At 43.8% G+C, this 63,787-nt stretch overlaps 1 long non-coding RNA gene across 2 annotated transcripts; it reads right to left on the bottom strand.

The window, feature by feature from the left end:
* Positions 1-16,509: 16,509 nt before the first annotated feature.
* On the bottom strand, positions 16,510-54,342 carry LOC120977852. 2 transcript variants are annotated; one of them, XR_005773977.1, is made up of 3 exons: positions 54,318-54,342; positions 53,868-53,975; positions 16,510-16,576 (listed from the first exon to the last, which is right to left on the bottom strand). It is a non-coding gene; the product is annotated as an uncharacterized LOC120977852 (long non-coding RNA). The 2 variants fall into 2 exon arrangements; XR_005773978.1 differs by lacking the exon at positions 16,510-16,576 and adding an exon at positions 53,060-53,164.
* Between the last annotated feature and the right edge of the window lie 9,445 nt (positions 54,343-63,787).

Genomic DNA, 63,787 nt, shown 5'->3' with positions numbered 1-63,787 from the left:
TAGTGGGTACGAACGATAGGCCACGTCTAAGGACCTTGATCTCAGTAAAGGTCAGGGAGCGAGATGACAAATTGATCACCAGCTTGTCATCGGTTAACACTGTTGTGTTGCCGGGGGTTGGTTGTTGCGATTACGCAGTGGGTAAGTCATCCCTTGATCTAAAAAAGACAAGGAGGAAGATGATTGTGGGGCGGGGGGGGGGGCACATTGTGGTTGGTTGGTATACCAGGATTGCAATGTCCATAGAAGACAGGCTGTTCTTAGATATCATGGATCGAGGAATAGTAAAAGACAAGTAAAAAAGCTGGGTCGCACCTTTACCGTTTAAACCCCAGAGACAACGCTTACCTAACAACAAACAACTTGTCTACAGTCGATTCATCTCCCTCAAGCACAAACTTCAGAGGACACCGGAGACGAATGAACATTTCTTTACCTTCATGAAAAGAATAGTCCAGAATAACCATGCAGAAATGACACCTGCGCTCCCAGACTCTGAGGAGTGTTGGTACTTACCCATATTCGGCTTGTATCATCCTAAAAAACCAGGGCAGATACGTGTAGTATTCGACTCGAGCACCAGGTGTGAAGGCGTCTCGCTAAACAATGTCTTTCTGTCTGGTCCAGACCTCAACAATAGACTTCTAGAGGTACTTCTCCGCTTCTGCAGAGATTCTGTAGCATTTATGGCCGACATACAACAGATGTCCCACTGCTTCCTCGTCAAGTAAGAACATATAAACAACTTGAGGTTCTTCTGGTACCGCAACAACGACCCCAATTAAGACATTGTAGAGTACCGAATGAGAGTGCACATCTTTGGAAACAGTCCTTCCCCTGCAGTTGCTATCTACGGTCTCAGGTGAAGCAAAGTATGGGTCAGATGTCAGGTCTGTGGAAAAAGATTTCTATGTGGACGACTGCCTGAAATCCACACCCACGAACGAGACCGCAATCAGTCTAATAAAAAGGGCTCAAGAGATGCTTGCTCTATCTAATCTGAGGTTGCACAAAATCGCCTCCAACAGCCGTGAGTTAATGGAGGCCTTTTCACCCCAAGACCATTCAAATGATCTAAACGACTTCCTTCCCATGCAGCGGAGCCTCAGTATGCTATGGGATTTAAAGGCAGACACATTTACCTTCCAAATTAGCAAGGAAGAAAAGCCCTTCACACGCAGAGGAGTCCTGTCCACCATAAACAGCTTATATGATCCTCTGGGATTTGTAGCGCCTGTTACTATCCAAGGCAAATGATGTTAAGAGACTTCACCACAGAGACGTCTGATTGGGATGATCCGCTTCTCATAGAGAAAAAAGACCTGTGGACAGGTTGGAGAAAGTCTCTCAAAGCTTTGTCCAACCTTCATGTGGCACGACCATATGCTTCCGTGCCATCAACTGAAGTCAAGATGCAAAGACTGTATATCTTTTGTGATGCTTTAGTCAAGGCGATTGCAGCCGTAGCATACCTAAAGACCATTGACCTCAAAGAACGATGCCATATAGGGCTTGTGATGAGCCGGAGCAAACTGTCGCCACTCCGCGAACACACGATACCCTGACTGGAACTCTGCGCTGCTGTGCTTCTAGTGTTGTTGGCTGAACTTATAACAACAGGAATGAACCTGGAAATCGAGGAGGTCGAGTTTTACACGGACAACAAGATAGTCCTAGGATATATTTGCAATGAAACAAGACACTTTTACGTCTATGGCAGCAAACGGGTGCTAAGGATCAGGAGATCCACTTGTCCTAAACAGTGGCACTACATGCCTACATATCATTATCCTGTGGACCACGCAATCCGTCGCACCAAGCCACCTTAAGGACACAACATAGTTTACGGGTCCTGCATTCCTGTATCGTTCAACGTCTTGCAGCATCAGATCCGACACATTCAAATTGGTAGACCCAGATGTAGATGAAGATATCCGACTTGAAGCATCTGTTCTACGTACGGTGGCTTCGGACCACCAACTCAAATCCCATCGTTTTGGCAGGTTTTCCACCTGGATGTTGCTCGTTTGTGCTATAGTCTGTGTAGTTCATATAGCTCAGTCTTACAAGTTGACATTACCTGTGAGCCAGAAGCCCTGCAAAGGTTTTCATCACTACAAACACGCCTTTACCGCTCCTAATCTGGAAAGGTCCAAGAACATAATAATTTGCACAATACAACATGAATGTTATGCTAAAGAAATAGACTACCTCAGCATAGGCCAAACAGTTTCCAAGGATGGCGCTTTGAAAAAGCTTGATCCCATCATTGACCAAAATGAGTTGCTAAGAATTTGTTAAGTTGTATTACACTTTGTTTTTCCTGTTTGGCAATTTTCACACTAGCGTTGTGGGAGGATCCGTCATGGACGGATCTATTCAGATAATACAACCGTCTGCATCCGTTCAGAACGGATCCATTTGTATTATCTTTAACATAGCCAAGACGGATCCATCTTGATCAGCATTGAAAGTCAATGGAGGACGGATCCCTTTTCTATTGTGCCAGATTGTGTCAGTGAAAACAGATCCTTCCCATTGACTTACATTGTGTGGCAGGACGGATCCGTTTGGCTCAGTTTCATCAGACGGACACCAAAACGCTGCAATCAGCGTTTTGGTGTTCGTCTCCAAAGCGGAATGGAGACTGAACTGATTGATGCAAACCGATGCATTCTGAGAGGATCATTTTCTATTCAGAATGCATTAGAATGTGAGAGCCCTGAACGGATCTCACAAACGGAAAGCCAAAACGCAAGTGTGAAAGTAGACTTACAAAGACTACTACATTGTAGGAGTGCAAAGCATTCTGGAAAAAGAGAAGTCTCCAGGACACAGTATAGAGCTGCCCTTTTGCATATCTCCTTCTCAAACTCCACCATCCTTGTAAAAGCATATCTGGTGAGAGATCTACCTTTGTTTCAGGGACACATGTTATGCAGAGCTGTTTAGCTAGTTATAATTGTTACTCAGGGAGTTGTTAATACTGTTAGCTAGACATGTAATCTGATGTACAGGCAGCTATTTTACCATGTGCTTCAGTGTTAATGCAAATATGTACATGCAATCTATACTTTATACTTATACATGCTATTTGTATTCTTGTAGTTTTAACAAACCATCCTGTTTTGCCAATCAACAAGTTAGGGTCCATTCAAACGTCCATAGTGTATTGCGGATCTGCAATACACCCGGCCGGCACCCCCCATAGAACTGCCTATTCTTGTCCGCAATTGCGGACAAGAATAGGACATGTTCTATTTTTTCAAAGCCCGGAATTTCAGGGCCGCGCTCCAGAAATGCGGATGCGGAGAGCACATAGTGTGCTCTCCGCATCTCTTCCGGCCCCATAGAGAATGAATGGGTAAGCACCCATTCCCGATATTGTGGAACGGTTGCGAACCCATTTGCGGACGTGTGAATGGACCCTAAAGAACAGTCCTCTTATTTGGAAGACAGGAATGGTTTATGCTGAATGTCGGACTGCACACAGTGTGAACGTGTATGAAGAGAGAGCAGCCAGCACCCTGTTCCGAACGCCGTTTCGCCCAGAGGCTTCTTCTGAAACGGCATTACAGTACAGTAGCACCTTCTGATGGCTTCCACTAAATGGCACCTACATTTTAGAATTTTTTCAACTGAATGTAAAAAGTGAATATATACTGGAACACCTTCCCAATTAAAATATACCTTTTAATAATTATTTATAAAATCTGGCCTACAGCCGGACTACAAGTACAAGGAAGGTCGACATACACAACAATTACTGTCATATAATGGCAAGAAGGTATATTGGATGTAACTGCAGTTACATCTATCAGAGATTAGGATAGACGCATATGCAGTGCTGGTGAGCAATCCGTAGGATTAAGATTACCCCCACATGAGTGACTTTGTGTATGGGAAACAGCTGAGAACAAAAACATAGAGAACAATATATTACAGTTCACTAGTGACCTTATTACATGGGTTCACATAATACATGTTCCGTGAAAATTCACGGTTAGCTAAAATACTGGATATGTATATCGTGATAATTCACACATTGTTGAACCACTATAAACAGGTTATTTGGTTACTCACGGTTTGCTGAGATACCAGTAAGAATGGAGTAGGATGGTTAACTCAGAAATGGGTGTAACGCTCCATAGCTAGATGGAGATCTAGTGCTAGTAGAGAAAAGCGTTCAGATGGTTAATTAGCCCTGGTGGTAACCGTGGTGGTCTAGAGGTCGTGATAACAATCATATAACTAATTGATAAAATATATCATAGTAAGAGAGACAATCCTATCCTACAGCAATCCCTTCGTGACCCTAAAAAGACTCAGCCCAGGGACACCCCTTGAAGGTAGAGGTTCCCTGTCCTCGTGCCTAAACTATCTCTCCCTATATCACCCTATCCTACCTGACCAAAAAAAAAATATATGACATGACAGACACACTGGAAAAACACATACGAATACAAAAACACAAATCCCAACGTTACGTTTCCCCAGTCAGTATAGCTTCTGACTGGTTCGTTAGGGGAAGTGGAGATCAATACTCCAACAGCAGTGTCTCATAATAGAGATTTTTCAAATTTGGCGTCCCTCAATCAAGACCCTCCAGGAGTAGAAGCCCAGATGTAGGCAATAGATGACCGGTGTCCCCAAGTCCTGTTCAAAATCAGCGCCTTATAAAGTATCCACCCCCATTTTGGTCCCTCCCCTCTCAAACAATTTAGTTCACAAAATAGATGAAAAATAATATTCAAAGTGATCTCTCCCGATCTATTTGGTGTCCCCCATGGATATGGTGATACCACATTTGAGGAGAAATACATTGTAGGATCATAAAATACCTCACAGATAATAATCCCATTGGGACAGCATGCAAACGCTGATTTGGAACGCAAATGCGTTCCACAGACCGGAAGTGATGTATTAAACCGGAAGTGACACATATAATGCTGTCCCGAAAACTGGAAGTAGCTCTGGAACGCAAATTGTGTTCCACCATGCGATTTAGACGATTCAAAGAGGCTGTACAGTTAATTAGCAGTCATAATAATGTTCGAATAACAAGAAATAATATGTTTATCATGTGCTATTCCATTCTATATGTACTATTTTGATCAAAACTAGTCATAAGATGGACATCATAATTTAACACTTGACAACACTTAGTAAAGAGAGGGAAGGGACACAAAGGGGAGGTCTGGGGAAATATTAAATCAAGCCAGACACCAAAGGAGTTATAATACTTAATATATTGACAGGGTAACACCGGACCAGCTATTCGCAGACCATCAGGGGGAAAAAACAACTTGTTTACAAAATACACCCCCTTCCGGCACCATAATAATTACTATAGGACCAATTCTGATCCGATATTTTTAATTTATGGCAGAACATATGATAGCAATTGAGTACACCATTGGTAGTTAGTTTTGTTTCGAGAAGAAGAGGGGGCCACCCCAGGAGGGAAAACCACACACAGTCGAACATTATAAATTTAATAGTCGTGCCAAAGTGGGCAAAAAAATTAATAAAAAAGGCCAGAATGGTGATTCAGGATCCGGAGAGGAGTAATGACCAGGGATCTGGCCAAGAATGAATTATCTAGAGGCCCTAAAAAGACAATAATTCAGGGGAAATTAGTAGTCGTGGTTAGGTGGACATTGTGGGACGTACAACCCACCCAATAGTCGTGTTCAAGTGGGCAGTATAAACCCACTTAAAGTGTTCAAGTGGGATGCATAACCCACTTAATAGTCGTGTTCATGTGGGCAGTGCCAATAACAGGGGAGTTGGTGGATCTGAGCGGGGGAGCAACCATCTTACAGAAAACAGCCAAATGATAATTGTTCGTTGAGACCATGTGGACTATATGTTTTTAATCTATATATCCACTGGCATTCCTTCTGTAAGATTTTTTTATCCTAATCTCCCTTACGTGGAGATGGTAGAATGATGTCAATGATTTGGAATCCCAGGGATCTGGGATCACCCTCATGGAACTCAAGTACAAGATTCGCCACGGGTTTGTCGCGTTTATGTCGGATGTCTCCAAGGTGCTCCCCCACTCTCCTCCTCAGCTCCCTTTTAGTCTTTCCCACATAATTTAGGGGACAGGTACAAGTTATGAGATAAACCACTCCACAACTTCTGCAATTACCAAAATCCCTTATCTCAAAAGGTTTAATTCGTTGTAACGCTCTTGAAGAATTTTGATGTAATGATAAATGGGCACGCTATGCAACCACTACATTTAAATGTTCCCAACGGTCTCCTATCCAACCAGGTTCCAGAAGATTTTAGTGAAGTATAAAGACTATGAACCAAAAAGTCCCTTATCGATTTTCCCCTCCTGAAAGTAATCCCTGGTTTGGGTGGGAGCACATCTATAAGATCTCTGTCTGTTCGGAGGATATCCCAGTGTCTTCTCAGGATTTCAAAAATCCTCTCATGAGAGTCATCATATGTCCCAATAACTCTAATGACCTCGTCTTGTGTTTCATCCTTTTTGCGGGGATTCAGAAAATCTTCTCTGGTATGTTTGAGGGAATGTCTAAAAGCCTTTTTTAGTGTGACATCAGGATAGCCTCTATTAAGGAATCTATCCCTAAGGTCCCTGGACTGCGCCATAAATGTAGGGGTATCCGTGCAGTTCCTCCTGATCCGAATGTACTGGCCCTTAGGAATGCCTCTTTTTACTGCGTTCGGATAGAAGCTAGCCCAATGTAAAAGGCTATTGGTAGCCGTTGGTTTTCTGAATGTTTCAGTACACAACATTCCATTCCTTTTCGAGATTTTAATGTCTAGGAATGAGATCTCCCTATCATTAATTTCGTAGGTAAATCTCAGACCTATCGGATTATTATTCAGTGATGTGACAGAGGACTTAAAGGCAACCTCTGGACCATCCCACAAGAGAAAGATATCATCAATATACCTTCCCCAAAAGGTAATGTGGGTGGTCCAGGGTTCCTCCACATCACTGAATACAAGTTGGTCCTCCCACCAGCCCAGAAGCAGATTTGCGTAAGTCGGGGCACAAGGGCTACCCATCGCGGTGCCCCTGAGCTGGTGGTAAAACACATTCTTGAACAGGAAGAAGTTGTGCGTTAAGACAAATCTGAGGATAGAGATCATGAAGGAATTGTGAGCTCTAAACTGGATACCCCTAGTTGTCAGAAAGGACTCAACTGCTTTGACTCCCCAAACATGAGGTATACTGCTGTATAGGGCCTCAACGTCAATAGAGGCCAAGTAGGTATTTTCCTCTACAGCAGTATCCTGTATTCGCAAGAGAAGATCGGTCGTATCTCTTATATATGAAGGCAGCGCTGAGACGAACGGTCTCAAAACCTGGTCAATGTAGATGCTTGTGTTTTGAGAGAGGGAATCTACCCCAGATACTATTGGTCTCCCTTTCAACGGGTCCACCTCATTATGGATTTTCGGGAGTGCGTAGAAAGTTGGTATCTGGGGATTTCTTGGAGTCATAAACTTGAGCTCATCTACTGAGATTAACCTGTCCTCAAATGCTTGTAAGAGGATCTGGTCCAATTCCTCTATAAACAGATTTGAATGTAAAAAGTGGTATGAAAATTTAGAATAGCCTCTGCCCTATGATGAATAATTCTGTATATCTGGAGGCCTGAACGTGTCCGGAGTGACAAATGGCACAAGATTTTTCATACTTTTTAAGGATACCGCCACACGAGGCAGATTTTATTTTGTGGCGCAAGGACGAAATTGGCTAAAGTCTCATCCACTTCTCTGGTACAGCAAAATGCAGTGGATTTTTCGCACAAAGTTTCACGCAGACAATCCACAGTTTATCCGTTCCATGTAGATGTAACCTTACTCTTCATATCCCCATGATCTCTTCCTGTAAGCTGAGAGTCTGTACACATTGGGGGTGCAGGTTATTTATTTTTTAAGTTGTCCAAAAATGTACATTAAAAGAAAATCAATTTAAACAGGTGTACAATATTTCATAATAAGGATCTAGCTTATTGTAAATATCAGTCCACCCCACAGTTATTCCCTGACTACATACACACATGATGGTTTTCTACCTCCCTTCCAAATATCATCTTAATACGTTTGTGTTTTTCAGATGACATTTATTGATGTCTATTCTTTGATCAGTGGTGATGTTCTTCATTCAGCTCCTTAAGGCGCAGGGGAGAACATGGGGCCCAGTTCATGATGTCTCTGCTCACAGATCTTATCTTCTCTATAAAGGAGAACACTCTGTCATCACACCGGCTGCTGGGAAATATTCTCTCCATCTCTGGACATTAGGTGACAAGTCCTCTCATCTCCAGGGACGTGAAATTCTAATATCTAGGTGTTCTTATACAATAGCTGAATCTACCCTGTGATGTCTCTCCATATTATTACTGGTTTTGACACGTTCTTCTTCTCCCTGGTCCGGCATGATGTTGTTGGTTTCTGCTTCTTCTGATGTTATTTGTCAGCCATCTCTCACGTGGATATTACTTATATCTGTTGGCTTAGTTGACTCTCCACCTCCAGACTTTCGATGACAAATTCCGGCAAGGGGATGACAAATATATATAAACCTAAAATTACAAGAGAACCTTGTCACTACACATATCATCCTCACTAATCGGCTGCTACACATTTACAACATTGGACTGAAATTGAAGTGAGCTATATGTCTGAGCCCTGGTGCCAATGAGTAATACAGAAGGAAAAAACTCTCTGGCACGCTCCCTGCCATCAGCTGGGTATGTGCCTAAAGTCTCACTCCATGTGGCTTCAGCTAAATACCAATCTCTTGTTCTCTGAAACTCCTAGTGTCACGTGAGTTCTGCATTACACAAAGCAATGTAGAGCACTGCAGGATACAGCACATTAATGCAGTGAGGCCAAATAGACGACTGTTAAAGGGACAGTGCCTGCAAAAAATATCTACAGCGGCAGCACATTCAGTATGCAGAACATAAGCTGACATTAGCCATCACTGACAATTCACAGTTCAAGAATACAATCCATAGGAAGGGGGAGAATCTCCATCTCCTGACAGTCCTCATCAAAGCACCCCACCCACAAGATTATGTCCAGTCCTTGTCACACCCACCACAAGGATTAGGTCTTGTTTGGTCACCTGAGTTGCCGCATCAACCATGTGGATGTTTGTAAGTCCCTTATCATTAACTTGGACAAAGTTGCTTGTCCTCAGGCTTAGGTCTTCTGTCTAGGTCTTGACGATCCTGGTTTTGGGCTGATATGAAGGTGCGCTTATTGGTGTTCCTGGTGACATTTTCGCTGATGCACGGCTCTACAAAGGAAATTTATGTCAGGAGCTGGGACCCATCAAGATTTATCAGCATGTCCTTACATTACAGCAGTATAACATACATGTAATAGAAAAATACTAGATAACATGTGGGCTTCTCACCAGGCACCCATTTTCTCCACCTTGGGACAGAAGATAGCTTTGGCTTTTCCTGTGAAGAATTAAAGCAGATGTAGTCAATAAAGAAATCTCTACACTGTGTGCACAATTATTAGACAAGTGACTGTTTTGACCACATCATTATTTTTCTGCATCTTTTCCAACTCTATATGAACTTGAACACTTATTGAATTGAAGCATCAGGCGATGTGCATTTGTGTAATGAGGGATGATGTGACCTAAGGAGATCAATACCTTATATCAAGGTGTGCATAATAATTAGGCCTTATGCCAAATGGGCCCAAAAAATAAATTTAACTGACTGTAAAAAGTACAAAAGCTGTTGGGATGTAGCACTCTTAAAAACAGGGTCGCAAAAAATATGTGGAGAAAAAAAGATGCAAATTAACTCCCAAATATTTGAGAAAAATTACATGTGAAGAGACCAGGAACCCATTATCCTCCAGTTATGTCACATTCCAGAACTGCAGCCTCCTTGGACAGAAGGTCAAGGTGTTCGGAGACATGTCCAAGGTAAGGAAGCCTGAAACCCCACCACCACTGAATAAGATGTCAAGACTGTTTTATGGTTTTATGGACTGATGAGATGAGAGTGACTCTTGACGGACCAGATGGATGAGCCCCTGGCTGAATCAGTAATGGGCACAGAGCTCAGACACCAGCAAGGTGGAAGTGGGGTACTGCTATGGAATGGTATTATGAAAGTTGAGCTAGTTGGACCTTTTTGTGTTGAAGATGGACTCAAAATCAACTCCCAAACCTTCTGCCAGTTTTTAGAATACACTTTTTTTTTGAAGCAGTGGTGAAGGAAAAAGTCTGAATCTTTCAAGAAAGCAATGACTTTTATGTAGGACAGTGTTCCACCGCATGTATCGAAGTACTCAACTGCATGGCTACCCAGTGAAGATGAAAGAATAATGACATGGCCCCTTCCAAAATGAATCCTCAAAAATACAACTTGCCTAATAATTGTGCACACAGTGTAATGTGAGAAAACTGTAAATTGTTCTTGGTGTTATAGGTCAAATACAGAACGATATTGCTGAAATGCGTAGAGATGAGCTATTAGTATGAAATCCCGTCACGCGCTGAGCTTCTCAATTGTTATGCTGTTTTATTTTATTAAAGGTATACATCGAGAGGACGCGTATTGGCCCGTCCAGCCTTCATCAGCTACTACAGAAATGTGATTCACAGTCTGAAATCACAGTTACAATAGCCACGTGAAGTGACATCAAACACACAAACGGGGCGGTGTTAATAAGACACACAAACCTGATAGCACCAAGTTTGTAGGAAGAACACATGGAATCAAGCCAAAACATAGGAAAAGAACGTGAGTTACGTCTCTAAACAATCCTTAGGCTGGTTTCACATGGGTGTTGCGGAAAAAGATGCGGGTGCGTTGCGGGAACATGTGCGATTTTTCAGCGCGAGTGCAAAACATTGTAATGCGTTTTGCACGCGCGTGAGAAAAATCGGCATGTTTGGTGCCCAAACCCGAACTTCTTCACAGAAGTTCGGGTTTTGGTTAGGTGTTGTGTAGATTGTATTATTTTCCCTTATAAGGGTACTTTCACACTTGCAGCAGCACGGATCCGACAGGCTGTTCACCATGTCGGATCCGTCCTGCGGCTATTTTGCCGTGCCCCCGGGCCGCCGCTCCGTCCCCATTGACTATAATGGGGACGGGGGCGGAGCTCCGGCGCAGCACGGCGGTGCACGGCGAAGGGGACGGAGCGGCGACCCGGGGGCACGGCGAAATAGCCGCAGGACGGATCCGACATGGTGAACAGCATGTCTTATCCGTCCTGCCACAAGTGTGAAACTAGCATAACATGGTTATAAGGGAAAATAATAGCATTCTTAATACAGAATGCTTAGTACAATAGGGCTGGAGGGGTTAAAAAAATAAAAAAATATAATTTAACTCACCTTAATCCACTTGTTCGCGCAGCCCGGCTTCTCTTCTGTCTTTTTCTTTGAGGAATAGGACCTTTGATGACGTCACTGCGCTCATCACATGGTCCATCACATGATCTTTTACCATGGTGATGGGTGAGAAGAATTCCACTGCACCTCCAAGGCGTAAAATAATTTCAGACTTTATTCACCAGACACGCAACGTTTCGATCCACTTCCTGGGATCTTTTTCAAGCAGTGACAAAATTGCTAGTGCAATGTGCATATTTATACAGCTTCACAGTATTCATCAATCAAAATGCTGATTACATCAATCAAAGGAATAACACATAGTATTCATCAAAATCTATCATGTGTCAGTGTATACCGTGACTCTATCATTAACATAAATTACCAAAAAACATATTATGGGCATAATCGCCAAAATCCAACAATCATAAATGCATATACTATGGTGATGGATCATGTGACGGACCATGTGATGAGCGTAGTGACGTCACCACAGGTCCTTTTCCTGTGCACAGCAAAGATGAAGACAGTAGAGAAGACGGGCTGCGCGATCCAGTGGATTAAAGTGAGTTAAATTATTTTTTTTATTTTTTTAACCCCTCCAGCCCTCTTGTACTATGCATTCTGTATTCAGAATGCTATTATTTTCCCTTATAACCATGTTATAAGGGAAAATAATAATGATCGGGTCTCCATCCCGATCGTCTCCTAGCAACCGTGCGTGAAAATCGTACCGCATCCGCACTTGCTTGCGGATGCTTGTGATTTTCACGCAGCCCCATTCACTTCTATGGGGCCTGCGTTGAGTGGAAAATGCACAATATAGAGCATGCTGCGATTTTCACACAACGCACAAGTGATGCGTGAAAATCACTGCTCATCTGCACAGCCCATTGAAGTGAATGGGTCCGGATTCAGTGTGTTCACTCACGCAATGCACCCGTGCGGAAATCTCGCCCATGTGAAAGAGGCTTTAGTATATCATCACATCAAGGAAGGATACCGCAAACTTCTAATGGATCCATATATCCAGAGTATGTTACCTGGAGGAAGCTGCCTGAAAAGAAGTATATAACAAAATAAAATATCACTTTACGTCAACTGTGTAATCTCATATCCTCTATTAAGTCCCCTGGATTGTAATGTACTTAGTGTATGTATCCAATAAGCCTCTCTTCGCAGCAGATGGTTTTCATATCAGCGCCGCTTCTCCGTCTTTTCACCTGTTCCAGAACCGGGAATTTTAACTGAGATATGGAGTGGTGATATTGATGAAAGTGAAATGGTAATGGCGAGAAAAGGTTTTCTGTTCGGGACGGTCGACATATGTTTGCAGATGCGATCCCTAATTGATTGTATTATTTCCCCAATGTATAACAGATCACAGGGACATTTAATTAGGTATATGACATGTGTGGAGTCACAGGTAAAACATCCACTCACTTTGAAGGCTCTCCTTGTGTGAGGGCGGAAAAAGAACCCTCCCTTAATGATATGGGAACATTGGGCCCAGTGCAAGCCCCGTAATGTTCCATTGCTCTGACCACTCAATGTGCTTTGCCATGAGACCAGTTTCATGCTCCCAATATCGGCATGGACTAGCTGGTCACGATAACTGGGATTACGCTTATTGCAGATTAAAGAGGGATTCTTAAATTCTTCTATTTTTGGATGAGATTTACCTACAAGGGGCCAATGTCTGCGAACAATCTGGTCAAAGAGTGTGTTAAAAGGGTGAAATATATGGATAAAGGTTATACGCGGGTTATCAGATTTTTTTTCTGTGTATGTATTGTCTGCATAGAATCCGTCGTAGCCGTTAATAGGACCTGTGATGGATATCCCCTTTGCATAAATCTATACATCATTTCTTCTACCCTCAGTTCCTGTGTCGGGCAATCAGACACTATGCGTCTCATGTTCTGTGCGTGGGATTTCAGAATGGCTCTCTTTAACCCCTTAACTCAAAATGCTGTGCATGTACGGAGGGGGATGCTGTGCCAGAAAGCATTCTGCCAGGCGGGCTGATCGGGCGTGTGCAGGAGCTGCGTCCGCCAGATCACTGCATAGGTCCGGCAGTCCCTGGTAGCCGGGCCCCTGCTGTTTCCGCCGACATTGCTGTTTACAACGATGCTGGAGGATTAACCCATTCTATGCCGCGTTCAGAGCTAACCGCAATATAGAAGTGGTTTGCGGCGGGAGAATAAGCGCATCGGGTACCCACGCTGCTGAAGCGGGGACCCAATGTGTGACAAGGCAGCCCGATGCCGTGCAGAGGCTGCCCAATGCCTTGCACGGCATCAGGACCTGCCTTCTACGGGTGCCCAGGAGATCCAGCCTCAGGCCCGTCTCCTAGGCAACATGTCCAGCCTCAGGCTGCGTCTCCTAGGCAACCTGTTAGTGTATGACTCTGTGTAATACACTAACAGGCAATGCATTATTGTATTGTAATGCATTGTAGAGGGGATTAGACCCCAAAAAGTTGAAGTCCCAAAGTGGGACAGAAATAAAGTTAAAAAAAAAAAAAGTTAAAAAAAGTTTTAAGTTAAGAAAAGAAAAAAAACGCCCCTTTCCCCTGATTTTATAATAAAAAAAAAGAAAAAACACACATATTAGGTATCGCCGCATCCGTAACGACCGGCTCAATAAATATATCACATGATCCACCCTGTCTGATAGACACCATAAAAAAAAAAAAAAAAAAGCCATTTTTGTCACCTTACATCACTAATAGTGCAACACCAAGCGATCAAAAAGGCGTATGCCCCAAATTAGTACCAATCTAACCGTCACCTCATCCCGTAAAAAAAGGGCCCCTCCATAGGTCAATCGCCCAAAAAATAAAAAAAACTTTGGCTCTCAGACTATGGAGACACTAAAACATGATTTTTTTTGTTTTAAAAATGCTTTTATTGTGTTAAATAAATAAAAAAGTATACATATTAATTATAGCCGCGTCCATAATAACATGCTCTAAAAAAAATACCACATAACCTAACCCCTCAGGTGAACACCGTAAAAAAAAAAAAAGTGTAATAGCAAGCGATCAAAACGTCATACGCACCCCAAAATTGTACAAATCAAACCGCAATCTCATTCCGCAAAAATGATACCCTACCTTAAAACAATTGCCAAAAAAAATTAAAACTATGGCTCTCAGACTATTGAGATACTAAAACATGATTTTTTTTTTGTTTCAAAAATGATATTAGCGTATAAAATTTTAATAAATAAAAAAAGTATACATATTAGCCTCCCGCTGCTGCAAGTTAGCCTCCATGAGGGCTTTTACGACAGCTTCCATTTTGTCAAGGGACACTGGTTGTAATCTCGCTGGTTTGATGTAAGACATACAACCGTGCCCGGAAAAACAAAAAAATTTAGGCCTTCATGCCAGCCTCACTGCGTGTGCGCGCATCCTCCGCCAATTGTGGGGATTTGATCTAATAGGCAGGTTAGCGGACGCAGTATAGAGGCAACAATAAAGTCTTTGCATTAAACAGTTCAGTGTTTATTCATACATTAAGTAAATGACAACACAAAAAGTCAGTTTCAAGGAAAACAGTCACCTCGTGATTCTGGTGTTCGTTCACACCATGCAGCAAAGAAAAAGTCCTTGGACAAAGCAGAATCCACACCAACAAGGTAGTGGGCCTTAATCCAGGCCCAAACTTCCAGGTCCCAACACAGAGACTGACAGAGCTCCACTGTCAGAGAGGAGTAATCCACACCACCTGACAGTGCTGCCTGTGTTTTATAGCCCAAAACCAAGACATGGCCTGGAACGTGGGGAGTAGTCACCCACCCAGTACTTTGACCAACCATCCACCCATCCAATCATATATCCATTTACCTTGTTTGTAGAACGGATCATGTCCTGACTTTCCCTCTTCCTCAGACTGCAGGGTGAATACGGTTGCTCCGAAGTAGTTTGGTCTGTGGTGGAGAAAAGAAAACAGTATTTAGGGCCAGTGAAATACAGAGACTTATGCAAGGTAAGAGGGGGGTATAATTTAAGATTTGGTATGTATCTAATTATTCTGTCTATTCATCCTTCTATCTTTCTCTCATTTAGTATCCCAAACATTCATTCACCCTCTCATCCATAAATCCACCCAACCAACCAACCTTCGATCCATCCACCTATTAATCTTTCAATTCAAATATCCATTAATCCATCCTTCCAACCACCTTCCATCCATACATCCAGCCAAGCAAATATTAACTATCCACCCATCTATCATCCATCAATTAATTAATTTACCATCTAATGATCCATCCAAAAAGCCATCCATCCTCCATTTCACCCATCCAATCATGCATCCATTTACTTGTTCCTAGAACGGCAGCATTTGGGCGATGTCTCGCCTCTTTCTGGCTCCTCTGCCTCAGAGGACAGAGGGTGAACACGGTTGTGCCGAAACAGTAGTTTGATCTGTGGGTTAGATAGGAAAACAGAATTTAGGGGAAGTGAAATACAGGGACCTATGCAAGGGATAGGCTATATGGTTAAAACAGCCCCCATGACTATGTAGGGGCAAGCTTCACAGACTCTCAGAGCTCGTCTTAAAGACCTTAAAACAGCCCTCTTTGCCTATCTAGGAGCTTCACTGAGGAAAGCTCTACATCTGCACAGACTCCCTGAGCCTCTCTCATCCCAAGACTGGATAGAGCCCTCCAGTACATGTCCATAGCTCAATATACTGGTAAGAACTTATTACCAGCATTTACTGGGAACTATAAAATTTTAATAATTATAACCAAATATTATAACTATTTTTATGGACTGTCTAGAAATTTCTGGACGGTTGGCAACCCTGATCCCTTCTCTGTACTTATCTCTATAATGAGTACAGGAAGGATACATCTACCCTCCTACCGATCCCCCCTTCATCCAACCAACCATATATTCATCAATTCGTCCATCCACCCATCAGTCTTTATATCAAAATATCCATGCATCAATCCATCCATACATCTAACCAAGCAGAAACCAATCATCCATCCATTTATCATCCATCAATTTATTTACCATCTAATGATCCATCCATCCAACCAGCCAGCCATCCTCCATTTCACCCATCCAATCATGCATCCATTTACCTTGTTCCTAGAACGGCAGCATTTGGGCGATGTCTCGCCTCTTTCTGGCTCCTCTGCCTCAGAGGACAGAGGGTGAACACGGTTGTTCCGCAGAAGTAGTTTGATCTGTGGTGGAGAGAGGAAAACAGAATTTATATGCAAGGGATAGGCTACATGGTTAAAACAGCCCCCATGACTATGTAGGGGCAAGCTTCACAGACTCTCAGAGCTCCCCTTAAAGGCCATAAAACAGCCCTCTTTGCCTATCTAGGAGCTTCACTGAGGAAAAGTCTGCATCTGCATAGACTCCCTGAGCCTCTCTCATCCCAAGACTGGATAGAGCCCTCCAGTACATGTCCATAGCTCAATATACTGGTAAGAACTCATTACCAGCATTTACTGGGAGCTGTAAAATGCCGATAATTACCACCAAAATTATCTAGACAAGAACTGCCAGCCTTAAAAAAATCTTAGACACATCGATTTTTTGCACAGACACAGTAAAAAAGTTGCCTATTTTTATGGACTGTCTACAAATTTCTGGACGGTTGGCAACCCTGATCCCTTCTCTGTACTTATCTCTATAATGAGTACAGGAAGGATGCATCTACCCTCCTACCGATCCCCCATTCATCCAACCAACCATATATTCATCAATTCATCCATCCACCCATCAGTCTGTATATCAAAATATCCATGCATAAATACATCCATACATCCAACCAAGCAGAAACCAATCATCCATCCGTCCATATATCCGTTTATCTATCATCCGATGATCCACCCAGCCAATCATCCATCCATTTACCTTGTTCCAAGAACAGCAGCCCTCAGCTCTACTTGACTCCTCTCCTTGTGTCTCAGAGGACACAAGGTAAATACGGGCACGCCGAGGTAGTTTGTTCTGTGGTGGAAAACAGAATTTAGTGTCAGTGAAATACAGGGACATATGCAAGGGGGACTATATCTACAATGCTGCCATAATTATTCATACCCCTGGCAAATTTTGACTTAAAGTTACTTTTATTCAACCAGCAAGTAATTTTTTTGACAGGAAATGACATAGGTGTCTCCCAAAAGATAATAAGACGATGTACAAGAGGCATTATTGTGGAAAAAAAAAACATTTCTCAGCTTTTATTTACATTTGAGCAAAAAATACAAGATGTTCCGCACTGTGGAAAATCTCAGAGGATGTGGTCAGAAGCCAAAAGTGACACCTGTGCTGGCCAGGAGGATAGTTAGAGAGGTTAAAAAGAATCCAAGGATCACCACCAAGGCCATCCTGGTGCATCTGGGCTCTGCTGGTGGCAATGTCTCAAGGCAGACAATCCAACGGACACTGAACACTGCTAAGTTCCACTTCTCCAGATAAGGCACACAAAAGCTCTTCTGAACAAAGAAGAAGACTTTTGGGGTCTTCTGTGTTATGGTCAGATGAAACAAAAATTTTATTGTTTGGTCACAATGATGTTTCCTTCATTTGGCGTAAAAAAGGAGAAGCCTTCAACCCAAAGAACACCATCCCCACTGTCAAACATGGTGATGGGAACCTAATGCTTTGGGGGTGTTTTTCAGCCAATGGACCAGGTAACTGTGGCGTGCCAGATCCGCAGGGGCTACACGTGAGGTGCACGGTGGGCCGATGAGGGGCCAATAATAATACAGTTCATCGGTTTACTCACGGTTAGCAGAAAGCCTCCCTGGGCCAGCAGCACAGTGATGAGGAAGACAGCACGAAATCCTCCGGGGCACACTCTGTGGTAGGGAAGCACCAGCCTACATGGAGGTCGAGGTGCCCTCGATGACAGTGGTGTTTAGGGTGCTTGTGGCGGCTGGGTCCCTTGGTGGTATTTGTCGTGACGCCAGTACCGTTAATGGTGGTACAACCAGTTGTAGTAGTGTTGAAGAATGAAGTAGACAGTGGTAGGATACAACTCACAACTTTTACTGTGACTGGTTTTAGTTGTGGCATATACATCCAGACAGAATACAGTCTTTTGCTCTTTAGAGGAATTCTGTTGATCCACTGTTAATAGGTTTGGCTGGGTTTTGACTCAGGCTGTGGTTCTGTGTAGGTATTTCTGGTAGGTGACTTTGCTTCAGGTCCCTTTTAAACCAGAGTAATTTGGTGAGGATGCCCATGGCTAAAGTATCCCTCACCTGGATCCCCAAAGGTCTTTGATGCCTGGGTAGTGGCTTTTATCCTTTGGTTTTCAATCTTTCCTGGCTTTACTTTTCTCCTGAGCAGACGTGCTAGATCTGCACTCTCTCAAACTAAACAGAAGACTGACTACAGATAAGACCTGAGCTGGGCTGGATATCCCAGAGTGGTGCTATCCCCATCTAGTGGTGGGATGTATAAATTACACTAGACCAGCCTATGAACAGGGATACAACAGGTGTTGTAATACAAAATGACATGCAATACGATAATGCAGTTTCACAGTAATTTTGCAGTGCCCACGTGTCCTTAATGGGACGCTGCAGAACCTAATCACAGTAAACAGCACCATGAAAAAAGAGCAATACATGAGGATTCTCAACGACAACATCAGGCAGTCTGCAGAGAAACTTGGCCTTGGGCACCAGTGGACATTTCAGCATGACAATGACCCAAAACACACAGCAAAAGTGGTGAAGAAATGGTTAGCAGAAAACAACATTAACGTTTTGGAGTGGCCCAGCCAGAGTCCAGACTTGAATCCAATTGAGAATCTGTGGAGGGAGCTAAAGATCAGGGTGATGGCAAGAAGACCCTAGAACCTGAAAGATTTGGAGCTCATTACTAAAGATGAATGGGCAAAAATACCTGTGGAGACATGCAAAAAGCTGGTCTGCAATTATAGGAAGCGTTTGATTGCTGTAATAGCCAATAAAGGCTTTTCTATTGATTATTAGGGTATGAATAATTTTGGACTGGACACTTTTTGCTCAAATGTAAATACCGTATTTTTCGCCCTATAAGACGCACCGGCCTATAAGACGCACCTAGGTTTTTGAGGAGGAAAATAAGAAATTTTTTTTTTTTTTTTTAAACCAAAATGCTTTATTTTATTTTTCAAAAGGTTGTTACAATAGTACATCATAAAAGAAAACCATCACATATTTCTTGTATCCAGTGTAATTACAAAAGTACAATTATACCATTAATACCATTACTCTATTGCTATCCCTGAGTATGATTTGTTTAATAGCGACAGGGCATCCATCACATATTACAACCCTTTTAAACGACAGCTTTATTTAGTGAGTCTTAAGAACTACCCCCCCAACACATGCTACCTCCTCTCTCCTTCCTGAGTTTTCAATTATTATTATCTCACAATAGGGCACCATAGAATGCTTAAGTTGTATGTCTCATTCATTCACAAAGCAGGCTGTTGGCATTATTGTTCAATGAACAACGAGTTCCATGGATCTGATGGATACAATTTCAGAAACCATTCCGTATGTTGGAATGGCCGCACTACCTCCCTCACTTCTTCTGCTGAAAGAAATGCCGCAATATATGGTCTCCACTTCCCAAAGAATGCACCCGTCAATTTGGTCTTCTGATATTCTGCCTCTATTTTCTCTAGGTTTAGGCATTTTTTCATGTCATTTAGTGTTTCTGATATCGAAGGTGTGTTTTCTTTCAACCAATGTCTTAGTAGACTTCTCTTAGCTGCTAATATTAACATATGCAGTATTGAGGGAAATTTTCTTTTGCTTGTGTTTTTTCGTCTATTGAATAGAAATAAAGTTGGCTCTGTTGGTAGCATCACCTTCATTCTGTGTCTAATCTCGGATATCGGACGATTATAACAAACAAAGAAATCCCTCAAAGGAGTTGCTACGCAACTATTGACCAAAATTTAAAATTTTAACGGCCACTAGGACCACGCGTATTTTTGCAACTCCTCTGACTGATATTATAAAACGCAATTTTATTATATTTCTTTTAAAACCAACATAATACTTGGGAACAAAAAAGATGAGAGGAGATTAAAACTTTCAGGAGTGACAGTCACAGGATAAGTGGCCAGTATTTCTGTGTGCAACTTTTGTCCAAACCTCGGACTTGCCTACATGTTTTTTCAAATCATTGATATAGAGTCTCTCAATCCCGAGACCCATCTATATCGCCCTGTCTTTTCTCCTGTCTAAAAACCAGCAACCTGTATCCCTACATGTTTCGCCGAGCCTGTCGGCGTCTTCAGGGGAAACTATCAGGTGAGTGTTGGGGGCGGGGTCAGGGCTTTTTAAACCTTCCGGTTTACTTTATTGTCCAATCCATTTTTTAGGGGAGGGGGAAGCTGCCGATGAGTGTGCGCTGCAACCACATCCCACCAATAGGTGGGTGCCCCGTCTCGCTGACTGTGGGTGTATACTACATGGCCGGGCTGTTGACGTCACCTCATTCACCTCCCGTCAGCCAGCCCGGTCATATTGGTGATGTCATTGCCTGTGCGCCCACATCTGTCATTCCCTGCGTCCTGCGGCTTCACAGTAGTGTTGTGCGCATGCGCAAGAACTTTTTCTCCATTACGGCTGTCAGCTGGATCTGCGCATGCCTGCGAACATAGCCTCCGACAAGATCAGCAAGATTTCCTTAAAGCTGTGTGGGTAACTACTCGTGAGATGGTCAATATGGATAACTATTGTATATTTCTTATTTTAATCGCCACTTCTCTCTTCTATATCAGAGGTTCACAGCAATTAATAACCTCTGGACTTATAGAGACCCTCTTTTTAGATTTAGGTTATAGATATGACTTCTATAATCCCCAATTAGTTCTGATTTTAATCACCAGGGTTGTGATTATGATGGTTATGCTTTATTGTCGTTTGATAGACACCGTTTTATCCTAATATTTTATATATATATCTCCATTGTTATTTTTGACCATATAAGTTGTAATTGTACTTCCCTTATTTATAGCTGTTCTCTATTCTCTATTTTTTCCCCAGGTTTCTCAACCTCCTCCTGTCGGATGCCTTCCCAGACGTAAGTATTACTCATATCGGTTTATATCCTAGTTGTCTCTACTACCCTACTGTTTTCAACTTGCTTTTAACCCATCCCTGAACGTCCGCACCCCAATTCTTTTTCTCCCTCATCTCCCTATAGGGATGGTTATTTATTTATCTATTTATTTTTTATTTTTTATTTTCTTTATCTTCATATTTATTCTCATATGGGAAGGAAAGAATTTTTATTTTTTATTTTATTTCATTTTAATGCTCCATGTTTTAAATGTCATTCTCACTAAATCCATTATATATTGTATTCTGGATGATCCATTTGGCCTTACAGAAAGGAAGCAAAGGTGAATCCTTCATTTAGCCCATTCGGGGCAAGAGAATGGAGACGATAAATCCACTTCGTCTCCTCTTGTTGAAGCTTGCGGTCAATACTGCCCTGTCTGGGAGATACCCCGATCTTCTGTATCCCCCAAATTTTTAGTCCGTTTGTTTTGCCATCATGGCATGTTAGTAAATGCCTAGAGAGGGGTGTCTCTTCATTAGTGTTTAATACACTGAAGTGCTTCGAGATCCTCCTCCTTAATTCCTGAATGGTTTTCCCAATATACATCTTTTCACATTCACACTGTATACAGTAGACCACCCCCGAGCTCTTACAGTTGATGAATTCTCGTATTTTGTATGTTCTGTCATCATAAGGGTTTTTAAATTCCTTCTTTGGAGTCATGAATTTGCAGAAACTACAGGCTCCACACGGGTAGGAACCCGTGGTCTTAAGCCATGTAGTTTTGCTTTTGGGAATTCTTTGAAAGTGGCTCCTGACTAGCATTTCCTTCAAATTTCTGCCCCGTCTGTATGTAATGCTTGGATTTTTGGGTAGCATCTCTCTCAGATCCTTATCCGCCTTCAGGATGTGCCAGTGTTTTTGGAGAATCTTGTATACCCTAGCATCCTGTACGTCATAGGTCCCTATGCATCTAATGGTCTTCTCATCATCCTTTTTCCTGTTATTTAGGAGTTCTTCCCGATTTGTATTGACGGCTCTGTTGTACGTTTGATGAAGGACCTTTTTAGGGTAACCCCTCTTTCTAAACCTCGAGTATAGGATGTTGCTTTCCTTTTGAAAGGTCTCTTCGTCAGTACAATTCCGTCTGGCCCTCAGGTACTGGCCTACGGGAATACCTCTCTTTAATTTTGGTGGGTGATAGCTCTGCCAATGAAGAAAACCATTAGACACTGTGGGTTTTCTATACACTTCTGTTTTAATTTCTCCTGTCCTGTCCAGTGTAATTTTTAAATTGAGGAAATTAATGCTCTCCGACTGTGTTTCTACAGTGAATATCAGACCTAGATCATTTTTATTTAATCTTTCCGTAAATTCTTTGAATGCATTGAACGAACCATTCCAAAAAATCAAAATGTCATCTATAAATCGGCCCCAAAACAAAATACAATCTGTGAATAATGTGTTCTCCTCTGTGAATACGAATTTTTCTTCCCACCACCCAAGGTACAGGTTTGCGAAGCTGGGCGCGCAAACCGTCCCCATTGCTGTGCCGTGCGTCTGTAAATAAAAAGTGCCATCAAAAACAAAATAATTGTGAGTAAGTAAAAACCGTAACAATTGTATAATTAAATCATTGTGCTGATATAGATGTGTGCCCTTTGTATATAGATAATGCTTCACTGCTTTTATCCCTTTTTCATGTTCAATACTCGTGTATAAGGCCTCTACATCGAGGCTTGCTAAAAGGATATTGGGGCCTAGCTGGATGCCATTTAGTTTTTTGACCATGTCTAGCGTGTCTTTTATATACGATGGTAGAATTTCGACGAAAGGTCTGAGAAAGTGGTCTACATAAGTACTAATTCCCTCACACAGACTGGAATTGCCGGATACAATTGGTCTTCCTGGGATTGGATCCCGCTTTTTGTGTACCTTCGGCAAGGCGTAAAAAGTGGCCGTCGTTGGACATGTGTTATACAGTATTTTAAATTCATCTTTTGAGATCAAATTGTCCTCTTTGGCCTGCTTTAGAAGAGACTCGAGTTCTGATTTAAATTTGACAGTTGGGTTTGACTCCAATCTTTTATAGGTCTTCCGGTCATCTAGCAGTCTTCTGACCATCCCTACATAGTCCTATTTGGTCAATAGTTGCGTAGCAACTCCTTTGAGGGATTTCTTTGTTTGTTATAATCGTCTGTTTGAAGGGGCTTATTCGCCCAATCTCACGAAGGACCCTAAAATAATTGATCCAGGATAAATACTGCCCTGCTGGGAAACCCTTGTTTAATGGCTGTGATCCCAATGAATAGCCATATGTAGAGCTGATGAATAACCGGATTGAGATGGCAGGATTTCTTTCTAGCCAATTGAATAGTCAGGCCTTTCTCTCTGAAGCGAACATAGTGTTCTCCAGCGATAATCTCCCTTTGAATTGTCAAGATATATCCCAGGCATTCAAAGAGATTAATAAAACCTATAAGAAATATATTAGATCCATTTGGGAGGTTACCAGTCTGGAGACATACCTCCAACAAAAGATAGTCTACAGGGGTATGCGCATACGGATCACTCCTAATGCGCACCAAGATGATGTAGAATTTGTCAAGGGTTGGGAGGAGTTACTTACGGAGAATTCTCTCCGGATGCAACTGTATATATGTGAATACGAGAGAAAATTACTAACGAGAGTAGCTGCACAGTTAGAGAAGGAGATAGGTGACATTCAGATATTTAAGACACAACCTGAATTTCCCTCACTTGAAACCAGACTCCAAAAGAACATAGAAAGTGCACAAAGTGAGATTAAAGAACGTAAGCACAAGAAATACCTGAGAGATAAAAGGGATTTTGAAACGGGGCATATATATAATAACAAAAATAGTAAGAACCCCTATTTTTCTAGGAGAACGGAGCAAAGGGACTATACTGATATATCAGAGTCTGAGATATCTGAATCAGAAGGAAGTGGTAGGTACCCCTCTAAAAATAGTGGGAAAAAAAAGAATAGATACCATCGGGGTGGATATCAATCCAAAAAATACCCACAAAATCAGGGAGCAACTGGGGGACCCCACACCACTGAAAAATGGCAAAACCCAGTGCAAGGAAATCGGATCGCGGGTGCCCAGGAGCAAAATTTGCAGGTGGCATTGTCCTCTGCATCATCTGCATTCTGATTTCCATTGGAAACTGGTGCACACGGAAGTACAACACATATGACAGTTCAGAGTACCCCCGCAATACCACCGTCTTTTTTAGTCCCAGGGATCCAATTGAGAGACAGAGACAAATGGGGCTACAATATGCCGAAGATCTAGAGTGTGATCCGGCTCTACAGATTATCAACCTGTCTGGGATTGACCTAGATCCCCAGTATGAATTATTACTGGGAAAAGGCCTCTCCTTTACCCCTACACCAGGGTTCAATTGTTTCTCCTGGGTAAAGGATGTTAACCTCTTTGCTAGGAAGCTAGCTTTACATAAAGAATTTAAAGAGAGAGAAAGACAGGATCCAGGTAAGAAAGAACGAGAGGCCCTGATGATCTTGGAGGAATTATCAAGAGAGGGTAGAGGTGAGGCCCCGAATTCCATAGCCCCTATGACAGATATGGGACCCAGATCCAAATACACCCCTCCGTTTTCAGGATTTGCCAGTGTGGAGACTTTTGTCAATTTGGTCACAAGGGACCTAGAGTTGATTAAGACAAAAAAAAGTGAGGTTGGCAACAATTTGACGAACGAAGAAAAGGCTGCTCTAGCAGATCTGACCAAGAGAGATGAAATAATAATCAAAGCCTCTGATAAAGGAGGAAACATAGTGTTACTTAAACAACAGGACTATGTAGGGATGGTCAGAAGACTGCTAGATGACCGGAAGACCTATAAAAGATTAGAGTCAAACCCAACTGTCAAATTTAAATCAGAACTCGAGTCCCTTCTAAAGCAGGCCAAAGAGGACAATTTGATCTCAAAAGATGAATTTAAAATACTGTATAACACATGTCCAACGACGGCCACTTTTTACGCCTTGCCGAAGGTACACAAAAAGCGGGATCCAATCCCAGGAAGACCAATTGTATCCGGCAATTCCAGTCTGTGTGAGGGAATTAGTACTTATGTAGACCACTTTCTCAGACCTTTCGTCGAAATTCTACCATCGTATATAAAAGACACGCTAGACATGGTCAAAAAACTAAATGGCATCCAGCTAGGCCCCAATATCCTTTTAGCAAGCCTCGATGTAGAGGCCTTATACACGAGTATTGAACATGAAAAAGGGATAAAAGCAGTGAAGCATTATCTATATACAAAGGGCACACATCTATATCAGCACAATGATTTAATTATACAATTGTTACGGTTTTTACTTACTCACAATTATTTTGTTTTTGATGGCACTTTTTATTTACAGACGCACGGCACAGCAATGGGGACGGTTTGCGCGCCCAGCTTCGCAAACCTGTACCTTGGGTGGTGGGAAGAAAAATTCGTATTCACAGAGGAGAACACATTATTCACAGATTGTATTTTGTTTTGGGGCCGATTTATAGATGACATTTTGATTTTTTGGAATGGTTCGTTCAATGCATTCAAAGAATTTACGGAAAGATTAAATAAAAATCACATTAATTTCCTCGATTTAAAAATTACACTGGACAGGACAGGAGAAATTAAAACAGAAGTGTATAGAAAACCCACAGCGTCTAATGGTTTTCTTCATTGGCAGAGCTATCACCCACCAAAATTAAAGAGAGGTATTCCCGTAGGCCAGTACCTGAGGGCCAGACGGAATTGTACTGACGAAGAGACCTTTCAAAAGGAAAGCAACATCCTATACTCGAGGTTTAGAAAGAGGGGTTACCCTAAAAAGGTCCTTCATCAAGCGTACAACAGAGCCGTCAATACAAATCGGGAAGAACTCCTAAATAACAGGAAAAAGGATGATGAGAAGACCATTAGATGCATAGGGACCTATGACGTACAGAATGCTAGGGTATACAAGATTCTCCAAAAACACTGGCACATCCTGAAGGCGGATAAGGACCTGAGAGAGATGCTACCCAAAAATCCAAGCATTACATACAGACGGGGCAGAAATTTGAAGGAAATGCTAGTCAGGAGCCACTTTCAAAGAATTCCCAAAAGCAAAACTACATGGCTTAAGACCACGGGTTCCTACCCGTGTGGAGCCTGTAGTTTCTGCAAATTCATGACTCCAAAGAAGGAATTTAAAAACCCTTATGATGACAGAACATACAAAATACGAGAATTCATCAACTGTAAGAGCTCGGGTGTGGTCTACTGTATACAGTGTGAATGTGAAAAGATGTATATTGGGAAAACCATTCAGGAATTAAGGAGGAGGATCTCGAAGCACTTCAGTGTATTAAACACTAATGAAGAGACACCCCTCTCTAGGCATTTACTAACATGCCATGATGGCAAAACAAACGGACTAAAAATTTGGGGGATACAGAAGATCGGGGTATCTCCCAGACAGGGCAGTATTGACCGCAAGCTTCAACAAGAGGAGACGAAGTGGATTTATCGTCTCCATTCTCTTGCCCCGAATGGGCTAAATGAAGGATTCACCTTTGCTTCCTTTCTGTAAGGCCAAATGGATCATCCAGAATACAATATATAATGGATTTAGTGAGAATGACATTTAAAACATGGAGCATTAAAATGAAATAAAATAAAAAATAAAAATTCTTTCCTCCCCATATGAGAATAAATATGAAGATAAAGAAAATAAAAAATAAAAAATAAATAGATAAATAAATAACCATCCCTATAGGGAGATGAGGGAGAAAAAGAATTGGGGTGCGGACGTTCAGGGATGGGTTAAAAGCAAGTTGAAAACAGTAGGGTAGTAGAGACAACTAGGATATAAACCGATATGAGTAATACTTACGTCTGGGAAGGCATCCGACAGGAGGAGGTTGAGAAACCTGGGGAAAAAATAGAGAATAGAGAACAGCTATAAATAAGGGAAGTACAATTACAACTTATATGGTCAAAAATAACAATGGAGATATATATATAAAATATTAGGATAAAACGGTGTCTATCAAACGACAATAAAGCATAACCATCATAATCACAACCCTGGTGATTAAAATCAGAACTAATTGGGGATTATAGAAGTCATATCTATAACCTAAATCTAAAAAGAGGGTATCTATAAGTCCAGAGGTTATTAATTGCTGTGAACCTCTGATATAGAAGAGAGAAGTGGCGATTAAAATAAGAAATATACAATAGTTATCCATATTGACCATCTCCCGAGTAGTTACCCACACAGCTTTAAAGAAATCTTGCTGATCTTGTCGGAGGCTATGTTCGCAGGCATGCGCAGATCCAGCTGACAGCCGTAATGGAGAAAAAGTTCTTGCGCACGCGCACAACACTACTGTGAAGCCGCAGGACGCAGGGAATGACAGATGTGGGCGCACAGGCAATGACATCACCAATATGACCGGGCTGGCTGACGGGAGGTGAATGAGGTGACGTCAACAGCCCGGCCATGTAGTATACACCCACAGTCAGCGAGATGGGGCACCCACCTATTGGTGGGATGTGGTTGCAGCGCACACTCATCGGCAGCTTCCCCCTCCCCTAAAAAATAGATTGGACAATAAAGTAAACCGGAAGGTTTAAAAAGCCCTGACCCCGCCCCCAACACTCACCTGATAGTTTCCCCTGAAGACGCCGACAGGCTCGGCGAAACATGTAGGGATACAGGTTGCTGGTTTTTAGACAGGAGAAAAGACAGGGCGATATAGATGGGTCTCGGGATTGAGAGACTCTATATCAATGATTTGAAAAAACATGTAGGCAAGTCCGAGGTTTGGACAAAAGTTGCACACAGAAATACTGGCCACTTATCCTGTGACTGTCACTCCTGAAAGTTTTAATCTCCTCTCATCTTTTTTGTTCCCAAGTATTATGTTGGTTTTAAAAGAAATATAATAAAATTGCGTTTTATAATATCAGTCAGAGGAGTTGCAAAAATACGCGTGGTCCTAGTGGCCGTTAAAATTTATAATCTCGGATATCATCTTCTCCCAAAATTTTCCAGTCTCCGGGCAGGACCACAGACCATGCAATACATCCGTATTCTTCTGTTGACATTTTGGACAGTGCGTGATCCTGCCCGTGTTCACGGTTCCCTGATCCCCAGGGGTATGAAAACCATATATTGCTTTATGTATTATTTTGTATTGCGTCTCCCTCCATATTTCGTTACTTACCCATCTACATACTTTGTCCCATTCCTCCATTATGTCCCCTGGGAGATTCAAATCTGAGAATTCCTTGGCCCACCCTTTGAAAAGTGACTTATCTCCCTGCCGTGAGACTCTTTCATTTATTGCCCCGTATATGTGAGCCAGCGAAGATACTGATGTTTTTGTTCCAATCAGGGAATCAAAGGGGTTGGTTTTCCTTTCATTTGTAATATCTTGTACTCTGGGTCTCAGAAATGCTATCAGTTGATGATATGCTAAAAAGTGTGATTTCGGGATGTTGTATATTGTTTGTACCTCTTTAAAGTCTAAATATCTGTTTTCTTCTTTGTGCCAGAGGTGTTTCACTTCTTTTACCCCTAACTCATTCCATTTTGCAAACTGCTTATTTATTGAGAATGCCTTAAATTCTGGGTGTGACCACAGTGCCATATGTTTAGATATAGTTACCGGTAGTTGGTATAATTTTCTTGTTGCCTTCCATGCAGCTATGGAGTCCCTCAGTAGCACACTATCTTTTACCGCTTTAGGCATGGCCGAGTATTTTGTGTGTAATATGGCGTTTAAACTCCAGGGTTTGACCATTTCTGATTCAAGATCTACTACTGAATAGTGTGACGAGCCCTTTAGCCAATCCATATTGTGCCTCATTAAGCTCGCCAGGTTATACCTAATGATATCTGGCATGCCTACGCCTCCATTGCTTCTAGTTCTTGTCAACTTGTTGAATGCAATTCTGGGCTTCTTACCTTGCCATATGAACTGTCTAAACTCTCTATTGAGTTTTTGTACGTCTTTATGTTTAATCAGTATTGGGAGCGTTTGCATTGGGTAAAGCAGCTTGCTAAAGCTCATCATCTTTATAAGGTGACAACGTCCTAAAAATGACAGGGGTAAATTCCTCCAAGTTTTCAATTCTGCTATAATTTTATTTATTAAAGGGGGGTAGTTTAGAGTATAGAGTTGATCTGGTGTTTTCCCTATTTTAATTCCCAAATATGTTATTGTTTGTGAAGACACTACAACTTTTTCTGATTCCTTTGAACTAACCCTCCTATGCGCTAGAGGGGACAGATCTAACAGTTCACATTTGGATTTGTTAATTTTGAAACCTGACAATTTGCCAAAGCTTTCAATCTGTTCCAATACTTTGGGTACATCTGTCCGGGCTTGAGATAAAAATAATAATAGATCATCAGCATATAATGATTGTGTCATCGATGCCTCCCCAATCTTAATTCCTGAAAAATTCTTATGTGTTGCTAACTTCCTGGACAGCGATTCTAGGGCTAGGTTGAAAAGTAATGGAGATAATGGGCAACCTTGCCTCGTCCCTTTCTGTAGCTGAAAAGGTTGTGATATGTATCCTGGCTGTGGGATCTTTATACAATGAAGAGATGTATGTTCTGAAAGGGCCTGTTAGCTTCATATGATCTAACACTACATTGAGCCATTCCCAGTTTACGTTGTCGAACGCTTTTTCGGCGTCAATTGCTAAAAAAGCTGGATCTGGGTACTTATTTGGTGAAGTTTTAATGACATCTAATATTGCTAATACTTTTCTAATGTTATATACTGCTGATCTTCCCATAATAAAACCTGTTTGGTGGCGCGATATCAGTTTTGGCATTACCTTTGAAAGCCTATCTGCCATTATTTTTGATAGGTATTTTATATCATTATCAATTAGCGATATCGGGCGGTAGGAGGACGGCAAAGTTCCATCTTTTCCTGGCTTTGGTAATACTTTTATATACGCAGTGTTCATGTCCGCTGGTATGGGTGAAATCTGTAATATTTGGTTATATAGTGTTGTGAGAATGGGAGTTATTTTGGGGGCCATTATTTTGTAAAATTCATTGGTGTAGCCATCTGGGCCTGGGGCTCTACCGTTCTTCGCCGATCGTATGGCATTTAAAACCTCTAGTTCTGTGATAGGTTGATTAAGTTTGGACAAGTCATCTTCTGATATTCAATTTAGTAATGATAGATATTCCTGTACATTTTCCCTACAGGCTTCCTGATTTTTACATTTATTCTCATATAAGGATTTATAAAAATCGCGCAGGATTTCAATTATCTCTTTTGGGTCATGGCTCACTGTACCTTTTGAGTTTTTTAAAAGGGGTATTGATGATGCACATCTTAGGCCCTTAGCTAGGTTCGCCAACATCTTACCTGACTTATTTCCATATTTGATCAAGTGAGCTTCTCTCTTTAGGCCATAATATTCCTCTTTTTGTTTTAACCACTTTTCATATTTGTTTTTGGTTGCTAACCACGTCTGTCTGTTCAGAAGAGATGGATTTGCTTTAAATTCTGTATAGCTCTTCCATAACTCCTTTGACAGATCTTGTAATTTAGATTGAATGGATTTTCTTAAGCTTGTGGTAAATTTCAAAATCTGACCTCTCATGACTGCTTTCCCTGCTCTCCATATTAAGTGCGGATCTCCACTTTCTGAATTAGTATCCCAGTACTCTATCCACCAATGTGTGAGTTTTTCTGTAAACTGCTCATTTTGAGCTAGATCCGAGGGAAATCTCCATATATAGTCGCTGCCTCTGGGTACAGTATCCATCATGTCCCATATCACCGGCGAGTGATCAGATATGGCTAAATCCCCAATCTCTATTGTCGACGTTTTCTGCAGTGCATTTTCCGACACAAAAAAATAATCAATTCTCGACCAAGAATTATGCACTGCAGAAAAGTGGGTAAATTCCCTTCCTTCCGGGTAGAAATATCGCCATACATCAGTAAGGTTTCTAGACGGCATTACCTTTTGGAGTATTTTGTCCCGGTGTCTGGGGATTACTGCCTGCTCCCTATGTGTCTTTCTGTCTTCTAAATGTGACATTACCGTATTCATGTCTCCTGCCACTATCTTAATATTAACTGTGTCTTTGATTAGCAATTCATTTAATTCTGAAAAAAATTCTGTATTACTATCATTTGGACCATATATGTTATATATGCTCCATGTATCCGATGGCGAACTCATACATATATGTATTAGACTACCCTCTTTTACATCAATACACTGAACTGTCATGTGTGACAATCTCTTGTGGATTAGGATCATAGAGCCGCCTTTCTTCCCTATTGCTGGGGCTCCAACTACTCTGCCTACCCATAGTCTCTGCATACGATTATAGTCTTCCTCTTGAAGGTGCGTCTCCTGCAATATTGCAATATCTGCCTTTAACCTCTTTAAATGCCGTAACACCATTAACCTTTTCTGTGGGGACTTCAGTCCCTTTACGTTCCATGTTATAAATTTAGGCATATTAGTAACTAGCTAGGATTACTTATCTCCCTATTCTCTTTAGTGTCTACTTTTTCTCCGTTTTCATATGTAGCATGTGCATGTGTTCCCCAAACATTCAACAAACAAAATAACATTAACTTTTTCAACTTTTGCTTTTCTCCATGCTGTGCACCTCTGACTTCTCTTCTTCCCAGCATGAGACTACTCTCCCTCCTATGGACTCGCTGGCTTACTCCCCTCCTTCCCTCCTGCATTCTAAATGGTCTATTGATGACCCAGCGATATATGATTCACATAAAACTAGTTATCCTCCTACTATTCCATATCACTGTCCCCTCTTTTGGGCTACACAAATTATATGGCAAATTTTATATAACATTTTTCTCCCCTTCATAATACCAGTTCCCCACTAGCATATATCACTTTTTACAGACTTCACCGCTATCCTCCGCTGTTGTGACAGTCCTGCGTTTTCCTTATCACGGCTCTCTCAACTGCTGTGTCTCCTCCGCTCTGCGCTGACCAGGCTCCCGCGCTCACGCCTTCTTCTTGTAAGTCGCCATCTTTCATTGCTGATCTGGCATCTTGCGGTGTATGAAAGGTATGATACGATCCATCTGGGGAATAGATTCTTAGTATTGCGGGGAATAATAAGGCAAATTTGGTCTGGGCATGATAAAGTTCCGAGCATACAGCTGAGAATTCTTTTCTCTTTTTGGCCACCGATACCGAATAATCTTCAAAGATCATCACTTTGTGGCCCCTTATTTCCAATGGCCCCTTGCGGCTTTTGTACGCTCTGATAATCGCCGCTTTGTTTGAGAAGTCCAGGTATCTGGTAATCACTTGTCTTGGGCGGTTGTGCAATGCTGGATGCTCTTGACTCTCTCGTCCTCTTCTTGCTGGTAATGGCGGTCCGATCCTGTGCGCTCTTTCCACCTTACATTTCATCATAATATTGAGCGCCTCCGGTAATTCTTTTTCACAAATCGTGAATAGATCCTGCGCCGTTAATGATTCTGGCACTCCGACCAACCTCAGGTTATTTCGCCGAGAGTGATTTTCCAGATCCTCCACCTTTTCATTCAATCTTTTGTTGTCTGTCCACAGCTCGGCATTTGCATTGCGTAGCCGGCTGTGTTTATCTTCAAGTTTGGAGACTCTGTCCTCCACTTCATTCAGTCGCTGACCATGTCCCGCTATTTCATTTTGTATATGGGAAAGCGACTCCGCCACTGTACTGGACAGCGATTCTTGGAGATCAGGCAGTATTCTAGCCGCTACTTCCAGGGCTAGTCGTTTATAGTCGACTCCTGTTGAGTCATTAGATGCCTCTCCATCTTCCGGGAAAAACACCGGCTTTTGAGACGTCTTCTCCTGCTGTTCTCTCATGGGGGCGGGATCCGCCATCTTAGTATGTGCGGTTGTCGCGCTGCTTGACTTTTGCTTGTTGTTCTGTCTCGTTCTATTCCCCATGTGTTCTATATAGCGGTCCATACGCTCAGTCGCTCTTGAGGGTGATAATAAAATTTTGTTTTAGGAGAGTTTTTGGCTGCTGGGTCTATTAAATTCACAGTACTTGCAGGTTCATGGGAGAGAGCTCTAATCAGCGTGTCCTCTCATGCTGGCGCCGGAACCGGAAGTCGCTCAGAATTTTTTTTTTTTAACCAAAAGGTGTGCTTTTGGTGGGTTTTGAATTAATGGTGGTCTGTGCATGACACTATTATGGGGGATCTATGGATGACGCACTGTCATGTGGGGGATCTGTGGATGGCACTGTTATGGGGGACCTGTGGATGGCACTGTTATGGGGGATCTGTGGATGGCACTGTTATGGGGGATCTGTGGATGGCGCTGTTATGGGGGATCTGTGGATGGCGCTGTTATGGGGGATCTGTGGATGGCACTGGTATGGGGGATCTGTGGATGGCACTGGTATGGGGGATCTGTGGATGGCACTGGTATGGGGGATCTGTGGATGGCACTGTTATGGGGGATCTGTGGATGGTACTGCTATGGGGTGGGAGATCTGTGGATGGCATTGTTATGGGGTGGGGGGGATCTGTGGATGGCATTGTTATGGGGTGGGGGATCTGTGGATGGAACTGTTATGGGGTGGGGGGATCTGTGGATGGAACTGTTATGGGGGGGGATCTGTGGATGACACTGCTATATGTCATCCACAGATCCTCCTCCTAACAGTGTACCCCAAAATACACCGGCCCTCTGCTCGCCGAATTATTTATAAACATGAATCCTTATCCTGTTAAGTTGAACTAACGCTGCCCTCTCCCATGTTCCCATGTCCCCCCTGTATCCCCACAGCACTTACGAACACGCTTCCATAGCAGGCAGAGCGGACGGCACCAGTAACGTCACTCACTGACGTCGAGCGCCTTCTCCACCTGCTTCATTCATAAAGTGGGCGGAGCAGGCGCTCTACGTCAGTGAGTGGCGTTACTGGTGCCGTCCCCTCTGCCTGCTATGGAAGCGTGTTAGTAAGTGCTGTGGGGATACAGGGGGGACATGGGAACATGGGAGAGCGCAGCGTTAGTTAAACTTAATAACAGGATAAGGAATCATGTAAGAGTAAGAGTACAGTGACTGCATCGGGCCCCGCCCCTAGTTACGGACTCCAGCCCCTCCTCTCTCCCAGTTCATACATCGCAGTCTGCGATGAAAAATGGAAGCATTCGCCCCATAAGACGCAGGGGCATTTTCCCCCCACTTTTGGGGGGGGAAGTGCGTCTTATGGGGCGAAAAATACGGTAAAAGCTGTGAATTTTTTTTCCCCACAATACTCTTGTACATCGCCTTATTATCTTTTGGGAGACACCTATGTCATTTCCCATCAAAAAATTACTTGCTGGTTAAATAAAAGTAACTTTAAGTCAAAATTTGCCAGGGGTATGAATAATTATGGGCAGCACTGTATCTATCTATCTATCTATCTATCTATCTATCTAATATCTATCTGTTGATCCATCCTCCATCCATCCACACACCCAACCAACCATCAACAATCCACCCATTCATCTTTTCCAACTATCCATTCATACATCCAATTAAGCAAAATCCAACCAACTAACTTCTACCCATCCATCAATCCATTTATCTCCCATCCAATGATCTATCCATCCATCCAACCAACTGTCCTCCAATTCATTCATTCATTCATTCATATCATGCATCCATTTACCTTTTGGCGGCATTCAGACAAGGTCCTGGCTTGCCCTAACTCCTCTGCCTCGATGAACGGAGGGTGAGGCTGGGCGCGCCGATTTAGTTTGTTCTGTAGTGGAAACAAGAAAACAGAATTTAGGGTCAATGAAATACAATGATGCATGGAAGGGGGAGGGGTACATGGTTAAAAGAGCCCCTTTGCCTTTGAAGGAGTTAGCTTTACTCAGGAAAAGTCAATATCTTTACCACCCCTTCATTTAAAGATAGGGCAGAGCATGCCTGAATCACTCTGCCTGATCATAGTGAGACTGTGTGGCCATACAGTTACAGCTGCACAGTCCTCTCTATCCTCTCTCTGCTCTCATCTCTATCATCAGTGCAGGAGGAATCAGGAGGGTTCAGCAAAGACAGTGGTAAAACCTAAAGTGTATGGGTCCCTAGGAGGTTTAGGTCACAGGAGGGGGTGATATGACCCTGGAACAGGTGGTGGTGACAAGTAGGGGGCTGTGTGACTTTTTTCTAGGTGATCTATCTGGTATTTTGTATGTGTTAGGGTTAGAGTTAGGATTGTTCTGGTGGTGGGCATGGATGCTAGGGGTAGTTTAGGTGCAGGACCGGATTCACCTAGGAACCCATACATTCTAGGCTCAACCCAAAACAACGCTGGAGCTGACACAGGTAAGTGACCACTGGACCCAGATATGTAGCATTAAGAGGACTCGTCATGGAGTTTCCTCCATTATGTGTGTATGCTCATGAGTCCTCGCTATGTCTTCTGGTCCTGGACTCCACAGGGTTTAGTATGGACATATAAATGAGTGATCTGCAGTCAGTAGGAGCAGAACTATTCATGTATTACTGCACTTGATAGGACCTGGAGGTGACACGTTACCTTGGTTTTCCACTGTCCTCCACTGGGAAGCTTACTAGACAACCAGAGGTTCTTACATTAAAGGGGTATTCCCATCTCGGGCACTGGGGACACGCACCTATACTTAGAATAGAGATTGCATGTATGGCCGCCCTCCATATATTCCTATGGGAGCATCGAAAACAGTGGAGCACCACGCTGGGCTATTTTCAGAAGTCCTATTGAAATGAATGGGAAGTGCACCGCACGAGCCCGACTACTACTCCATTCACGTCTATTAGGCTAAAGGAAATAGCCCACCTTTGGGATTCGTACCTATAGCGAAATGCCCCCAATGTCCGAGATGGAAATACCCCTTTAACACCTTCTTTGCAAAAGTCTACAATGGATACTGCCTTTCAATACCCTAGACCACCAGGTATACTGACATTAGGAAAGGTCATCAATTTCCGACCTCTGGGGGTCCAACTTCCTTACCGATCAGCTGTTTAAAAAAGTCGCTGCCACATTGATCGGTCACATGGAGCAGCACAGTCCTATCAAGTGAATAGATCTGGGCTGCAATACCAAGCACAACCAACTGTGTAATAGATGGCGCTGTGCTGGGTGAGAGGAGGAAACAGCCTCCTGAAGCAACTGATCTGCAGGGTGTCAGGTGTCGGACCCCCAGTGTTCAGATATTGATGACCTATCCAGAGGATTGGCCGTCAATATCAAATTATATATTTTTTTTACTCACATATTCCCACAGGACTTTATAGACATTTTCATCACATTTTGTCCCCCAGTGGAGCTGGCAATCAAAGTTCCCTATCAGGACACGATAGGGAGAACACGGGGGAACATACAAACTCCATGCAGACGTTGTCCATGGTCAGATTTGCACCCAGGGCCCCAGCGCTGCGAGGCACCAGCGCTAACCTCTGCTAGCACCGGGCTCCTGGCTTTGTCTGCAACCAGAGAATCTCTAGTTGTCATAAAACTAAAACTCCCAGCATGCTCCTACGGTTGGAGAGGACCGCAGGTAATAATCCAGAATAATCCTAATCAATCAGTAAATGAAATCCAGTTACAAGGAATCTGTCCAAAAAAAATGAGCAAAACCCACTATTTGCTCCTATACAAGCCCCAGAGCATTATGGGTAACATCAGGCTCCAAGAGCGATGACATCACGGTTAGAACTCTAATAAATGGGCAATGACTGTTACCATGGTAACCAGGTGACAGACGGTGGAGAAAAACTGAACTGTGGAAATCAAGCAAACAGACTTCATATTTTCTTATCATTTTACCCTTTTTGACTCCTCTGGCAGACTTACAATTTGCGGATGGTAAATTTGGGAGAAATAGGCCCCCGAACAGAGCAGGACCGCCGGTTTAGCCCCGCCCATTTTAGCCCAGCGCAGCCTGAATATGCAGGGACTGTCTCTGCAAGTTCAGGACTGCGGGTCACTATGCTCTGGGTGCAGGGAGAGGGGTCTGGGGGCAAATACAACATCTGGAAATCGTATTCCTGTCCCTGGACACACAGTTCTGTGGACCATCTACAATCCTCCTCAGTTCTCTCCTCGCTCTACATTACAATACAGGACTGTATTAATCTCTGGAAATCTCAGCAGTAATAATATAATAATCCTAATACCAGGAAATAAAACCTACTTACAAGAAATCTCTCCATATGACGTCAGCAAAAAACAACAGCAAAGTCTCCAAATTCCACTCTCCTTCTCTCCTATACAACCCTCAGAGCATTCTGGGCGACACCCGGCTTTATATAGCAGCGATGACATCACAGTAGTGTTTATGACATCATGGAACAGGGTTTCCATGGTAACCAGGTGCTTTTCTGGGTGGGGCCTAATAACACCTGCCAGATTCTTATATGTTATTACCTTCTGGAACCACACACATGAATATCTAATAAAATAGTGACGCTTTATTGAGGTGGAAACGACAATAGCGTTCAGTAAAGAGCCAGGGGCGTGATCAGGAACACATGACACAGGCTCGCTGTATGATCGGTTATTGGCCACAGTCAGGCATCGTTATCACTTCCCAGGGCTAGCACAACAAGTACCAGCAATCCCAGCCAGCCATATTTGAAGTATCTGTGTATATGGAATGTCGTCACTGCAGCCAGGTAGATGACATCGTGGCTGTGTAAGCCGTGCACCGGGGTGGGCTCCCCAGGATACAGCGAAGTCAAGAAGGAGGAAAGCGACTCCAACACCAGTTTTACGAAAACCGTATTTTACTTAACCGTGTTAATGAATGTGACCATGAATAAATTTACATACACCCAGCCAGGAGGCTGAGACCCTTGTGCTGTACAGTGCGGCGCCCTCCGGTGGATGCTGGAGGTAAGAGCGGTAATTTACAGCCACGCCTTACCTGTTATTATCCTAGAATCAGGAACAATTATTTGGTGCGTGATGCGGACTAGCCTGCGGTACAGCACAACGGCTTACAATCTTTTTGATTCCTTGCTATAATAATTCCCTTCCCCAACAACCGGTCAAATAGCACATGCCTTAGTATTTCTCCTGAATAAACACCAGCCTGGCTTGAATTAGTTGTGAAGCTTCTCAGCTCGCACTTTAAATGTCAAGTCCTTGTTAAAGGGGTTGTCCGGGTTCATATCTGAACCCAGACATACCCATATTTTCTCCCAGGCAGCCCCCCTGATGTTAGCATCGGAGCATGTCATGCTCCCATGCGTTCCCTTGCCCTAATAAATAAATGCAATAAAATACAAAACATACAGGGTAAGGCTACTTTCTGTGGCACTAGAATCCGGCCACCTGATCCAGCAGAAAATGCAAGGAATCGGCCAGGCACAAACGGCAGCGTCCAGAGGTCTGTGTCCCGCTGATTCTCTGCATTTTTGCCAGATTGTGGCCGGATCTCTGACGAACCTTATTATAGTTAATGGGGCTGGCGGGCATTCTGTCTGCATCCAGCAGTGGCGGATCCAGTGAATTCCGGCAGGCTGCTCTAGAGAACAGCAGATGTGAATCAATAACGCAGATCTCCACCACTTCGGGAAGAACCTAAGACCACCGAAGACCCCAAATACCCCGCCAGAACATGTCGACCTCACGAAAGCCCAGGGTCCGGCCACCTGGCCTGCAGTCGGCTCCCTGGGCTGCCCAGAAGACATTGGAATGACCGATGATCCAGACGGCTGGACGTGGAGCCCCTGTAAAATTGAGCATAAACATCTCTATAACTTGAAACAATTTTTTTTTTAAACAATATAAAACACGAGAATTTACTTACCGGCAAGAGGTCTGGCTGGACATAGCTCGCAAAACAACTTGAGCGCCACCGACCAATTCGAGTAACGTCATCTCCAGAAAGGCCCACCCTGGCCGCCTCACCGATACAGAACGAATGTGTTCCGAAATCTCGAGGTTCAAAACCGACGGCTGAGAGACAGCGATTGAGAATAGCAGTGAATTGAAACCTTGTGAGAGGAGGGCAGTCTTGGTGAACCAAAAAAACTACTTCCGCCTGGGTGCAAGGCCCTGTAGTCCATCACTAATCAAACTGGGCAAGAGGGACCTGAAATCAGGTGGAGCGGGATGCACACTACCTTGCCAAACATGTCTGTTTTGGAGAGTCGAATGCTGACTTTTACTGCCTCGTTACCGGTCGATACATCATTGAAGAGAAGGCCTCCTGGCTTATGGCGCGAAGGAGGTAGTAGCTTGCCAATGCGGAGGGCACTGAAAAAAGCGAGGCTGAAGCTGAAAGATAAAAGGGGAATGGAAGGACACGACGAAAAGGAACTGGTACGAAATCGGCCACCAACATTCCGAGCGGACGCCTTCTTTTCACTAACCCCGCAACGCCTGCGTAATCAAAAAGTGTTTCGTGATGTCGCACCATCCAAGAAGACAAAAATTAAAGGCAACCCCAGACATACGCCGTTGAGCAACCTTCGCTGAGACCCCTAAAGCCCGCAAGCGCAATAATAGCTCTGCCATAATTTCTAGTCTTGCGTCATCGTGACTCACATTCCGAGTCCCAGCATCTTCTAGCCGTTCATCTCAGGCCTTACTGTGTGCTCTCCAAGTTGCTGGGATAACTGAAGAAGAGATCAATGACAGTAACTGCTGTCCACCAGCTCCCGGAAGGAGGGCCCGAAACTCCTGCCAATGACAACGAGAAAGAGCATCAGCAATAAGATTAGAGGATCCGGGAACATGGCGGGATCTGAAGAAGATGTTAAATACGAGACATCGTAACACTAAATGCCGCAAAAGGCCGAGGACCAGTAAGGACGAAGAAGACAGACTATTAATGCAATGCACAACGCTCAAATTATCCGTCCAGAAGCATATATGATGATTAGCAAACTGATGTCCCCAGACTTCCACCGCCACTATAATAGGAAAAAGTTCTAATAGCGTTAAATTCCTGCAAAGACCAGACGATGACCAAGACTCCGGCCACCGAGATGCTCACCAGGAGTTACTGAAAACGCCACTGGAACCCCAGTCATCTGTGAACAAGAAAAGCTCAGAATTGGTCGACATGGCAGACAACAATCACGTGTGACTGTTGTAGGATGATTAAAAATTCCCGCCATACATGTAATTCGGCCTTCATCGATTTTGTCACACAGATATGGTGGCGTGGAGACTTAACGCCTCGTGTAGCAAGCGACAGATGATGAGAAAAAACCCTGCCCATCGGCATAACCCTGCAGGCAAAAACCAATAAACCCATAAGGGAACGCATTTGATGCAGAGTAACCTTCGTTGCTAAAAGAAAACCTTCGATCATTTCTAACAACTTCGACAATTTGTCCACTGGCAGACGAAAAAACATGGCCACCATATAAATCTCAATACCCAGGAAAGAGAGGCAAGTTAAGGAACCCTCCGTCTTATCAGGGAACACTGGAACGCTGAAGTTGGAGGAAAGTATTCAGGAGGAAGCGACAGGCGTCACCTGAATACGGGGCAACAAATAAAAAAACTTCCAAATAGTGAATAAATGATCGGGAACTGTTTTCATAACGAACAACCCACTCAAGGAAAGTACTAAACATTTCAAAATAATGGCAGGATATGGAGCAACCCATGGGGAGGCAAGTATCGTAGAAATAAAGGCCGTCGACATAGCAACCCAACAAATAATAACAGTCTAGGTGAACCGGAAGGAGACGAAAAGCAGACTCAATATGTGATTTTTGCCAAAAGGGCCCCACGACCCGCCTTTCTGACCTGGGCAACTGCCTTATCAAAGGAAACATAGGACACCGAGGCATTCTCCGCTGGGATGGCATCGTTAACCGAGGTCCCTTTCAAATGGGAGAGATGATGAATCAAAAGGAACTTACCTGGTTCCTTCTTCGGAACTACACCGAGGGGACTACACCCGCAGTCCCATATCACCCTCCCTACCTGGTCAGTTGCTCTCCAAACCTGACAGACTCCATGGATGGAAGGCTTATGACTGTTACTGAAAAGAAAGGGGACTATACTGGTAACTCATTTTTTATTTTTTTTGAAATGTCAGAAATCTTTATTTGTAAAGTTTGCTTTGTTTGTTCATTATTGTCACTTTAACAGATCAAAATAAACACATGATATAAAAAATGTCCCTTTTTTATTTAGTTACATAATAATTCTGCACGCACAGATATTCGCCTAAGAAAACCAAAATCTGACTTTCACTTTCTTAAATATTAAGGCTTGATGTTTATTAACATTTTGGATTGACCAACAGCAAGTTGTTCAGGACGCTCGATAGTGGCATCTCCTTTATCTGTGGTTTTAGAGAAAGCATTGACACTAGATATGAGCGAATTTCTCAAAAATTCGATTCGGCCGATCTGCCGAATAAAAATAAATACATTTGGTTTGACCCAAATTTATTGGCAGCAAATCACTTTATAAAACGTCTATTTCTTGGCTGCATAGAGCCTTTATAGTAGTGTATAATAACACTGTGCCTGTCTGCTGTGGTAGTGAAACAATACTGTGTCAGTATGACATGTAGATGACAGGCGTCACTCTTAGAATCACTGCACACTTCACTTATTTGGGCAGTCACGGGGCCAAAACTGACCAAATAACTCAAGTGTGAACTCAGCTTTACAAGTCAATGTAAGCATCAAGAAGAAGCGCACTCCTTGTACACCGTCGGCAGCTGATTCCACATAGATGTCTACAGAATCTGTTCTATTAAAAGCTTGTACAAATAGAGCCCCCCAACAGAGTGTAGAGGGTGTCAGCAGTAAGTTTTTGTTGACGTCACTGATTATTTTGCCCTTTGTCTGTTCCGTCAGAATAATAACCCCCAAAAAACTGATCCTGTCTGTGGAGCATCCACCTTCACTCGGTCGGCATTTGGTCAGTAATCCATCAGTATTGCTAATGCCCAAAAAAACAGCAGTTGTATTCAAAACAGAGATGATATGTGAATGGAATATTTGCTTGTCTTCTGTGTTTTGTACCCACTCCTGCTTTTGGCTACCAAATCATTAGCCAATTCTGATGCAAAATAGGGACCATGTCATGTAGGCCTTACAGCTGTTACAGGATCCTTTGTGCATCCCTTGAGATGGTAGAATATATAAATATCCAATGCACTCTTCAATTTGTGCAAAATTCCGGTTCTTTTATTCAGTCAGATGACTGAATAAAAGAACCAGATTTTTCCACAAATTGAAGAGTGCTGTGGATATTTATATATTCTACCATCTCAAGGGACCCGTAGCCTGGATCTCCTTCTGCTGGCACCATCCTGGACCACTATACCTGGTACCTGAATTTTTGATTTGATTTACCCCATAGCGGGTGTGTAGTACTGCTTACTATATTTTTTTATTTAGCAGCATCAGGAGGCCACAGACTGGCAAAATGACAGAGTGTGGAGGTGGTGGCAGCAGCATCGGGAGAAGGCCACAGTGTGGCACAATGATAGTGTGGAGGTGGCAGCAGCAGCATGAGGAGACTACAGAGTGGCACAGTGACTGAGTGTGGAGGAGGCAGCAGCATCAGGAGGAGGCCACAGGGTGGCACAATGACAGTGGGGAGGTGGCAGCAGCATCAAAAGGAGGCCACAGTGTGGCACAATGATAGTGTGGAGGTGGCAGCAGCATCAGGAGGCCACATGGTGGCACAATGACAGAGTGTGGAGGTGGCAGGAGCAGCAGCGACAGGAGGAGGCCACAGGGTGGCACAATGACAGCGTGGAGGTGGCAGCAGCAGCATCAGGAGGCCACAGAGTGGCAAGGTGACATAGTGTTGAGGTAGCAGCAGCATCAGGAGACCACAGAGTGGCAAGGTGACATAGTGTGGAGGTGGCAGCAGCATCAGGAGACCACAGCGTGGCAAGGTGACATAGTGTGGAGGTGGTAGCAACATCAGGAGGCCACAGAGTGGCACAATGACAGAGCGTGGAGGTGGCAGCAGCATCAGGAGGAGGCCACAGGGTGGCACAATGAAAGTGGGGAGGTGGTATCAGGAGGCCACAGAGTGGAACAATGACAGAGTCTGGAGGTGGTAGAAGCAATAACATTTGGAGGAGGCCACAGAGTGGCACAATGACAGAGTGTGCAGGTGGCAGAAGCAGCATCAGCATCAGGAGACCACAGAATGGCAAGGTGACATAGTGTGGAGGTGGCAGCAGCATCAGGAGACCACAGAGTAGCAAGGTAACATAGTGTGGACGTGGCAGAAACATCAGGAGACCACAGATTGGCAAGGTGACATAGTGTGGAGGTGGCAGCAGCATCAGGAGGCCACATGGTGGCACAATGACAGAGTGTGGAGGTGGCAGAAGCAGCAGCGACAGGAGGAGGCCACAGGGTGGCACAATGACAGAGTGAAGGTGGCAGCAGCAGCATCAGGAGGAGACCACGGAGTGGCACAATGACAGCGTGGAGGTGGCAGCAGCAGCATCAGGAGGCCACAGAGTGGCAAGGTGACATAGTTTTGAGGTAGCAGCAGCATCAGGAGACCACAGAGTGGCAAGGTGACATAGTGTGGAGGTGGTAGCAGCATCAGGAGACAACAGAGTGGCAAGGTGACATAGTGTGGAGGTGGCAGCAGCATCAGGAGACCACAGAGTAGCAAGGTGACATAGTGTGGACGTGGCAGCAGCATCAGGAGACCACAGAGTAGCAAGGTGACATAGTGTGGACGTGGCAGCAGCATCAGGAGACCACAGAGTGGCAAGGTGACATAGTGTAGAGGTGGCAGCAGCATCAGTAGACCACAAAGTGGCAAGGTGACATAATGTGGAGGTGGCACCAGCATCAGGAGGCCACAGAGTGACACAATGACAGAGTGTGGAGATGGCAGATGCAGCAGCATCAGGAGGAGGCCACAGGGTGGCACAATTACATTGGGGAGGTGGTATCAGGAGGCCACAGAGTGGAACAATGACAGAGTCTGGAGGTGGTAGAAGCAGCAACATTAGGAGGAGGCCACAGAGTGGCACAATGACAGAGTGTGCATGTGGCAGAAGCAGCAACATTAGGAGGAGGCCACAGAGTGGCACAATGACAGAGTGTGCATGTGGCAGAAGCAGCATCAGCATCAGGAGACCACGGAATGGCAAGGTGATATAGTGTGGAGATGGCAGCAGCATTAGGAGACCAGAGAGTTACCCGGTGATAGAGTGGGGAGGTGGGTGGCAATACCAGTACCAGCTAAAGATGGTGGGTGAAAGAAGGAGCACTTGGCATCAGATGTGTGGCATCAGGTGGGTGGCAGCATCAGAATAGTGGCTGAGGCAGGTAGCCAGAAGAAACCGGTCTCTTTTGTCAAAGTGTTGGTGTGGTACCATGGATGATCTAGTCTGATGCATCAGGCATTGGTGGGTGGAAATCCTGGCTGATCCACGCATGATTCATCTTGACAAAGGTTAGTCTCTTTACATTTTGGGTGGACAGATGAGTTCTTCTTGGGGTAACTATGGCCCCACTGCACTAAATACCTGCTCTGATGCCACACTACTGGCCGGGCAGGACAGCTTCTACAGGGCAAACTCTGCCAGTTACAGCCACAAATCCAGTTTGGCTGCCCAGTATTCCAGCGGATCTTAAATGTGGGGTGACAGGGTGCTGTCCAAGTATGCCACCACCTGCTGGTTTAGGTCCTGCTTCAGGTCTTGCTGCTGCTGGCAAGCAGTTTCTTCACTAGGCGGGTGTAGAAAGCTGCTCATCAGCGGCTCTAGACTCAAGTTGCTGCTGATGGAGCAGGAAGTGCTCCTACCCCCACCCCCACCCTGCCACAGCAGCCATGGCATTGGAACGTAAGTGCAGAGGACGCCCCTGGTCAGACCTGCAAGAGGATGGACGATGGCGCAGATAGGCAGCAGCCAACTGACTACATAGGATGTCTCTATAGTAGTTCAGTTTATCCTCCCTCTCAGCGGGTAAAAAAGGCCCCCAGTAGCGAGGGTTCAACCTGGTCTAGAGCCATAACCATGAATCTGGCAATTTGTGCAAGTGACTCGGAGGGACTCCCTGCCTCCATCTCTACTGCATACTGCCACGGTGTGTCTGGGTCCTCTACCTTATCTTCCTCATCGCCCTATAGCTCCTCTGGCTGCTCCTGCTCCTCCTCTCCTGTCACCTGTGTAGAAAAACCACCCATTTTGCTACACATTGTTTGTGCTCCAATGTCCTCCTCCAGTTCAGCCCCCACAGGGCCCATGTGGCTGTGAGATCTAGGCGCCACGTCTCTGTCCCCTGACCAGCCAGATTAACCAGCATCTGTTCCAGGACATGAAGCAGTGGAATAACATTGTTCATCCAGTAGTCTGGCGACTGAAAATAATGTGGCCTCCTCAAAGGGCCTGAGCAAATGGTAGGTGTCACTCATGAGCTGGCACTGGCTGACATCGAAGTTACACAGGGGAGTACTCCTGTCCGCTTGGATCATCAAGAAATCGTTTATGGCCTTTCTCTGTTCGTATAGTCGGTCCAACATATGGACGGTGGAATTCCAACAGGTGGAAACGTTGCATGTCAGCCTATGTTGGAGGATGCCATTCTGCTGCTGCAGCTCAAGGAGGGTGTGCTTTGCGGTGTACGAGTAGATGAAGTGCATGCAAAGTTTCCTGGCAATTTTTAGGATGTCTTGCAGATAGGTGGTAGACTTGAGGAACCGCTTGACAACCAGATTAAACACGTGTGCCATGCAGGGCTCATGGCTCAGCCCTCCTTGACGCAGCGCCAACACCATGTTCTTCCCATTGTCGGTCACCATGGTTCCGATTTTGAGTTGTCGCAGAGAAAGCCAGGATTCAATTTCTTGATGAAGGACACGGAGCAGTTCCTCCCGTGTGTAATTCATTTCGCCCAGGCAAATGAGGTGCAGAACAGCGTGACACCGCCGTGCCCTGCACATGTGGTATGCTGGAGGGGCACTGTGAATTGTCCCTGCAGTGGAGGCTGAGGACACAGTGGAGGATGAGGACACAGTGGAGGATGAGAAGGCAGAGGCGGACATTGTCACAGGACCAACGGCTTGAGAACTTGGAGGCGGAAGCGACTTCACCTGGCAAAGTCGCTGGTTTGACTGAGCAGGAACAACATTCACCAAGTGGGCCGTAAAGGACATGTATTGTCCCTGACCGCAGTTACATCTCCACGCGTCGGTGCTGCCGTTCCTTTTGGCAGACACTGACAGGCTCAAGGACTGGCCCACCTTCTGTTTTACATATGTGTGCAGGGCTAGTACTGCCTTTTTGACAAAGAAATGACGGCTTGGGACTCTCCACCTTGGCTCGGCACAAGCCATCAGTTCTCTCAAAGGTGCAGAGTCCACCACTTGGAAAAGGACGGACTGCAGCACCAGCAACTTGGCCAGGAGCACATTCAGCTTCTGCGTCGTTGGACGAGTGCACGCATTTTGTTGTCTCTTGGCAATCACTTTGGTGATTGATTGCTGACGGAATGACTGAGGAGGAGTAGGAGGAGGAGCATCAAGACCAGCAGATGATGGGAAGGACAGACAGCTCCCTTCGGCTGAGGTGGTGGAGCCTTAACTGCCTGAAATCGGGTGAGTGCCACTGGGTGATGCAGTGGTTGCTGCGGCAGGCTGGACCATCACAGCGGAGCCACAGTTCTCCCAGGCCACTTTATGGTGCCACACTGCTGGGTAGGTGATTTTACCCTAAACACTCCGCACTGACTGACTGATACCGCCGCTGCTTCCGTGAACCCCTGCACCACCACTTTCCGGGCAGGTATGCTCCTGCGAAGCGGGTTATCTACCCCTGGCACGTTTGGCTCCCGACCTCCCACTGCTGCCACCCTGCTGACTCCCAGCCAATCTAGCGACTTGCTGGCTTCGACGCTGCCTCATGGGCAAGCTGCCACCCTCTTCCCCAAATAATGATGACGAAGCCTCTAATTCACCCAGCTCCCAAGTGCGATCAGCTACATCATTATCATCGAGTACTGTCTGCACGTCACTTATGTCCTCCTCAATGGTCTCTGGGTGAGGAGCCTGACTGCTTGCAATACCAGCTCCAACGCCACTCTCCTCAACACTACTTTCCCGCCTACCGGAGGAAGCGGCGGATGTCTCCTCCACATCTTGGCTGGCTAGTAGTTGCTGACTGTCCTCTAGTAGCTTGTCCTTACTGTATAGTGGAGCTGAGCCTGCAGCATATAATACTTCTCTGGCTGAGGGAAAAGAAAAGGACAGAGGCAGGTTGAGGACGGGTGAGGACCCTGTGCCTGCTTCCGGGCCATGCCAACTAAGGGTTGTGTCTGACGAACCCACTGACTCTTGGCTGGGGGTGTCTGATGTTACTTGGGACGTAGTGGATGACCGAGTCAACAATTCAAGAACCGCTGGGTTGCTGGTCAAGACACGACCGCTAGATGACACTGGTAGCTCAGGCTTCTCGCTGCGACTCCTGCTGCCACGCCCGCTTACTCTGCTGCGACCTGCGCCTGCGGCAGAAACATTTAGGCCTCTGCCACTCCCATATGCAGGGCCTGGCACTTCTCTGTCTGACATACTGTTAGATCAAATACATAAATAAAAAGGAAATTAAAACTCCCCAAAAAAGTCTGTAATTTTCTCACTTTACCACACAACGGCTAATAAGCCCTTTTTTTCCACTAATACACGCCAAAAAGGGCTTTAGAACATATAACTGCATATAAGTACATATAACAGCAAATAGGCCCTTACTTTTTTCCACTTATGCACTCCACAAAAGGCTTTTTTAACATATAACTGCACTGCTGAATGGCAAATAATATATATTTTTTTTACCACTAATACACGCCAAAAAGGGCTTTAGAACATATAACTGCACCGCTGAACGGCAAATAGGCCTTCACTTTTTTCCACTTATACACTCCACAAAAGGCTTTAGAACATATAACTGCACTGCTGAACGGCAAATATTATATTTTTTTGCCACTAATACACGCAAAAAAGGGCTTTAGAACATATAACTGCACCGCTGAACGGCAAATATATATTTTTTTGCTACTTATACACACCAAAATGGGCTGTAATTTTCTCACTTCACCACACAACGGCAAATACTTTTTTTTGTGCCGCTAATTAATGCAAAAAAGTGCTTTAGAACATATAACTGCACCGCTGAGCGGCAAATATTATATATTTTATTGCCACAAATACATGCCAAAAAGGGCTTTAGAACATATAACTGCACCGCTGAAAGGCAAATAGGCCCATATTTTTTTCTACTTATACACACCACAAAAGGCTTTAGAATATATAACTGCACAGCTGAACGGCAAATACATTTTTCTTTTGCGACTAATACATGCCAAAAAGGGCTGTAATTTTCTCACTTCACCACACAATGGCTAATAAGCCCTTTTCCCCACTAATACAAGCCCAAAAATGCTTTAGAACATATAAGTGCACCGCACAAGGGCAAATAAGATATATAAATATTTTCTTGTAATAAACCCTGTTAATGGCTGCATCAAACAGCACTTGCCCCCCAATAACAAGAACGGTTTGCTGGAATTACAGAGCTGTATAATGGCATTTTGGATCCGCAGTCAGTGCAGCAAGGTGTACTAGGAGTGTTCCTATTACCCAGGCTGTAAACTTCCCTACTGAACCCTGTTCTGCTTTAATACTGTGGAATGATTCCTCCCTATCTCTTCCCTAAACTTCTATACAGCAAAATAAAAGTTTTTAAAGTCTTTTCTACCACTGTCCCTAGCGTCTGCTGACGTCTCTCCCTGCACTAAGTACACTGGAAAATGGCTGAATCCAAGATGGCTGAGGTTATTTATAGGGCTGTGTCATCACAGGGCTGGCTGGCTGCTGATTGGCTGCATGCATTGCATTGTGGGTGATCCCTCATTCCCAGAGTTTCTTGCTCCATGTCCTAACAGCAGCAGCCATTTTAGAAAGAAATGTGATTCATTACCGCGAAGCGTGAGGAAATTCGGATTCGGTGCGAATCAAATTTTTCCTGAAATTCGGATCAAATTTCACTTCTTCAACTTCGATTCGCTCATCTCTAATTGACACATTTGGTCAAAGAGACTACATCTTTCCTTTTGGACACGTCACATTTTTCAAATGTAATAAAGGAATTACGAATAGTCCCAAAGGACAGCTGGCTAGTAACAATTGATGTGGTGAGTCTCTATACCTCCAAAGACCATGATGGAGGTATGGAGGCTGTATTTACCCTATTACAAACTAGTGACTACACCGGTGTACAACAGGAGTTTTTGATGAAAATGTGGCAGATAGTATTGTTTGAGAACAATTTTTTTGTGTGTGGATGTATCTTACTTGCAGAAATAGGGGACTGCCATGGGCTCGAACGGGGCCCATTCCTACGCAAATATAGTTATGTCATCATTTGAAGAAACTCATGTCTACAATAATACACACTTCAGGGCACATTCATTGCTATGGAATAGATTTTCTGATGACATTTTCTGCATATGGACGAGGCCACTAGAGTCCCCGCGAACCTTCTTTGAACCACTAAATATGGCTTGTACTGGTTTGAAATTCACCATAACTTATGACCAACTGTCTGTGAGCTTCAGGAACTGAGGGTAGAAGAAATGATGTATAGATTTATACAAAGAGGATATCCATCACAGGTCCTATTAACGGCTAAGACGGATTCCTTGCAGACAATACAAACACAGAAAAAATCTGATAACCCGCATATAGCCTTTATCGACATATTTCACCCTCTTAACACACGCTTTGAGCAGATTGTTTACAGACATTGGCCCCTTCCAGGTAAATCTAATCCAAAAATAGAAGAATTTAAGAATACCTCTTTAATCTGCAATAAGCGTAATCCCAGTTATCGTGACCAGCTAGTCCATGCCGATATTGGGAGCATGAAACTGGTCTCATGGCAAAGCACATTGAGTGGTCAGAGGAATGGAACATTACGGGGCTTGTACTGGGCCCAATGTTCCCATATCATTGAGGGAGGGTTCTTTTACCGCGCTCAGACAGGGAGAGCCTTCAAAGTGAGAGGATGTTTTACCTGTAACTCCACAAATGTCATATACCTTATTAAATGTCCCTGTGATCTGTTATACATTGGGGAAACAATACAATCAGTTTGGGACCGCATCTGCAAACATAAGTCGACCGCCCCGAACAGAAAACCTTTTCTTAGCTTATATAAAGACAGGCACTCTACATCTAGGACCAATCAGAGAAGGTGTGACACAAAGTACATGCTTTAATACATACTGTAATATAAAATAAAATAAATGAGCCCCATACAATAATGTAAAAAAATTTAAAATGTAAAACAAATATAACAATATGAATAAAAGAATATTGCAGTTGCGATGTTTGGTGGCTGCATGCGCAACAAACACTACGAATAATAAAGGCAGGTATTAGCGCCCATACAGTCATCCGACATCACCGCTGCAAGGATATTTAAGAATTGCGGCTCACATCCTAAAAAAGTTATGCTGCTTCCTTTGGAGTAGTATTATCCTCTTTTGGTGGAAAGTCACTTTAGATAATGGTTATACTCAATCTATGTTGTGACTACTATAGTTGATAAAAAAAACACCTATTGGAAGGCAGTCACATTAATCGATGATGTCATTTATCGGTAATATGCAGTATCGCAGTATTGTCTCTTTAATTAGAACATCTCTTTAAATATAGTTTGTAAGTTTTGCGTTCCATTAAATAAGCTGAGTATATTTAGACATATGTTACCTCTCTGAATGTTACCTCTCTAAATATTTTTATCGCCCTGAGCTTGGTGCTTGCGCTCCACGTGATCACTCCGCCGATGTATTTCCGTCCCACGTGTCCTTGTATGCTGAACTCTGAATAGACTCCTGGTCGGATAAAGTGTGAGGTAAATCTCCTATGGAAGCGCTACCCGAAGAGTAATCAAATACTGTCAATAGATGTCATGACAAAGGGGTTGCAGGTACAGTCTGAAAAACCTGGTTCTGGAACAGGTGAAAAGACGGAGAAGCGGCGGTGATATGAAAAACCATCTGCTGCGAAGAGAGGCTTATTGGATACATACACTAAGTACATTACAATCCAGGGGACTTAATAGAGGATATGAGATTACACAGTTGACGTAAAGTGATATTTTATTTTGTTATATACTTCTTTTCAGGCAGCTTCCTCCAGGTAACATACTCTGGATATATGGATCCATTACAAGTTTGCGGTATCCTTCCTTGATGTGATAATATACTAAGGATTGTTCAGAGACAGAACTCACATTCTCTTCCTATGTTTGGGCCTGATTCCATGTGTTCTTCCTACAAACTTGGTTCTATCAGGTTTGTGTCTTGTTAACAGCGCTCCGTTTGGGCGTTTGATGTCACTTCACGTGGCTTTTGTAACTGTGATTATAGACTGTGTATCACATTTCTGTAGTAGATGATGAAGGCTGGACGGGCCGAAATGCGTCCTCTCGATGTATACCTTTAACCTGAAAAGAGCATAACAATTGGGATCTCAGCGCCTGCCGGGATTTCATACTAATACCTCATCGCTACGCATTTCAGCAATATCGTTCTGTAATTCACCTGTATTAAAAACACCAAGAACAATTTACAGTTTTCTCACATTACACTGTGTGCACAATTATTAGGCAAGTTGTATAAAAAGAGCAGAACAATTGAGAAACTCAGCGCGTGCCAGGATTTCGTTATATATTGGATTACCGGAGACTTCTCCTTACCGCAGCGATGCGCGCCAGAATCGTGTGCTGTCCAGATCTACCTGCATTCCAGGTATTATTACTGCGCTGAAAACACATGTTAGCGCAGGGCAAAGTTTTCTTGAATATAATATATCTTGAGTGAATGGTGGCTCGGCTGACAAGAGGGAATGAGAGGAAAATGTCCCCTTCATGTCACCACCATACAGCACTCTGACAAGCCTGAGCGACCCAGACAGATCAGAATAACAGATTGTAAAGGCTGACATAAAGGTACAGATTTTAATCATTAAATTTAAATGTATAAGTCCATCTATCAAACCTACCATCTGTCCTTCCATACAACCCAACCATCTATTCATCCACCCATTCTACCAATCAACCATCCAATCATACATCCATTTACCTTTTTCCTAGAATGGCAGTATTCAGATGATGTCCTGACTTTCCTTGGTTCCTCTGCCTCAGATGACGGGGTGAATACGGTTGCTCCGAAGTAGTTTGGTCTGTGGTGGAGAAAGGAAAGCAGAATTTAGGGCCAGTGAAATAGAGGGACTTATGCAAGAGAAGGGGGGGGGGACTATAATTTAAGATTTGGCATCTATCTAATAATTCTGTTTATCCATCCTTCTATCCTTCTCTCATTTATGAATCCAAACATTCATTCATCCTCTCATCAATACATCCACCCAACCAACCAACCTTCGATCCATCCACCTATTAATCTTTCCATTCAAATATCCATCAATCCATCCTACCATCCACCCTTCCATCCATACATCCAGCCAAGCAAATATTAACTATCCATCCATCTATCATCCATCAATTATTTTATTTACCATCCAACCAGCCATCCATCCTCCATTTCACCCATCCAATCATGCATCCATTTACCTTGTTCCTAGAACGGCAGCATTTGGTTGTTGTCTCGCCTCTTCCTGGCTCCTCTGCCTCAGAGGACACAGGGTGAACACGGTTGTGCCGCAGCAGTAGTTTGATCTGTGGTGTAGAGAGGAAAACAGAATTTAGGGGAAGTGAAATACAGAGACTTATGCAAGGGATAGGCTACATGGTTAAAACAGCCCCCATGACTATGTAGGGGCAAGCATCACAGACTCTCAGAGCTCCTCTTAAAGGCCATAAAACAGCCATCTTTGCCTATCTAGGAGCTTCACTGAGGAAAACTCTGCATCTGCACAGACTCCCTGAGACCCTCCCATTAAAGACTGGATAGAGCACTGCAGTACATGTCCATAGCTCAATATACTGGTAAGAACTCATTACCAGCATTTACTGGGAGCTATAAAATGCCGATAATTACCACCAAAATAATTTAGACAAGAACCGACAACCTTAAAAAAAATCATTGACACACAGATTTTTTTTCACGGACAGTTGCCTAGTTGCCTATTTGTATGGACTGTCTAGAAATTTCTGGACAGTTGGCAACCCTGATCCCTTCTCTGTCCTTATCTGTATAATGAGTACAGGAAGGATTCATCTACCCTCCTACCAATCCCCCATTCATCCAACCAACCCTATATTCATCAATTTGTCTATCCACTCATCAGCCTTGATATCAAAATATCCATGCATAAATCCATCCATACAACCAATCAAGCAGAAACCAATCATCCATCCGTCCATATATCCGTTTATCTATCATCTGATGATCCAACCAGCCAATCATCCATCCATTTACCTTGTTCCAAAAACAGCAGCCTTCAGATAATGTCCCGGCTCTCCTTGACTCCTCTCCTTGTGTGTCAGAGGACACAAGGTAAATACGGGCACGCCGAGGTAGTTTGTTCTGTGGTGGAAAACAGAATTTAGTGTCAGTGAAATACAGGGACATATGAAAGGGTGGCTACATCTATCTATCTATTATCTATCTATCCACCTATAAATCTATCTAATATCTATCTGTTGATCCGTGCTCCATCCCTCCATTCATCCACACACCCAACCAACCATTGATCCATCCGCCCATCAATCTTCCCATCCAACTATCCATCCGTACATGCAACCAAGCAAAATCCAACCAACCAACATTTACCCATCCATCAATCCATTTTTCTGCCATCCAATGATCTATCCATCCATCCAACCAACCGTCCTCCAATTCATTCATTCATATAATACATCCATTTACCTTTTGGCGGCATTGAAACGAGGTCCTAGCTTGCCCTAACTCCTCAGTCTCGATGAACGGAGGTTGAAACTGCGTGCGCCAATTTAGGGTCAATGAAATACAATGATGCATGCAAGGGAAGGGGGAGGGGTACATGGTTTTAAAGAGCTACTTTGCATATGTAGGAGTTAGCTTTACTCAGGAAAAGTCAATATCTTCACCGCTTCATTTAAAGATAGGGCAGGGCATGCCTGAATCATAGTGAGAACTGTGTGGCCATACAGTTACAGCTGCACAGTCCTCTCTATCTCCTCTCTGCTCTCATCTCTATCTTCAGTGCAGGAGGAATCAGGAGGGTTCCCTGAAAGATGTTCTCACGCTTGGATGTTGAGTAATTCTCACACAGCTCCTGTACCCTTTCCCCCAGGATTACTCTAAAGCCTCATTTACACGTTAGTGTTCGGTCAGTGATTTCCCTCAGTGATTTTGAGTTAAAACAAGGTGCGGCTCTAAACACAGAACGGGTGCAGATCTTTCCCTTATACCTTATGTCTGTGGAGGCTCCAATCCTGGTTTTAGCCCACATTCACTGATGGAAATCACTGACCAAAACACTGACATGTGAATGAGGCTTAAAGGGAATCTGTCACCTAGTTTGAGCATATTAAGCTGTTACCATTGCAATGTTCAATAAACTAACTTCTTACCAGCAAAGGTCTTCTTTCTTTTATTCATGTTGTCATTTAGATAAAAAAGCAATTTTTTGTTTATGCTAATGAACCTTCAAGGTGCCCAGAGGGGCGTTATTCCTCTCCTCTAGAGCCCAGTAACGCCCTCCTGCAGTCCCCAGCCCGCCTTAATTTTAAGCCCAGCACGCCTCCTCATAAATAAATGAACGGCGCCGACCCCTCCGCTACGTCATATAATTTATTCAACATACGAACCTTGCTTCATCCTTCTTGAGCATGAAATCTCTTAGTTGGCTAAATTTAGCTTTTTTGAAGTTTGGTATTTTTGTTCCTCCCTGAAGAGACACTCTTTTGAATGATAATTGGAAGGTTATTACTTTATGGTCACTATTTCCCAGGTGTCCCCCAACCTGCACATCTTTTATTCTGTCAGGTCTATTGGTTAATACTAAGTCCAGTATGGCCGTCCCTCTAGTCGGGTCCTGAACCAGTTGGGAAAGGTAATTGTCTTTGGTTATTGCCAAGAACCTGTTTCCTTTATGAGATGTACAGGTTTCAGTTTCCCAGTCTATATCTGGGTAGTTGAAGTCCCCCATAATAACGACCTCATTATGATCTGCCGCCTCGTCTATCTCGTTTAGTAGTAGATTTTCTGTGGACTCTGGTATATTAGGTGGTTTATAGTAAACTCCTATTAGTATTTTATTATTGTTTTTGCCTCCATGTATTTCTACCCACATTGACTCTACATGTTCATGTCCCTCACTAGTATCTTCTCGGACTGTGGGCTTTAGACAGGACTTTACATAAAGGCAGACCCCTGCCCCTCTCCGTTTTTGGCGATCCTTTCTAAACAGACTGTAACCCTGTACATTAACTGCCCAGTCATAGCTATCATCCAGCCATGTCTCAGTTATTCCTACTATGTCATAGTCCTCCTCACACATCACTTATTCCAGTTCCCCAGTTTTGTTAGTCAGGCTTCTGGCATTAGTATACATACAATTAAGAGGTTTATGTATATTTTTTACCCTACACCTTTCCTTCTGAACTGTTCTAGTCCCTCCATCAATTCCTCGCCTCTTGATAGAAGCTGCTATTTTCTGCTTGAGAGGTCCAGAATCAGGCCAAATAGATCCAGAATTTCCGGCTTCATGGGGGCCGGTAAACAGTTCTCCTCTCTTGGTGGAGAATCTTGCGCTGCCCTCCTCATAGCTGCCTCCATCTTCCACAGCAGTTGGTAGGTAATGACTGTGGGACTGATGGTGATGGAGGTAGTGGAGACACAAGCCTGCTGCGGAAGAGGTGCTGGGGGAGCAGGTAGGCCTGGTATGAGTGGCTCCGGCTCTGGTTGGGATCGCTCTCTGAAGCGGAATACACCATCTGCTGACTGTTGGAGACAGCGCACTCGGGGTGTAGCATTAGAGTCTTCCGGCCATTCTATGGGTGATGTCAGGGGCACCAAAGGCTTTTCCAGGCAGACCACAGCTACCGCGAACGGACCTTGGAGGGACTTCATGGGAGTATATTCCACCGTGTCCCCCTTGTGGAGGCTGTGGCAGGCCTGCGGCAAGTAAGGCCGCTTTACAGAGCGCCTATTCACATATAGCTCCCGCCCAGTCTCGTTGCCTTGGACAAATCCAGACCCTTACTTGATCGAAAATCAGACCACAAATCTGGTCCTTCTCTCAAAGATAGGGTCCCTGGGCTGAGGCCGGTCCCAGACTCTGATGGCCCAGTCTTCTATGGCCCTGCAATAGTCCCACATATTGCATGCACGGGTTGTTATCACTTTGGTAATCAGGGGGTTGAGTCCCTTAAATGAGCCATGCTTTCTGTACAGCGGAGTGGAAACTTCGACGACCTCCGCCGTGCCAGCTGGCACGGGGAATGCCCGTGGTACCTCTTTAGCAGGTAGTTATACATGGGAGACGTTAATTTCCTCAGGCGCTAACTTCTCCTCGGGGTCTTCGACACCCCACACAAGGTCGTCCGTCTGGCTGGCGAGGACACACCATCTTGCTTCCTCTAGCGCGACACAGACTGGAGATGAAGGAGGGGCTGTAGAGGAGAAGCTTCTGCCTCCTTACACTGTAACATTGCTGCCGGTGGGCAGGGCTTGACTTTCCCGCTTTAGCTGGGGGCGTTCCCTGATTTTCACAATCTGCTTGCTCATGAAGAAGCTGCGCGATCACATACAAAAATGGCAGATTAACCCTTCGGGGGCCGGCACGTGGGGTTCTGCACCTACCGCTCCACAGGAAATGCATTAAAATCATCTTTAACAATACTTTGGTGAATCTAGTAATATTTACAGTTCATGGGCACACGGATTTAACCCGTTCGGATCGTGTTCGGATCGTGTTCGTGACTCCAAGTGCAATAGGCCCGTCTGGCGCACTACTTGGGGTTTGGATTTTAAAAGTACATATTTTGTCGTGACGCCAGTTGCAGTGAAGCAACAGGGGCAGAGGGCCCCTATTAGTGATATGGATGGTACCCAGAGTGGTGTAGGGTGGCCTTATGTCCCTTAATGGTGTTGCACTTGTCACGGTGCTCCTATCTGGATACTGGAACTCAAGGCATGGAATTCTGGAATGGCAAAAAGGGGTAGTACTAGTAGGGGATGAAGAATAAATTTAATCCAGATTTGATGATGAAGTTAACAACAGCTTTACTTGATTAAACTTTCCTCCAAATGATTTACAGACTTTGTCTTGGTTTCCAGCAGGCTTTGGCATGAACTGTGGCAGACAAACAAACTCAACTCTGATACGTCTGTCGCTGTCTGGCTCTGCCGTGCTAACAGGCTGGCTATGGAACTCAGCTTCTTTGGGTGCTGCAACTTCTCACTTGGTAGTCTGTCTCTAAGTTTATCCAGGGAACTTTCTCCTCCTGGCTTCTGAGGCTTCAGGGTTTGTCCTCTATGTCCAGCAGAGCTAAAGGTGCTCTAGCTGGTTTAGGCAGGGCTCGCCTAGCAGGGACGACTTCCTGCTGCACACCTTCCTTTGGCAGGAGGTAAGTTAGACTGCTTCTAACTAACTAAATTCCTCCCTGCGTTAGAGTGAGCTAGAATGGAAACAAGGGTTCCATTCTAGGTAAACTAGCCCTGCCATGCTTGCCGCCATCTGCTGGTGAACCAGGCACATTACATATAAACATAACAGTTGCATAGAAATAGATATACACATTTTGTATGACCTGGAAATTAATATATAAGATGACGTTAGTTTAACAATGGGAGATATCAGCAAGGTGCAAAGGTGGTTATGCCTGTATGACCTTTTTGAAAGAAAATTTTAAACTCCGAAACAGCAGGATCCACACTTTTAATCCCGCTATACTGCTTGGTTTTGGCTGATCTTGCTAAATTAAATGATACCCATCTTGTGAAAACCAGTTGCGATGTACCCGAGAAAAAAGGCTTTCATCCTCTGTGCAGATGAGGGCTTCAGTGCACAGAGGGCGGGGCCAGCACTCGAAGCCAAGAGGCTAGGCTCCACCCCTCGGTGAACTGACGTCCTCAATGGCATAAAGAATAAACATCTTTCTCTCTCAGAAATGCCACAAACACTTATTAATTATCAGGATCAACATTACCAGGCAGTACGCATGGTATTACAGGGTGGATCCTGCTGATGAGTGCTCTATAAGGTATACGGACTACATAGAGGGGGTCGTCTGCTTAGGAATCTTCCCTATGAACCAGAGCAGAGATCCGCTAATATACAACTACTCTCAACCTGTCAGGCCAGACGCGTCCATGTATTTCAGGGTCCGCAATTCATCTTAATGGGCATCTTGTGATACTACATTTTCCCTGCACTGGAAAACAATGGCCGTCTACAGCTTCCCCTGGCAATAAAAGCTGATCCCCAAAGGTACTGAAACCGAAGCAGCTTCAGATGTGACAGGGCTCGTCCACAGGAGACCATCCCATAAACAATCATGGGGTAAATAGGGAAAAAATGTACTGTTTCACTAAACACAGAAATGTTCCAGTGTGAGATGTACAGAAAATGTAAAAAAAATAAAAAATTCTAGATGCACTGCAGAAAAAAAATCATAAAAAGGTGGAGAGAAGACTGATGAGTATATTGAAGAAGAGTGGACTGATGATGTACAGGCTATTCCCTGCCATGCTTTAAAAGTCTTTATGTCTCCCTCTAGGGTCCATCACTGTGTACTGCACATTTATTATTTACTAATAATATTTATATATTTTTTTGTTGTTAGAAGCCAACTACCAATGAATCTGTATCAGTCTTAGGGGGAAATTGGACAAACAATAGGGAGGGCAGCAAATTCCATGTAGATGTTGTGCTTGGGATTGCCCCCCAGAACCCCAGTGCTAATCTTGGTAACTGTGCTCCCTATAATATCAATAAAATGTTTCCCCCCAAGCCTGCTAAATAATAAAACAAGCTATACTCATTGTATCCCCACCGCTTCCAGCGCTGCCGCTTTCTCCATAGGATGCAAATATGACAAAGTTTGAAAATGGCTGACTGACAATATCAGTACCAGCTCAGTGATGCAATGTGTTTATGGGGTTACCCCGCCACCTAGTACACACTCCAAAATAAATGAAAAAACACATTTGTAAATAATACAAATACACAGGGGCACATTTATCAAGACTGGCATTTTAGACGCCAGTCTTAATAAAGCCCCGTAGCCCCTCTCCATAACTTCGGCGCATGCAGCACGACTTCTAAATATAAGACGGCTTCCGAGCTGTCTTACATTTAGACCATTTTCTACTATGAAAACTTGCATAGAAAATGGTTAATGAGACGGGCCTGCCGGTCATTCCCCGTCCACGTCACGCCCCACAATTTTAAAACTGGCGTGAGCGGGGCGTACTTTCAGATACTGTCGCCTTAAATACGCCTAATTTAGGCGTATTTCAGCTTTATTACTTCATGACAAAATATAAAAATCTATAAGAAAAAGTGGCTATGTAGTACCCCAGAGCGGGCACTACCATTCCTACACCCTGCTACTGTCTCTGATGCTAACTAATAATGTCATCTGTGTAATTGATTCCAGGTCCTTTGATACTGTGCCTTAATAATATTGCTATGTAACTTATGCATTGTATTTCATGCACTATGCCTGGTTGTCCAGCAGGTGGCAGTGTACCTGGCAGAGATCTTTAGATGGAATGGAACTTACTATTCCATTCTCCCCAGGGGTGGACAAAGACAGCAGAGGGCCCTGTGCAAAGTATGAGCCTGCCCCCCCCCCCCCCCCCCACCCACCATGCCAAATTCTCAACCAAACCTATTCCCTCCTAACATTACATACAACAATACAAAGAGTAAGGCTACTTTCACACCTGTGGCACTAGTATCCGGCTACCTGAAAATACATGGAGTCGGCCAGGCACAAACTGCAGCGAGCAGAGGTCTGTGTCCCACTGATTCTCTGCCATTTTTGCCAGATTGTGGCCGGATCTCTGACGAACCCCATTATAGTTAATTGGGCCGGCGTGCATTCTGTCTGCATCCAGCAGTGGCGGATCCAGCAGATGTGAATCACTAACGCAGATGTGAAGGTAGCCTTGCATAGCGCCACATACCTCGTAAATCAAATGACATCTCCTTTGATGTAGATGTTCTCTTTCTTCATCTTCTCCATTCAGACCAGACCACCATGATGACTTCTTTCTTTGGAGGGAGAGGAGAGGAAGATAAAATCAGCCTGTATGCGGACGACATCCTTGTCTTTTTGAGGCAGGGATGGAAGGGAGTCCAACCCTTGATGAATATTCTGGAAGAATATGGGGCCTTGTCAGGCTATAAAGTAAACTGGGATAAATCTGAACTCCTCCCCCTAGTCCGAACTCCCCCCGATGGAGTTTTAAGTATTAGGCCACTTGGCCTTACCGACTCTAGCCGGTATTTGGGTATTAGAATTGGCGCAGATCTGGCTAGATATAACCTCTTAAATATAACCCCCATGATTAACAAGGTGAAGGAAAAGATCCGAACTTGGCAGAAGTTTTTGGCAGAAAGGATTGCACTGGTTAGGATGGTGGTCCTCCCTATTGCCCTATACCCCTTGATAGCATGTCCTATATGGATTGATGACTCTTTTTTTGGGCTGCTAGATAGACTGCTGAATGAGCTAATCTGGGGGAGGGGAAGGGTTAGGATTAAGCAAAAATATCTCTGTCTCTCTGAGAGGGATGGTGGGCTTTCCCTTCCATTCCTGAAGGGATACTACATTGCAGCTCAGATAAGGTGGATGGGTGGGGCGGGGGGGGGATCACCAGTCTGCGACGTTGCTGAATATCCTCTCAAGGGATTTTTTGGGGCCATATGGAGACATTTTCTCTATCCTGGAGACCGGACATCCGGGTAAAAGGAAAAAACAGTGCTTAATCAGCGACACGTTAAATAAGGTTTGGAATAAAACTAAAAAGATATTGGGTGTAAGCAGCCTCACACTTTTTACTCCTCTTTAGCACAATCACAATTTAAAAGAGTTTAGGTTAATTGAAGACTATGAGTATTGGAATTCACGTGGTATTATTCGTCTAAACCAAATAATATCTCACTGAAGTATTATCCCTTTTGATGATTTAATAAAGGGTATAAACGTCACTTTTCTAGATAGATATAGATATGCACAAATTAGACACGCATACATGAACACCCAGGGCTGCCATCAGAAATTTTGGGGCCCCTTACACAGCTCAAGGCCTGGGCCCCCCTCCTACCCCGCCCCTTTATAATCTTTCCCGACTCCGCCTCCCGGCCCCCCTCCACCCCCAATTTCATATTTTTTTTTTTACAACTACAAAGACAGTAAAAAGTGATAGTGATTTCAGTAAGGAATTATTTTTTAACCAAATATGAAGCCTGCTACCACGACAAGGTAGACTCTTTAAAGCAGGACCCTACACTAACACTAACTACACTACCTGTTCTAATATGCCCTAGCAATCTTCCCCTGGCACATTTAAGAAAAAACACAAGGTTTACGGTTTTACCCAGTTGTGAACTTTTTAATTGTATAAATAAAACCACAAACAAAACATTTCACACAGTATCTATATAAATATATATATAAATACAATAAATTAGTTAAATATTTAACTATGGTGAGTTGACCATCTCCTCAGTTTTAGGCTTGCAAAGTCTTCAATCAAATCCTTAAAACTCAGCTTACGTGCAAGTTCATGCTCAATGGAGAGAAGTGCAAGACTATTCAGACGTTGCTCACTCATTGTTGACCGCAGATAGTTTTTAATTAAAGATAGCTTGCTAAATGCTCTCTCTCCTTCAGCAACAGAGAGTGGAATTGTGGTGAAAATTCTGAGAGCAATAGATATTTCTCCAAATATTCCTTCAAGCTGTAATTTATGTATAGCGTTCAACAAGTCAATAGGGGCTAAGTCTCTTGTAAATGTGGCATCATATACCTTGCGAAGATGCTGAAGTTCGCCTACTAGAGAGCTTGAGAGATCGTCGGAGTAGTAAGAGATCAGGTTTTCTGTGGAGCTTACCAATTCCGCATCTGAAAGGGTTTTTAATTTCAAAATGGGAGTAAACAGGCAGCAAACCTTTTCCATTGATTGAAACCGCTGGTTCAACTCACTAATTATAGAATCAAGTGCCACAAAGAAAACGTTGATCTTGAATTCCATTTCAGCTTCTTCTGGTTCAATACATGATACATCTGGCTGCTGCTTTCTTGACCTATTCAGCCGCCTTGGTGCTTTCAGGATCTTCGGTATCCCCATTTCTTCTGCCACAAGTTTGGCCTCAGAAAGTAGATCTGTCCATCTATCACGAAGTGCCTGCATTTCCAGCGAAAGGGATTTAATATTTTCTCTTCCGATATCCATTGAAATAGATCTGGCTTGTAGAATCTTGTTTCTCTCTTCAAAACTCTGCAGAACTTTTAACCAAAATGTCGCAAGTATCATAGCCTTAAAAGATAAAAAATAATCTTTCAGTCCCATCGCTTCAGAATGAGCCTCACTTGAAAGTCTTTGGGATGAAATTACTTTTTCGAGGGCTTGAATGATGCCTGGAAGTCTTAAAGCAACTGGGCGAACAGCGTCCACTCTAGCACTCCATCTGGTGTCACTCAAGGCATGGAGTGAACTTCCAATTTCATCCTTCAATATTTTCCACCTTTGTGGACTTCCACTAAACAGTACATATAAACGATTAACACATCCAAAAAACGTAATCACATCAGGGCAGCAGGATGCGGCATGTACACCAACAAGGTTTAAAGAATGGGAAGCACAGGGACAAAATACAGCTTTTGGAAACTTCTTTTGTATGTGTGCTCTAACGCCTTTGTTTTTCCCAGACATATTTGCACCATTGTCAAATCCTTGACCTCTGCAATCATCAAGATTTATTCCATGCTCAGCCAGTCTCAATAACAGCTTTTCTGCTATCTCTTCGCCAGTCTTTTGGTGAAAATCAAAAAACTCAATAAACCTTTCTTGAATAACCCAATTTTCAGTCTCTGAATTTCTATGCACATACCTTAAAACAATGACATTTTGTTCTGTATGTGAAATATCAGGTGTGGCATCACATATCAGAGAGAAATAAATTGCATTCCTCCTTTCAGACAGAATGGTGTCCAGGACATGTTTCCCACATATATTTATAAATTCATTTTGAGTTGCCCAAGATAGATAATGAGCATGAACTTTTCTTCCACTTTCTTGGCTTCTCTTTACTTTTTCCAAATGTTCATGTAGCATTGGATCATAGTGTGCTATCAATTCCAGTACACCAAGGAAATTCCCGTTGTGCAAGTCTCCAA

Source organism: Bufo bufo, chromosome 8 (genome assembly GCF_905171765.1).
Source record: "Bufo bufo chromosome 8, aBufBuf1.1, whole genome shotgun sequence".
NCBI classification, from domain to species: Eukaryota; Metazoa; Chordata; class Amphibia; order Anura; family Bufonidae; genus Bufo; species Bufo bufo.
The sequence above is the reverse complement of the archived record's forward strand: the minus strand, read 5'-3'. Positions and strand labels throughout refer to the sequence as shown.